We start from the raw sequence: 66,707 nt of genomic DNA, 5'->3' as shown, positions 1-66,707 counted from the left end.
TTGTACTGACAATGGGCACTTTCTGACCAGCTGACTGTGACCATATGCAAGATCAGCAAACTGAACAGATAAGAATGAAGTGTACCATCTGGGCTCCAAAGTACAATTATGTTATGTGCTTTAATCCTGCGAATTACATCACCAATAGATGTTTATCTTAAGCGAGGCAGCATGCAGCTGATAAAATAAGCACATACTGTACTGGAGACCTACATTTGGATGCTGCACTACTAATTCTGTTATGATCAACCACATTTAGATATTCAAGAGAAAAACATCTCAATATGCATAAGAATCCAATTCACACTTCTGCTTGTATCAATAGTTTTGTGGATGCACATTGCAGTGTCAAGTGGTAGGTATAATAAATCACAGCAGCTCATTCTTACATGTCAGTCAGTTCTGCTGTTGCCTGAGTCTTCTTCTCTGTCTCCATTGTAGCCCTGCAAAAAGCAAAGATGTCAGAAATGTGCTTTTACAGGATATAAATGATCTATCTTTCAGCGATTCAAGAGGCATAAAAGTATGACAACGTCAGCAATGTAAATATTCAGTTTTACTCACCAGTTAGGATAAAGTCCTTTAAGTTTGGTAGCTTGGTCTATGTTCCCAGAGATCCTCTGTTTTCTCTTTGGATGTCCAGTACAGTGTGTGCTGTGTGCCTATAGTCCTCTCCCCCTTTTATACGTCCCCCTCTGTCTCCTCCCTCCCAGCAGCTGAAATAAAACAGGAACTCCGAAAAACCTCAGCTAAACATGATATGGCAAATTCAGCAAAAATAATAGGGAGGGACTTAGAGTTAACATGATGCAGCAACTTTGAGAAAAGTTTGGATGTGTTGAGGGAGGGACTACGGGTCCTTAGCATGAGTAAGGAAGTTTAGCAATGCCCTGGAAAAACAGGAGGAGGGCCGACTGAGAGCTTAATGTGACACTGCAGCTTTGGAATTCCACTGTTGAACCAGATCAGAGGAGGGGCAAACGCTAAACATGACAGAGTCAGTTTCTGAAGCCTGGAAGGGAGGAGGGAAGTGTTGAAACAGTGACTCATGGAGAGCAACAATCACATGAATCGGTCAGAACAATACACCCAGTCCTCAGTTCATGGGAAACATGAACATGTTTCATCAAGCTGCTAGATCACTGATAAATAAACAAGTACTAAAAAGGTTGAGCAGTTATGGGCAGTGGAGGCTTTTACATGCTTCTCTAAGTATTTGTTTTTCTTTAACCAGAGCTGAACAGTGCTATGCAGTAAATGAGTAAAATGACTCCTATATTCAGTTACATTCAAGTCAATAACAACATTTAAAAGATAGTATAGAAAATATTTTTGTCTACTTTATCGAAAAAATAACTAATCACACAGTTATATCTGCAGTGGCCATCATGAAATGTGAAATAAATCAATGTTGTAAGTTTTATATATATTTTTAAATACTAGCTTTTGATTCTCATATGATTTATGACAAGTCAAGTCACTTTTATTTATGGAATGTGGCCTTAAATCACAATTCGATTTGTAACATTCCCAAATAATGACTTGTTGAAACACCTGCTATCTAATACATTATGTAGAAGAGCATGTAGCTACAGTAAACTAACCCTAACCCCCTAACCCCACTGTTTTGGGAAACATTTCCACTAGGTTATTGAACCCTGGCTGGAAAGATTTGCTCCCATTCAGCCAACAGCATTAGAGATGTTAGGCACTAATGTTGGGCCATAACCTCTGGTTCACATTTGTTATTCCAGGTGATCTTCTTTCAGTCGACGGGGTGGTGGTCACTGTGCATGTCAGTCAAGTTCTTTCACAACAGTCTCTGAAAACCATTTCTTTATGGCCCTCCCTTTGTGCATGGGTACCTTTTCATGTTGAAACAGGAAACAATAATCCCTAGACTGTTGACTCAACATTTTTGGTAACATAATTGTCTAAAATAAACAATAGGGTAAAGGGTCTAACAGTGTCATGTTGAACAGACTGTAAGACCCCCCTGAAGCCAATGTGCCATATTCGGGTTATGCTACACAACAATTTACTTGAGTTGACCAAAAAAATATAATTACATGTTCCACTGATTGGAACAAGGGGCAGTGTCATAAAAAACATGAATAAAAGGCTCCGACCAAAAACAAAAGACCAATTATTTTTAATAATTCTGATGAATTTTGTGAAAACTGCTAAAGGTCCTCTCTAGAGCCAGTATTGCATCGGTCCATTCTGGGCTAATATAGAAACATGGTGCCATGGTGACCTACATAGTAGAGGACCAAGCATGGACGTATTATAAGAGCTCATTTTTAGGTAACAAAAACAATGATTCATATTTTTCAGGTGATAACACACTAATTAAAATATATCCTATATTCGATTTCTGCCAAGTCAGCCAGATTCCATTAAATTCTATAAACTACCTAAGGACAAACATTTTAAATGCCAGCTTTAATTGACTGAATAGAAATCAATTCAGTAGGCTCATAGCCAGAAAAATGTGACCGTAAAACAGACAGTAATCCAGATTTCATAAGCATTACATAACCCGTGCTCATATCTAAGCCTAAGATTATTTTATCTGATAGATGTTTTACCCTGCACACTTAACATTCCTCTGCTTAACCAGCAGACAGGATAATAGGTGATGTATTTAATGACGGTCTACCATGAGTCAGCAGAAAGGCAGGAACACAAGCAGAGGGAGGGAGAGAAACGGGGGAAGTGCTAAACGTGAATCAGCAGCTTTTTCCTCCACACGGTTTCCGACATGAAACTGAGGCAAGTTCACACGTAGGTGGAGAAATGTGGCCGTAAAAGTGATTTTTTTTTGTCGACGTTATCAGCAGTTAGCTCGAATCTCAGTTGACAAAAAACTGATATGCAACTTTCTTTTTCAGCGTTTACATGGTTACAAAGTTTATCGCTGTTGACGTATCATAGACTTTGAACTTGAAATAACGCGACAAGCAGTTTGTCCATATCTATTTATAATCTGGTTTAGATACAAATGCTGACTGAATTAGAAAAAGCACATTTTTAGATTGCAGCACACACTTGCATGGTTACGGTGTGATGCATTTTAAGTAAGACAACTGACTGCCATGCTTGCAACCTTTTAACTGTTTGTTTGTTCCTCTTTGTTTAGCTTAAAGTTATAACCTGTGGGGTCAGTTGAAAATGAGTGTGCTTCATTCATCAAGGTGCTTTACTTTTACTAAATAGAGTGAGTGGACACTGCCAGGGAGAGAGGAAAGGGGTCCCACGAACACTTTCTTATGGGTGGAGGAACCAGAGTTGGATGTTGAGTGTGGCAACAAGAGGCCTAACAAGGTGGATTTTGGGCCTGCAGTTTTCAAATTGTATGTGCTCTGCAGCTAGGTTGAGTTAAGGGGTGGGACAAATGGATATTGTAATATACCCGAGTACAGTCTGTTATGTTAATTCGCTGGCATCAGCATTGCAATACGTAACATGAGATTAGTTTAGATTAGATTAGTAGCTTTATTGTCATTATATTGAGTGTCAGACAACAATATAATGAACTTTAGATAGCACTCCCTGAGACATAACAACATTTAAGACAATTAGAAACAACTTAAGACATACAACATTAACAATCAATAAGAGCAACAAAGTGCAATATGCAATATAAAAGGTGCAAACAGTAGCAGTTCTCATTGTAACAGTAGGTCACAATCAGTGAGTGTGAGTGGGATAAGGGTATCAGGCCATGTTCAGCTTGGGGGAAGAAGCTGTTTTTCAGTCTTGTAGTGTGTGACTGAACTGTCCTGTATCGCCTGCCAGAGGGAAGTAGTTGGAAGTGGTGGTGGCCAGGATGTGTTGGGTCACGAATTATATTTAAGGCCCTGCCCTGACAGCGGGCTTGGTAAATGTCCCCAATTGCAGGAAGCTGGGTCCCAATGATGTATTGTGCCATCTTGATGAGTCTTTGCAGAGCCCTTTCGTCCTTCTTGGTGCAGCTGGTAAACCACGCAGTGATGCAATATGTGATTATACTCTCCACAGTGCACTGGTAGAGGTTATCCAGTAGGTTCTGTGGCAGACCGGCTCTCCTCAGCTTCCATAGGAAGAAAAGACGCTGCTGTGCCTTCCCAATGACAGTGGATGTATGTGCAGCCCAGGAAAGGTCCTCAGAGATGGTTACCCCCAGAAATTTAAAACTGGAGACACTCCCCACTGCTTCACCATTAATGAACACTGGCTTGTGATTTGTTCTCCTCTCTTTCCTGATATCCACTACGATCTCCTTTGTCTTCTTATTGTTCAGGATTATATTATTAGTGGAACACCAGACTGTCAAGTTTTGCACCTCATCCCTGTATGCTGACTCATCGTTGTTGGAGATCATGCCCATGGCTGTCATGGCATCTGCAAACTTGATGATGGTGTTTGTTGCATGGACAGGGAGACAGTCATGGGTGAAGAGGGCATACAGGATAGGGCTCAGGACACACTTCTGAGGAACACCAGAGGCCTGTACTACGAAGCTGGATTAACCTATCCAGGATCTCTCTCCTTTACCTGGGTTGACTTAACCAGATCTTCGCAGTCCAGGATAAGCGGTACTACGAAGCTGGTTATCAACTCGGTAAATCAACCCAGGGTTTTCCAATCTGGATCTCTGCGCGTTCACATAAAGGGGAGGTGTTTGCAGCGTCTGACCAATCACAAACATGCAGAAACCCTGCAGAGCAGACTACTTTACCATGGAGGAGCAGACAATTATAATTCAACAATATGAAGAATTCAATCACATCATCCAGGCCAAAAGGAACACTATTGCTGCAGCAGCAAAAGCCAGGAAGGAATGCTGGCAGAAAATTGCCGACTCTGTTAATGTGTAAATTCACGAGATCATACAATATTAATTTATCAGACAATATAAACGGACAGCACTCTGATCACACAATGCCACTTTATTACGGCACAGACGTTTGGGGCAGATCGCTTCCTCAGTGCCCTTCCTTTCATAAGAGACATTAAGTTAGTTTAATATTCAACATTCAAAATACAAACCTATTATGCGCTTCAACCATTTGAGTGAATGATTTCAAACCAACTGTATAACATACAGAATAATATCCCCCACGTGCCTCAATGATTATTTTTTAAATATATATTTTGGCCAATTAAAAAATTGCATCTATCCCTAAAAGCTCATTCTCTCCTAAGCGCTCCTCTCGCGATCCGCGCACCAATGTTGACAGCCAGGATCTTTTAAGAATGGGCAGGTCATTTTCTAAGAGAGCTGATTGGTCAGGAGGTGGTGCTTTTGTACTCCTTGATCTCTTATCCAGAACATAACCTGCTCCGGAGCAGGTTAGCCGTTCAGCATAAGTTACCATGGTGATTTACCCCGGTAAGAAGTGAACCAGCTTCGTAGTACGGAAAACCCAGAGTTAACCCTGAAGTTACCTCGAGAAAATCCAGCTTCGTAGTACAGGCCTCAGTTCAGGATGAGAGTGGAGGATGTTTGTTTTCCCAGCCTGACAATCTGAGGACAGTTGGTCAGGAACTCCAGGACCCAGTTGCAGATGGTTGTATTCAGGCCCAATCCATGAAGTTTAGACACTAGGGTGTTAGGAATGACAGTGTTAAAGGCTGAACTAAAGTCCAAGAAGAGTATCCTGACATATGTGTCAGGACATTCCAGGTGCTCCAGTGTAGCGTGGAGGGCAACACAGATTGTGTCTTCTGTTGATCTGTTTGGCCGGTAGGCAAACTGGTGTTGGTCTAGTGTGTCAAGGATGGAACGTTTAATCTTGGCCAGAATTAATCCCTCAAAGCATTTGGCTATGACCGGGGTGAGTTCAATTGGGCGATAGTCATTTAAACAAATAATGTTTTTTTGCTTGGGAATAGGCACGATGGTTGTTACTTTGAGACAAGTTGGGACAACAGTGTGGTTCAGGGAAAGGTTGAAGATGTTAGTGAAGACCTCTGCCAACTGATCTGCACATGCCTGAAGTACCCGCCCTGGAACACCGTCTGGTCCAGCTGCCTTCCTCGTGTTGATGTTGCCCAGTGCCCTCCTGACCTCATTTGAGTCCAGAATGATTGTCTGATGATCTGGTGGCAGCCTGTCCATTACCGATGTTGTTATCTGCATCAAAGTGGGCAAAGAACCTGTTAAAGTCCTCTGCTATTGAACTTTTAACTGGTCTGCTTTGTGGCAGTGCAGCAAGTTTTTTTGCAAGTTTATGTCTTTGGTTGTAAATTAATTGGGCTCAGACTCTGCAGTTTGATATATTTTGCTCCATTAAAGCTTTCTATTTAGTGTAACAGACAGCTTTTTGTAATGCTTTTTAAAAATCCAATAGTTATATGATTGATTGGATATTGATCCTTGAAATTAGTTTTATGTTTTCATGTTCAGCTCCATGGTTATTGTGATGTGCATAAGTTTTTCAATATATTGTACATTACAAGATAGCTACTTATTCACCTTTTTCAGATGTCCCCCTCTTAAGGAAAGACGACACTCTGGTAAGTTACTTTTAAGTAATGGCATTTACGAAGTATCATGTGGATATTGTAGCATTCATAGGACAACACAGTGTAATATAAGGGTGCAGAAAATGAATAATCCTTAATTTTCAGATACATGACACTTGCAGGTAATAGTGGAGCTGAGCCTGAATTGTGTGCAGTAGAGTCCTACTTCCCTGCATATCCAGTCTTTGTGTCACAAGACAGACAAGAAGAGAAAGGAGGAGAGGTGAGAACAGATTTGTCTGTCTTGAGCTTGGAAAGCAATTCAGATGTGTTCACAAAACAAACTTATAGGTTTGTGGAAAGCAGATGTTGCCAGAAAAAGACACTTCACTCCAAATGATTAATAAATAGACATCCTGAGCTTCTAAGACATTCTTACTTTTCAGGATTGATTTAAATGTTCTATGATTTTATCCATTTCCTTCCTTTTTCACCTCACTGTGTGTGTTTGGTAACAAGGAAATCCAGGACTTGTTGCATTCTTGTTGTACTCCAAAAGGCAGCGTTGATCAGGTAATGAATTATCCAATAGGTTATTCAAAGTGTATTTTTCTATTTCACTTCTACTCATCACCATGGTCCACCTTTCTTCCCTCCCCAGGCGAGTCCGAGCTCCATGTTGGAGTCCTGGATACACCAAGACAGCCAGGACAGCATGGCAGACTGTCCACTTAGCACACAAGTAGCCCCCAGACGTTGTCCCTTCATACCTGTTCCTAGTTCAGTGACAGCCATTACCACAACGATGAGCTCAACACTTTGTCCCGTGGTATCTAGCCCCATGACTAATGGGACAATTAGTTCTATTTCCAGCCCTGTTGGTTCAGCCTGGGACACACTCAGGAGTCCTGACTGCTCTGACCAGGATCTTGTCAGTGCTGCAGCCCATCTGCACCTTTTGGGGGAATCCTTGTCTCTGATTGGGCAGCATCTTCAGGTGACAAATGTGAGTAAATTCACTGCAGTGAAAACAGAATAATCTCAGTGTCAAAATATGATAAAACACTGGGGTTAGATTTCTTCTAGATATTCAGTCTTTGATGTCGTGATAATATGTGATTGATATTTTTTTTGAATCTCTCAAGTCATAACCCACTAAATTGTTCCTTCATAAGCCCATGTTCTGTTGAATTGATAGACAGACATGAGCACATTGTATAGTGACTAATTAATTGACTGTATTTGTGTGTGTGTGTGTGTGTGTGTGTGTGTGTGTGTGTGTGTGTGTGTGTGTGTGTGTGTGTGTGTGGGGGTGGGGGGGGTGAAATCAGATCAGTGAATTTGGGTCTCATGTACGATGGGGATAAAACCTTGCTTTCAATTTACACTTTAAAGTTTCTACTCACTTGTAGCGCTAAGGAGCAGGTGAGTGGGTCACTGTTTTTGTCTTGTGTGTGTGCAGACACAGTCCTGCCAATGGTTTCACACTATTTCAGTGATCACTAGGGGGCAGTAACGCATCAAGAACAACATGCAGTGACTGGGAAGAAGAGAAACCTGCACAATGCAGGATGAGGAAGAAAACACATTTGTTCATTTTGTTAGACCTTAAAAGTGCACATGATGAGTTGTAACACCTAATATAAATATAAATTTTGTTTGTTTACAAGAAAACTGCAATGTGTCCCTTTAAATCTGAATACTTACAATTCCCAAAAGGTACCTGGTGCTTTTATTTATGGGCAGTACAAGGACAATATTCTGTTATATATATCAATAGTGTTTTATAAATTAATTAATTAGTTCTAACATGATTGAATTGGTTTGTTGGCTAAAGTTAAACTTGTTGCAGTCTGAAAATTAAAACACTTGACTGTTTAGCTCTAGTCTTGACACAAACGTGCCTAATTATATGCGTTCAGCCACATTTGCCCATGCCAAACAGTGATCAGTTTAGTCAAAACTGACAACACACAACTTCTGCTACATCCGTCAGACTGGAGAACATGCAGCAATCTTACAGGTCTCTCTGTGTGTCTCTGCAGAAATCGGTTTGTGTGTCCAGTAGCTTGTCTCTTCTCTTGGACTCTCTGCTGTGTGCGCTGCCTCCGCTCATCTGCCTCACCTCACAGATACCAGAGCTGAGGAGCTGCACACAACACACACTGGTGAGTGACTGTCTCCACATTGTGTGCACTATATGACCATGCATCCACTTATATATATATATATTATTGTACCACCAATGATTTTTTTAAATGATCATATTTCATGTTTTTTTAAGTCTACTACTCTGGAAAACATTTCCTATGTGATGCCGGGGTTATGAGTGATGAAGATTCCTCTGGCTGTATATTGCTCCTTCTGATATGCTGAGTCTTTAGGTTAGTTTATTCTAGGAAAATAATAATATCCAAACAATATTGGGTTGCAGTAAGAATATTATTTTTGTGTTAATAACAGATATGTACGTTTTCTTAATTATATTGGCCATTAAAAAGGTGTGTTCCAACATTGAATAATTTAACTTTATTTTTTCTTTTTCTGTAATGTTTCAACACTGTCTGAGTCACTGGACACACTGAAAGTGACACTGTGGGGAGACGGTACACTTTTTTCTGGATCACAGTGAAGTTGATCAAACAATCTCATGAGTAAACATGTTCTTAGATTTATAATTAAATGTAATGTTAATTTCATAACACTCTGGCTATAAATCTTTCATCACCATCGCCTTCTTCATAGTTCATACAGTAGTACAAAGTGTCAATGTGTACCAATACACACCTGACATGTGAATCTCTAGTGACCTAAGACTTGACTCCACATGAACAGAAGACATAAAAGCAACTAATTAATTTCCTGTCTAAATGCATAGTTATGTTGACACATCTTGGTTAATTTGGTTACTCTTACAATGTGGAAGCATAAAAAGTTCACCTTAAGCTCAGACTGGGGGGATATGTGCATCCAAACCTGCCATATTGAAATATAACCATGTAAGTGATGCTGAGATAAATATATGTCATATCCATGTGGTATTGTCATATCCATGTGGTTTTGTAATTAACTAATTAGCTATAGGTTCATCACTTCTAATTAAATGTACTATTATCTGATTGCTCTAATAATCAGTAAATCCAACATCCAGCTGTGATTTGATTAGATTATCTGAAAGTTACATCTCTGAAGAAGTCAAACTTGTGGCTTTGAGGGTTTCACAAAGTATGTCGAATAAAAATACAAAGTATCATTTTGTTAATGTTAATGAATGACATACAACAGAAGCCTTCTTCCTTTTTACTTTTTTGCTTTCTTTAACAGATCAAATATTGACAGTAAAAAGCAACTGTAAACCCTGAAGAGAAACTTATTTGACAGTTGCTGATGAGTTTTGACATTTAATGGGTGTGGTAGTTAAAACTATGGCAGAATGATTCACATGTGCCTCAGGATACAACCCATCCGCCCCATCTTGGAATGCTTAGCAGCTGGTAGACAAAGAAAACTGTTGTGCATGAAAAATATACTTACGAGTGTGTTCATGCGTGCATGTGTTCAAATGGGGAGTGGTGTGACAGGTAATGTCCTTCACCTGCGTAGGAAGTTTTTAGTTGCCAACAGGGAACCGACATGAACTGAAGTTGTCTGGATGAGTGAAATATAAAACAGCGCACTCAGAGAAGACATTTACATGACCAGCTTCAAAGACTTCAAACAGTTAAGTATGTTTCCTATTGCTTGAATGATGCACCTTTTTACTAGACTTAGTAGTACTATGTAGTAATCTCAATAATAAAGAGCAAGCTAACAGTAGCAGAAAAGTGTTGATTATTATTGACTATTTAAAGTTTCAGTTACTATTTGATTACAAGGATTTTACCCACCATAGTGTATTTATACCAGCTATCTGTGTGTAGATCAGAGCCAATGGTTGTTAATGTTATGCCAGCTTTAAATAGACACCTGACAACTAGTGTAGAGTATCATCTTGTAGTCTTTACTGTCCGTAGTAGTTTAATGCCACATTTGAGTTTCACTTCATAGCTAATTGTGTGCAGGCTTTATGAAATACTGAGCTGTTTCTGTGTGATTCTGAGTGCCTTATATTTGCATGCATTTGTAGGTGGCTGTGTTTTTGTGCATGTTTGCATATCAGTCCAAATATAATAGTCCAGGTAGAATGTAGTTGGACAGGACTGGCAAGGTGTGGTGTATCATGTACACAGAGAAAAAGGGGGATGCAGTGAGATAAGGAAGAAAAGTTCCAGCGAAATGAATACCTCTCTGAATGAGAGCACTGTCATTATCAATTATCGTAGTTCTTGCCAAATCATGCATAATAGGTTAAAGTAGATGAAGGGAATGTGCTGGAAACTAAATAAAAAGACATCATTCATTAACCACAAGATAAAAACAAACACTGTAGACGGAGAAGGAAAGTGACAAATCATATAATCACAGATGAAGCAGATCAGATGAAGTTGCATCAAGTTGATCACAACTTTCAGGTGTTTATCTTCCGATTTTATTTTTTTGATTAAATCTGAAACAGGCAAACTTTTTTTTATCAAAATACACCTTTGCTCTCAGTTGATTTAGCGTTGCACTGAATAGCAGCAGAGATCTGTGGTACTGAGTTACATCCTGCTGTCACGTGACCCCTGTTCTGTCTTTCTAGCTATGAGTGAACACTTGAGAGAGGGTCACCGTGGGTCTTCACTCCCTGAGCTGAGACTCATCCTTTTAGGGAACATTGGATGTGGAAAGACATCATCAAGTGACACCATCCTCAGCCAGCTGTCCCCTGTCTCTCCCAGTGCGGCCAGGAGCTGCCAGCTGCGACAGGGCGTCTCTGAGGGCAGGAAGGTGACCTTGGTAGAGGCACCAAGATGGTACTGGAGTGGTGGCAAGATGGAGGACAGTGTCAGGAAAGAGACAGAGCGAGCCATGACTCTGGTAGCACCAGGTCCACATGCAATTCTTCTGCTGGTGCCTGTTAACCAGTTCACAGAGGTTGGTTGTAGTCTCTGTTTGTCCCTTCACCTGTGGTGTAGCTTCTATTTCAACTCATGAAAACATCAACAGCATTTAGAAGATCAAAATGAGGCTTTGAACAGATTTTTAAGTCATATTTTCAATTTGCATTCTTGCATTCTTGGTACTATCATGTGCATAATTTTAATTGTGAGAGATGAGAGTAAATTCACCAAATAAAACCCTAATAATGGGTTCTTCTTCCATGGTGTTCCCAGATGGAGGCTCTTGTGCCTGCGGAACTGGAGAAGGTGTTTGGTGCACAAGTGCTGGATCACACTCTGGTCCTGCTGACCTGTGGGGATTACTTGATGGGAAAGACAGTGGAGGTAATACAGATGACATCTGACTTCTGTGGTGTACTGAGATATACTGTACATTTCAATATACATTCCTTTTTATTTTACCATTTAAAAGATTTGTATATATTTTGGTTACATGCACTCAGAGCAGAAATGTAACTTTTCAATCACATAAGCTTGTTCTGCGTCAGTGCACAAAGCAAGAACAGTACAGCATTCCTTCTTGACACTACTTCTTCCAGTGTCCTATTTTAAGTGATTTTAACTATTGGTTTTCATGGGGCTGATTTTTTTGTTCAATTTAAATGAAGTTAGCCACATAAGAACACACAGAACAATATTGCATCAGTTTGTGTATTTAAAATGTTGCTGGAAATAGGAAGAGGCATCCTCTACTTTAAAACAAGCTTTAACATGCAGGTCCATTTTTCTCAATAGTTTGAGAAACTGCAGTTTCATCTCACTGACACTGATTTCACACACACCAATCCTTTACCACAGGAATACCTGCAGAAAGAGCACCCAGGCCTCAGGCAGATAATTGAACGTTGCAGTGGGAGGTACGATGTCATCAATAATCGTCAGCGCCAGGACAGGGCGCAGGTCCGTGTGCTGTTAGATAAGGTAACAGGTTTGACTACAGATTACTGTAATAGCTTAAATGCCAAGGTAGTGACAGTTTTTTTGTTTTATTATCTTATTGTGTTGTAGTTATGTTTGTTTATGGTAGTCATCTTGCATATTTATTCAGTTTGGATGTTCTGTTTAATGGTGGTGATGCTATTTCAATTTTGTCAAGCACTTTTTTAACGTTTTCTGAATGTAAAATGTATTTTTATTGCATACTGCCTGTGTTTGAGCTCTCTCTCTCATGCTCAAACAATCACACCCAGCTGTAGTCACAACTTCCGTATTTCTGATCATTATAAAGTTGTAGCAGGAGTAAATTGTAACCTGTGCTTACATGGGAATTAATCACACAATGATTAACATTTTAATTGTAAATTGAAATATAAATTGTAAATGAAAATCGTTCATTTGTGTAACAGGTGGACAATATGGTGCAGAAACACGGAGTATTCTACATGAAAACAGCCCAGGACAGAGACCTGGAGAATCGAGTGAAAGAAAGAAAGCAAGAACTTATGGAGACTTTTAGAGCTCAAAAGGAAGAGAAAAGAGAGTCACTCGCATCAACCTGCGAACGAAATACAGAAACACAGAGGAAAGTTGAAAGAGAGGAGCAGCACAGTGTTGCCCTGGAGAGCAGAAGAAAGAAAGAGAGAGATGAGATAGAGGGAAGTGTGGGAGCGAACCAAGTGTCTGATGGGCTCCATTCAACTCCAGCACCAGAGGAACAGTCACATTCACAGCCATATGAGGACAGGCAGCTGAAAAGGACCCCCAGTTTCAGATTAAATGCAGGTAAAGGTCAACAGAACACAGTTCTTGTTTTTTTTCCTATTCACAATGGCATGTAGAGAAAGAAAGAAGAAAAGTCAAAGTGAGCAGAAAATGTAGGACTCATATTAACTGTTTTTCCTCTGTAGATGGAGCTATACTCTCACAAATGTCTGAGAGTAAAGCATCGCCGAAAATGGTTACTACTTGTAAGTCACTGTCACATAACAGTCCACTCTTATGACGTTTGATGTTTATGAGCAACATTTCCACATTAAACTCTTGATTTCTCCTATCAGTTCACCACAGAATTAACAGCTTTGAACAGAAATCTCCAGAGGCTTCTCCCACTTCCTCTCCTCATTCGCCTGTCTTCTCCTCCTCCCCCTCCATGCCAGTCTTTGCTTCCTCTCCCTCCACACCATCCTCATCTTCCTCACCATCCTCTTCGGAGCTTCGTCTGGTTTTGCTCGGACGATCTGGTGCAGGAAAAAGCACAGCTGGCAACACAATACTGGGTCATCAGGAATTTGAGTCACGCCCAGACAGCCTCACAGCTGTCACTCAGGAGTGTGGGAAAAAGAAAGCACTTGTTGCAGGAAGAAAGGTTAGTGCCATTGCCAGAAATCCCCAAACTTTGATAGCTCTCATACTCTTCGACATTTTCTTCTTGTTTTGTGTCAAAAAATATGACCTGGCAGATTTCCCATAACTCTGTAGTGTTTTCTACTGCATATGGCTTCATCTGTCTTCTGTGTTTCTTCCTGCAGGTGGCAGTGGTGGATACCCCAGACTGGTTCAACTCTGAACGTAGTCCGGATGAGGTACGAGCTCAGATCTCCTCCTGCATTGCGTTGTCCAGTCCCGGTCCCCATGCTTTCCTTCTGTGTGTCCCCATAGACCAGCCTGCCAAGACTGAGCTGCAGGCTCTCAGGTCCCTTGAGCTTGTTTTTGGCCCAGAGGCAGTCCAGAGACACACTCTGATCCTCTTTACTCATCCAGATCGACTGAGGGAAAGCGGGAAGGCAGGGAACAATAGCATGGAGGCGTATATTGCTGGTCAGCGTAAGGATTTGTTGAAGCTTGTGGAGAAATGCGGGGACAGGTTTCATGTGCTAGAGATGGAAGGAGGTGAGAAGGAGAGGAAGAATGTGGCAGAGCTGCTAGAAAAGGTGGAGCAGACGATGAGGGAGGCTGACGGACAGTGTTATTCTTGTCCTGCTTTTCAGGAAGCTGAGAACAGAGTGAGGCAGAGACAGGTAGAGATAACAAGGGAAAGGAGGAAAAAGCTAGAAGAAGAAATACAAGGAGAAGTTAGACAGCTGAACACTGAGCAGCATACACTCTATCCCTACATGCAGCCTGTGGCTGAGGCAGAAGAGAAAGTGAGTGAAGATGAGATTGAGAAAACAAGGGATGAGGCAGAAATGAGTGTTAGTACCATGAATATTGAGAGCCTTCCTCCATTCACACTTTACAGCATGTCCCCTTCACTTCTTCATTCCATGAGGGAGAAAATGGAGTCTACTGCAAAGATGTTACCAAAACTATTGGGAGATAGTTCTGTGTGGGTTGGTGAGGGAGCAAAGAAAGTGAAAAGTAGCCCAATGTGGGGAGCGGTTGGAAGTGGAGCAAAAAATGTCCAGAAGATGTTGGTTGATAGTTCTGTGTGGGAGAAGGTGGGAACTAGAGCTGGACATGTCTCCAAACTAGTAGGTGATAGAGTTCCTAAGGTAGTGGTGGACAGTTCAGCATGGATTGGATCTGGAGCAAAGGCAGCGGCAGCAAGTCCTATGTGGAAAAAAGTTGGTTCAGGGGCTAAATCTGGGGCCATACTGGTAGCAGACAGTTCAGTGCGTCTCGGAGCTGGAATCGGTGCTGGTGCAAAGACAGTGGCACAGAGTCCGGTGTGGGGGAAGGTGGGCTCTGGGGCCAAAGCCGGGGCCAAAATGGTTGCTGAGAGCTCAGTGTGGGAGAAACTTGGGACAACTGCTAAAAAAGTGCCTAAAGTAGTGATAGGGTGTGCATTACTGGGTTTGGTGCTTGGTGTGTGTTTGTGGGGTGTGATTGGCGGTGCTGTCGGGGCAGCAGCTGGATCTGCAGTAAGTGAAGTGGGCAGACGCAAATTCAGTAATAAACACACATTAGACAACACAGACAAAGCTGCAAAACACATGGAAAGAACAGTGAACGACAGCATGGACTCCCTGGCAAAACAAGGAGAAAAAGTATTGAAAACAGAATGAAAGACTGAATAGAGTGTGTAAATGAAATGTGTAACACATGTAAAAACATTTGTTTTAAACCATCGTAATATATCATTCAAAAACAGTGACTAAGGATTTTTATGATTTTGATTTGGCATCTTGGTGATTTTTGAAACACACAAACTGTGTCCACTTGTGCTTGTATGACAATACCACTGTCAAATTAGATTTACTATTTTATAAACAAATGTCTTTATGATTCCTAACTTCAAACATCCATCCTTAGACAAAATAAATAGTTATTTTAATAGTGTAGCAATGATGATGATAATAATAATAATGCATTTTATTTAAAGGCGCCTTTCAAAGCACTCAAGGACACCTTACAAGGCACATCAACAGTACATCAAACAATACAAATCAGGTAATATTTAGTGCAAAGATAAAGAATAAATATGAATGTGACTACAAAGTGCATTAGTACAATAAATAAATGTGATTACATAGTCAGTGTGAGACAGAGTATGCCACTCTGAATAGGTGCGTTTTCAGGCGGGATTTAAAGGTGGAGACAGAGTCTGAAGTGCGAATGTCTGGTGGGAGAGTTCCATAAGCGGGGGGCAGATCGGCTGAAGGCTCTTGACCCCATGGTGGTTAATTTGGCAGATGGGGCAAAGAGCTGGTTGGCAGAGGAGAGTTGGAGCAGGAGTGATGTGTTCAATAGAGGGAGTTCTGGTTATGACATGAGCAGCTGCGTTCTGGACCAGTTGGAGTTTATAATGAGATTTCCGCGGAAGACCAAAGAGGAGAGGGTTACAGTAGTCCAGACGGGATGTGATCAGAGTGTTTACCAGGATAGCAGTGCAGGTTGGTGAAAGTGAGGGACGGAGACGATTGATGTTACGTAGATGGAAGTATGCAGACCGAGTAACGTTATTGATGTGGGCTTCAAAAGATAATGTGCTGTCCAGGATGACACCCAGGCTCTTTACCTGAGGGGATGGAGGAACAGTGGAAGTGTTGAGTGTTGCTAAGGTTGATCTGGTACCGATGAGGAGGACCTCACTTTTTTCGCCGTTGAGTTTTAAAACAGTTGAGTATTTGTTCATACCGTATATATTTCCATGAATAATAATATATTTTAAATCTTTGTCAGTAATTCAAGACAACATACACTTATAATACTGTCATTTTCTTCAGTGATGAATTAAAGAGCATTTATAATAAAATGATTGCTTCTTTGTCTGTTTTTGAGTGTTGTCTTGAAAGTTTGATACAGGGCATACGGCACATGTCATTTAAAGCAAAAAAAAAACAAAAAAAACCCTGTTTAATCATGACCTTGTTCTGTAAGTTTCCATTCTAAAGCTGCCTTAAGACCAAAAACCTTCTAGTATCATCACTACATATTTAGTTTCCACGTAGCTGATGAAGTGGTATTTCTGTGTTAGTGTGGATGTAAATGTGGTGGCAAGAGGGGCACAACAGGGGGTTGGAGGAGGAGGAGGAGGTGGGTGGTGATGAGGACATTTTTATCTCTGAGTCCCAGACCGGCCAGCATCTCCCTGCTTGGCCTCCTGTATCAGAGGAGGGAGAGTAAGTTAACACCCCAGCAGTCTCAGCTCCCATTATAAGGTTTCTTTTTTTTTTGACCTATATTGTACGTTACTATATGTTAATAAAAATGTACAGCCGATCTAAAAACACTAGAACAACTTTGTGTGAGCAGTTGATGTTGAGCTGATTTAATTAAAAACCATTCTCATTAATGAGTGGATTGGTAAAGAGGTAGGAGTATGTGGTTAAAAAAGGAATGTGCAAAATGGGATTCAATTAGGATATTTGGAAGAAAGATTTTCCTACTATTTTCACATTGATTAACACAATCATAGATACATTAATAAAACAAGAAGTGTGGCTCAAGGCTCAACTCTTGATCCATTTCTCTTTTCTATTTTTTATTAATTAATGATGCACCTCGACTTGCTCTGAATGTTGTGATCAGCTTTATGTGGATAACATTGTAATATACACTTCTAAAACTCATTTATAATAGAGTGAATAACCCGAATACAACTGGCTCACAGCTAATAAACTACTACTCAATAAAACTTTCTCACTTTACGATTTTCTGTATGCACCAAAGCATTAAAATCAAATCTAGAACTTTTTCATGTGTTATTGCTTGTCTTGATGGTACACAATTGCAAATACCAAATACCTGGACCTATAGATCAACTCTGATGTTTAATTTCAATGCCATATCAATCATATTGTGAAGAATGAAATTCAGTAGTTGTGTTCCACAAATTGTTTTTCTACTGTAAAAGAGAAGCTTGTGTCACAATCATTTTACTGATATTGGATTATGCTGACGTTGTAGATCAGGCTGTATCCAAAACTTCTCTTCTTCCTCTCAATATAGTTTATAATAGACTATGCAGATTTGATCTTGGTTGTCCTTAAATAAATTATTGTACAATGTATGAAACTCTTAATTGGCCCTCTCCCATCAAAATATTGGCTACAGATTTTTTTAATGTACACATTTCAATTAACCTCACAGTTTAAAACAGTCCATGGTACCTTTGTCATCCAGTTATCAACTGAGACGCTACAGCTCTTTTTTCTGTTTGTGTAGTCTCTATGTCTATAGATAAGAAAGCCTATATGTTTAAAGCTCCATCTGAGTAATCTAACTGTAAATCTTTGACCCATATTGTTTTATCATCCTTCCACTTGTTCAGTTTTCTTATTATGGGCTCAGTTGTACACACTCATGATAACACCTCTGTTATTATTTTTTATAAATGTATTACTTAATGTTCTCACTGACATTATTTGTCAATGAATGATCCGTTTATGATCCTGATTTTGTATGTCTTAGTTGATACTAAGTTGTACTGTTTTTTTGTTTGTTTCTTAGTCATTAATTATTAGGTACTTTTGTTTTCTCTAAAATATTTTTTCTACCTTTGCTCATATTGTATAACTTCTATTTAGGTCCCCCTTGAAAATGAGATGGTACATCTCAAGGGATTATCCAAAGATACATCTGGATACAATACATTTGAACTAGTGTTAAAGTATGACAGAATGCAAAACAAATCTTACAGGTAGCCTGACTGCATAAATGATCAAAACATGTGAGTGGATGCAAATAGGAATTTTCTGTAGGACGCACAAACCGCGGTGTATATTTATCCAAAGGAGTTTATAGAATGACTCTCCATGAATGTATAAAAGACAAATAGGAAAAAAATTGGAGGAAAGTAACTTTAAACACTTCGGTCAGAATCCGAGCTGTCATATAACCACATATTTTATGTTGTAAGCTACCTATAGCTAATGTCTGCAACGGTCCAGCAGTCTTATTTGAATGAATACAGATGCAAACATTTGAAACAATTACAATTTGAAAGGCTTGTACTCCAATACATCTACCACTGAATGAATGAAGTGAGCTTCTATAATGTCAAATAATGTCATAAAATGTGAAATAACTCCCACCAGGACAACAAATTAATTGTTTTGCTGTAAAAACCTGGCGAAGACTTTACTGTGACCCCAGCCTCAATCTCTAATCCTCTCTGTGGTTTCAGAGCAGAGCGGAGAGGGGGGCAGGGCAGCCTTGCACAGCAGAGCGGGCAGAGGCAGCCGTGGCACTGTTGTGAAAGCAGTTCTTCCTGTTGTGCGGTCCTGAAACTGGCTGTATAGGGGTTCCCAGAGCATCCTGGTGGCTGTTTTCTCTCTCTGTTTTTCCCTTCTCCCTTCTTCCATGTAGCAGTTGCCACTCCACCCCTCAAACACACACACACACACACACACACACACACACACACACAACCACACACACGCATACACATATACAGCCACCACCCCTCCTCCAGGAAACTCGTTGGCCGTCAATGAGACAGCACTAACTGAAGGCGTTTCCTGGCCACTTGATAGAGCAAAGCACGCAGGCTTAGAGACACCAGCACAACCACACAGCTGCAACTTACCCCCAACTTCTATCTTATACAACCCCTCTCCAGCACCTCCACCATGCTGAACCCCATCTCTAGCCACATCCCACATCCACCCTGACCTTCCTCACACACAACCGCACACCTACAATTGTTGCTGTTACATAAATCCTTACTAGTTCTTAACCACATAGCACACACACAAGCAAAACACCAGTACATGAAGAAATATGTATAACACGTGCAAAACTCCCACTTCTGTTGCCCTGGGAAAACTTAATGGGATGACGATGAATGCTGTTTTTTTTCCATGGATGGGGTTGTCATAATGTAATGTCAGCAAACAGTTATATCTAGCTTCATGGTGTCAAATCACTCACTATTTTTATTTCTTTAACCGGCGTTGTTTCTAGCTTCCTTGTTAAAACTAACTATCAATCTGTCATTCTGGTGAACAGCACAAACAAACATCATGGAGTTTGGCTTTGACTATTCAGCCCAGATAGAGTGTGTTGAGTTATGAACATATTATGGATGAGAGTAAAAGTAAACTATGTAAGATGTGTATTTCTACCAAAAACATGCTTTGTTCTTTTGTAGATCTAATCTATTACATTTTTACCTTTAACATCTGATGACCAGTGTGAAATGCTCCTATTAGGATTTATATCGAACACACTGAGGTTACAAATGTTCACTGAACAGAGTGCGGCAAAATATTTTGATGTGTTGAGAAATCATGCTGACAAAGAGCAGTCTTTGGAGCGCAATAAGAGGATGTCAAATAAGGAACAGCAAACTAAAACACACTTTATTTCTGTCTGGTACAAGTGTGTCACAATGTCAGGGTGGGACCATCAGCACTGTTTCTCTGAACACAGGAACAATGAGAAGAACAGCAGGAACATTGAGAACTCCAACTTCGATTAATGAATGCATTTCAATGGGTCACAATATAGTATGTGGTAATCTCAGTTACCTTAACTGTACTGGGACAATACTGATTATTTACATGTAAACTTCTAAGGCTGTATTTTGAACAAAACATTAGCTTCTTAACCCTGCTGTGAAAGATTTAACATTTTCATGGATGCAGAGGGATCACTCAACATTGTGATTGTCCTGAATTATTAACACATAGTAATCCACATTTTGTTACCAGGTAAATCCAGCCTGGAAATAATCAGATTGGACTGTTTTGCATCATTCATCCACACTGGACTCCTATTATTTGACATAGAGTTGTAATATTTGACACTGGAACATTGTGATCTTTTTGGATATAAAACACATACGAGTTCTGTTGAGGTTCAACCTGACCCAGAGCACATTTTCACTATTTTCTTAAAACACAGAGACTCACACTGAATTTTTTGCACATCACTGGAAAAAGAAAGTTTAAAATAATTAAAACTACAAAATATCACCAAAAATCCACCCTTTCCTTATTCACACTGCTTGGGTGTTGAGTGAGTGGAAGACAACCACACTGGCTCTTTGGACTCAAACACTTTGGTATCAATTGTATATCCAGTCCTTTCCGTCAAGGTAACATTTAAACTCCCAGAGGCTGTGCACCTTTTGTATGCTGTCTTTTGGTGTCATCGCTCATCATTTGTGGCTGCCACCATCCTTATCTGACCCTTAACCTTTCCCAGAATGCCATGAGTCACTACAGAGGTCTTAGCCCCAAAGCTTTCCTCACTGTCCGTGTCGCCATAGCAGCTAGATGTCGCTGGGGAAGTCGCCAGGGCAATGACTGAATCAGTTGAATCTCTGTCTCTGTGGGCTGTGGCCAAGGCGGAATGGGCTGAAGATGGTGGGGCAGTGTGGGATGGAGAAGGAGTGTCGCACTGAAAGAGAGGATTCAGTTTGTTGCTGTCCAACCCAGCTGTGGTGCTGTCCTCCTTAGCTTCATCCTCAACTGAGTCCATGCTCTTGTCCTGGGCCTGGTCATTGAGCAGAGTGACCAGGAAGTTGATGTACTTCACAGCCAGACGGAGGATTTCGTTCTTGCTGAGTTTCTTGTCAGGCGGGTGTGTGGGAATGAGTTTTCTTAGCTCGGAGAAAGCTCCGTTCACATTCTGCTGTCGCCAACGCTCACGGCTGTTGGTGAAGACACGGCGAGCGAGTTTCTGAGGAGGGCCTGTCAGAAAAACATGAACACTGTGTGAGCAGGTTTTAAAAGAAGAGTCCGGTCATATTCTCTATTTTTCTTTTCAACTAATCCCTTGACAAGATCAATTTCAACAATAAATTAATTCTCCTAATAAGTAAGCACAAGCCTGATATAGTGTATTTCTCTGTGCCTTACAGCTCCATTGTGGTTTAAAAACATATCAGTGAACCACATTGTTGCCCTGACTAACATATTCTTTCATTCCGATGAACATGGACAGTGTAGTTAATTTTCATTCAATCACACATACATCATCCTGCTGTCGTAAATGCTCACTAGAACACCAAATTTAAACTGAAAATGGTCCAAATGCATGGTTTACTCTAATTTGAGCATCATTTGCTAAATACTCCAGTGCCCCGCTGTTTTTTGGGGGAGAAAATTGGATAAAAGTATATACAGTATACCTCACACATTTATATAGATTGCATCTTTAATAGGACCTTATGGTCTTGAGGATGAAAACAATAGAAACAGAAGTAAGACAGGCTACTGCATTTCTGATGTATGTTATTCAGTGTATTTGTTAACAAACAGAAAATATAGATTAACACTTATCCTTATCACACATAATTATCCAGTAAATACCTTAAATATTAACCTTCAACAGTCACTGGAGCTGCACAAATAGCAAAGTCTTATTTTCTAATTAGACACACAAAAACTCACATTCATTGATCTCCATCTCAAAGTGTGATGACGGTCTTCTCTTAATCCGGTTGTTGGCAATGACACCATAGTTTACTCCTGAGGGACCCAGGTAAGAACTAAAAAACATATATATGGCAAAAATAATGGAAAACGTAAGATGTTTGTAACTGCATACACAATAACATGGACAGTAAAATGTTGCAAAATACAAAACTCAGCTTGGCATCTCTTAAATAATTCTAGATGGAGAGAAATCTTGGAGGGTGGATGTGCAAAGCAAGCAAGAAGATGGTGGAAGCCATTAACTGAGGCGTGATTATGTTGGTGGCGTTGATTGAGTGTGCATGCAGAGTTTTAGCCTGGTCTCATTAAGCCTGGTTACTAGCTGCTTCGACTTAGGGGTGATGAAATAGATCAATGCCTCTTTCTACAAACAGACCAGAGAGAAGTGGGTAGGGAAGCTTATTCCCAGACCTCAAAAACAGATTGAAGAAGCCATAGGTGTAGCCACTGTGGAAAATCCTACTTTTTTACTTTCTATAGTTGATACTCCTCAGTTATACTATGAGAAACTGTTGGGAAAATATGCTTTTGAGTATAAAATAGATGAACACAAGGAGGGCTTTTTATAATATTTATTTCTTGTCTTAAAAGTAAGGTAAAAGTTGCCGATTTCAGGAGCTCAGAAAAAGCTTTAAGAGTTCCATTTTGTAGCCTTTTGCCACTTGAAATTGTACCATACCTTATATACCTCCAAAATCTAGCTGCAATTCAAAATAAATATGTAATTTAATTTCACTTGTGATATTTACCGGGTTTTTATATTGAATGTACACAAAAAACATTCAACGATGCAGCTCATGTTGAGTAACCAGTAACAGTCTGACGAGCAAATTAAGTGTGAGAAATGTGTGGTGCCTTTACAACAGCACACATCCTGCTGTCAACTTCGCATAACCGTGTAGCAGGCTACTATTAATCACAATGGGAAGTCATGAAATCCCAGCAGTTGAGGTTTCATATGAAACAGAAACTTGGCAGTTTTACCAACGAATAAGCATCATCATCACTAGTAACATCTCAGGAAACCGTAGTAGTAGTAGTATGTTATAGTTTCAAATCTTTTTTCTTGTTGCACGAGATAGTCTCACTTTTTTTGGCCTTCAAAAATGATTCCAATTAACCATACGGAAGGCAAATGACACCCATGCTCACCTATCACTGCAATATGTGATGAGGGGTCAAAAATAAGTACATGTGGGAAAAAGTTGGAAAGCCCCTGTGCTAATGGACAAATTAACCAAATCTAACCTGGTGAAGAAGGCGTGTGGAGGCAGGTACTGCTGAGGCAACAGGGGACCTGGGGAATGAGCTGAGGGGCCACCTGGACCTCCAGAACTTCCAGGGCCTCCAGGACTGGCCACAGGCAAACAGTTCAGCTGGCTGCGGCGAAGGTCCACATGGGGCCCATGCAGAAGGTTGGGAATTGGGTGTAAAGCAGTCAAAGGGGTGTTGGGGAGTGGAAGAGGAGGTTTGCTGTGGCCGAGACTGATGACTGGAATGTGGGGAGGAAGAGGAGAGGATGATGAGGACAGAGGGAAAGACGCAGTGGAGGCTGGAGGAGGGAGTGGGCATGGGGACGTCTTGGCTGGTGCTGGGAGGAGTGGAGGTGGAGAGGAAAGTGTTGGGGACCTGGTGGCAGAAGCAGCAGGTGTGGCATTGGTGGTGGTTGGTCCTCCATGCTTCTCCTCCTCCTGCTTCATCTCCATGACGATGGGCTCAGGTGCAGCAGCTGTCTCTGCATGGTGATTGGTTAACACTGTTGTCGTGGCAATGGGGGACTGAATCAAGCTGGCAGCAGGGACGTCCGTGTGTCCCTTGTGCCCTGTTTTGTTAGAAGGATGTGGGCTGTTGATTGCATCCGAAGATGCTGCAGTCTGGTTCTGGAGAGGACTGTGCTGCACCACAGAGGCACAGGATGGGGAGGAGGCGGAGGAAGAGGAAGTAGAGGAGGGGCGAGGTAGGTTGGGTGGTGAGGCAGGTAGGCTGGTGGGGTTAAGCTTTTCCATCATTGTGGTGAAGCCTCTGGGGGAAAATCTGTCAGTTCCAAACTTCTTTAACTCTCAGCCGTCCAGTATGTGTGTCAGTGTGTCTTGTCCCTGTTGTGTCTGAGTGTGAGAGTACATTCATGGGTACCACCCTTTGCTCGTCCTTCAAATCTCTCCTCTTCAAGTGTCTTTTCCATAAATGCGACTCATAACCCTTCCTTTCCGGAATGCAGAACACTTTTCTGCAGATTATGCAATATTTTGCCGCTCTACTTCACAATAAATGAACAACAACAACTGAAATCCATCAGCACCAGGGTCAGTATGTCAGTCTTTTATCCATCAGTCCATATTATATGTGCCTTCAATTAAGCTACACCTTCTCACTGATCCAACCTTATTACCCATCATTCTCACTTTTACTTGTGTGATTGTAGCTATATGTGGAGTGTGGGTAGATGTGAGTCTGTGTTCACTCCTTTACTACAACATTACAGACGGTGCAACTGAAACGAATGTGCAGTCCTTTAATAGTCACTACGGTGTCATCTCTGGGTGCAGCGTGGAGCTGGGGTGGTTGTCGAGGTTGGATTTGAACTGGATGTCTGTATTTGTCTTACAGTACATCCTGAGCAGCAGATTGGAGGTTGTCAGGGAGTCTCCAGTGGCAGCTCTTAATGAGTCTGTCTGTCTATGTGTCTGTCTGTGTGTATTTTGAGGATGTGAGTCAAAATCCTTTTAAGCATTCGACATGTCCCAGGCCGCTGAAGATTGGATTGATATCAAAGACTCTGTTAAACAAAAGAAAAAGAAAAGAAGCACACGGGATATACATTTGGTGTATATTTAGAATAGGCAATAAGATATGAAAATGTAACCAAAGGTCAAATTTTGCACATGAGCACAATTTCAATTTCAACATTTCATGGAAATTTACAGATTGATCGCTTAATGCAGCTGCGATGTTAAATTCTGTTTTCGGGTAAATTTGCTGTTGAGCTACTTCTGCAAGGAGGGAGACATTTGTTTGTAGTCTGCTTTGCAAGACATAACACTCAGGATTTCTAAGGTTTTGCAATCGCAATTGTTCCTGTTTTGGCTTTTCTGGTGGTCATGACTTTATTTCAAACAGTTCTCTCTTTCACAATAATGTAGAGACTCTTACAGGTAGTTTTTTAGCAGTGTTATATTTAACATTATATAAATATCTTAAATAAAAAGAAAAGGGAAGCTTCACAGAAATAGAGTTACAGAAGTAAATTCAAAGGTTTGGTGTCAAATACTCAGTATTACATGGACGTGTTTGCTGAAAGCATTATGAGCTGTACCCGTTTTAAGATATATTTTACTCTGGTTGCTAAGAAACAACAATAGCATCTCATATATTTTGTTGAGAAATAGATGATATAGCATATTAAATTAATTAATTAAATTAAATATTAAATTAATCTTAAATTAAGCATATACCCTATATGCTCCTGTATAGAGTAGCTCAATAGTTTACATTAAGTCCTTAAATATAATGAATATTTTTGAGAAAGAGAACTTTTACCACCAAAATGTTGTTGACAGTATTCATCTGTAGCAGAATTATTAGATTTTGTGTTTGTCAATTTTTCAGAAATCATATAAATAAACATATACATACATATACAATATGAATAAAAATGTTTAAATAAATGTACAAATAATTGTATTTGAACTAGTACACTGTCAGCAAAAAAATATAATTCAGGTTTTAATGGTAATAAATGCCCATCCACCAAGTGAATTCTGGTAGATTTGATATTTAAATTCTATCTTCCTCTTCTTGTCACTGAATCATTAAATGTTTTTATTACCAATTTCCAACAACCAACAACCTTATTACCAGTATCACAAGACATATGGTACATATGACAGTAATTTATATCAAACGTGTTTTTATTATTATCGTCTAAATTAAATGTCACAGGCTGCGAACCATTTTCATTTACTATAGAGCAAAACACATACAGAATTATTGATTTAATACTCACAGGTTAATTATGGCACCCAGTGTAGCCTCTCTCTGTCTGTCATGCAAAATCCTTCAGAGTTCAAGTGATCTGTGAACGCATGTGTCTCCTCAGTGTTTAACATCCTCCTCCTGCTCCTCCTCCTCCTCCTCAGGTCGGTCACACTGTGCCACAGCCTGTCATTGCCTGTCTGTCAATCTCTGAGGTCTGACGTTGCTCAAACACCCCAGATACTCACATTAGTCCCTGTAAAAAAAAATAGTTTAAAAAATGAAACAGTCCAAAATATTCACAAAGAAGTTAAGTCACGCCGAGACCGAAAGTCAGTCCAAACATACTTCTTTTTTTTTTTTGTTGCTGTGAAGTTGCTCCTTTGAACGAAGATAGACTCAAAGCATGGAGATGGATGGTGGAGGTCTCTGTCACCCCCTCCCCCCCATCCACATGTCATTCTTCACTCTCTCTCTCTTTCACTTCCCTGTCTATCCCTTCCTTCACTTACTGTCTTCGCCAAGAAGACACAATGCTCTAGTTGGTTGCCAGTCGGAACGCTCTGATACTGGCAGAATGTGAGGTGGGAGAGAGAGAGAGAGAGAGAGAGAGGGAGAGAGAGAGAGAGAGAGAGAGAAGAGGGAGAGAGAGGGAACCATGTTGCAAGGAGAGTTTTCCGCTCCCTGCTGGACAAGAGGATGTGCTTGTACAATATGGTGGCTGCTGATAAGAGCCTCAAAAGCTGCCTGTGGCCTGTAGATAAGGAACCTACCCCCCCCCCCCCCCCCCCCCCCCCCCCCCCACACACACACACACACACACACACACACACACACTCACACATAACACTATACTGGTCAGTCAGTCCCAGACTTTGAAAGGATCTGGACTGTTTCCAAGAAAATATCCGCAACTGTACTTATATCACAATATAATACACAGACAACGATGTACTGTACACACAAAGTACATCATTGCCAAGTCGTACATGCATGAATATACACTCACATACAGTATATGCACACACACACACACACACACACACACACACACACACACACACACACACACACACTGTCACACATAACACAATCATTTGGGGAATTACCTGAAGTCCTTGCTTGAAAATGACTGCTGTTAGAGGTTGTTCTTTAATGAGCAGATTACAAAAGCAATGAATCGCCAGTAATATGTGTTTGTAGCAGCTCTATACAACAAATATTCACCTGATTTGAGACTAATAGATGAAAAGTGATTAAACCAGCCAACCAAGTAGTCCTACCCAAGTTATAATGTAAGTCCATGGGCACTAGAGCTGCAATGATCAGTTGATTAATTGACAGAAAATTTTGTCAGCAGCTGTTTTTCATCATTTGAGCAAAGATGCCAAACATTCATTGGTTTCAACCTCTCCAATATGACATATAGTAAATATACAATTGATTGACAGTTGGTAGTACCAAACAAGCACTGTTCACTATTTTCCAACATGTTATTGGTTAGACAAAATGATCAATCAAGAAAATAATCTGCACATGAATCAATTATGAAAATAATGATAAGTGCACCACTAATGTTCACTAACACAAAAAGGTCTTCATCGGACTTGAGACAGAGTGTGGGTCCTTTAAAGGAGATTTTCTGTAATGAGGTTTATTTTTAAATGTTTTGTAAAATATTAAAATAGTCTTGTAGATTTAAAGTTTGAAAACAAACTCATCAATCTATTCAAATAAATCAATAAAATGTTGATTAGATTATTTGTGAATTAAGGGAAAATATGAATTCATTAATTGGACTGGAGACTGAGCCATAAACTCTGTTATGACATCAGAGCACACCTGTGTCACTGATGACCAACATGCAAGTCGTCATTTTGGTAACTTTTTCTCTCCAAGAGCTCCCAAACTTCCTTCCTGAATCAGCCTCACACATATTCTCTCTCTCTCCACTGTCCTTTGTGCTCACACATTACAGTTCAGTTCATCCAAACCTCAGGGTCAACGCCTCTTTTACATTCCCTCAGTCATTTCCTTCTTAGACAGACTGAAACACAAACATTATAAAGGCTTACAGTTACGTGACCTTCTAGGTCCTGGGAAAGAAAGCAGTTTGCTGAGCAACTTTACAACAAATCTGTCATCACCTTCATCATCATCATCATTATTGTTTGATTTTTTTCATTCTGTATTACTATCGCTACCGTCCTGAATCGTCATTATAAACAAGAACTGCCAGGGGTGTGAATATGCTGAAATAACAATAGTCTTTGTATAATCAGAGTGCAGACAGTGTCATCTATTGGTCTGTCACACTACTTTGCGTCCGGCAGCTGTGGTTCCAGTTGATCACACTCCCTGTGCTATAATAACGTTGCAGTGGCACCTCTGTGCCTGCAGATGCTGCATGAATTTGCCTGTAATATATAAAAAGCTACACAAGGGACAGAGACAAATCTGTTGGGATTAGATTTTCCTGTGCTTTAAATGCTCAAAGTAATTTGATCTAATAGTGTCACAGTGTTGTGTTGCCCATACAGTTTTGGTATTTTCAAGGTGTTCATTTTGTGCTTTTTTGGGGGAAACATGCCTCTAAATATATGCCTCTTATAGGCCTATTTTATTGCACCTGGACTTGAGTGATGTTATTTAATTTGTTTACATGTACATTGTATTGGATAAAATCTTGAAATGTTGTATAACATACATTTCACATACTGTACATACATATATATATATACACACATACATTTTCTACTGTACTTGTGTGTATAAATAATAATTTTTTTTCTGACTTTGAACTGTTCTTCCTGACAGTATGTAAAATTGACAATACATGTGGGGTAAAAACAAAAAATGCATAGAAAAATGACAAAAGAAACAAACTAAAATGAACTTGGCCTATAACTGATACTAGGTTTGAGAATGCAATTTAAGCAGCAAAAGCCTCTAAAGTTATTGATCATGGTATGGTGCCATTTTCCCAAGTTCCTACAACGCAAGGTAAAACCAGATAAAATGTTTTGAGCCAGCAGGCAACAAATCAGCATAGCCTAGATTTTGGGTTTCCCCCCTCCAGCTGTAAAAGCCTGACTTGTCAGAGGGTCACAGTTATCTGGGCAGCTCCCGGAAAGAAGAAAAAACACAAGACAAATCGTTGACGTTCTCATTTAAGGCCCTGTGTGAACACCCAAACTGTAAATGGGGAATAATAATAGAAACAAACGATAACAGACAGCTTCCGCCTCTCCCTTGAGTGAGGAAGAAATCAAGAGAGGATTGTTTTAATCTCAGAGCCGCCCTCCTCCTGGCTACCTCAAAAAACCCTGCTCAATAAATGAAGTGTCGATGGGGGAACGTTTGTGTGTGTGTGTGTGTGTGTGTGTGTGTGTGTGTGTGTGTGTGTGTGTGCGTGCGCTTGCAGAAACAGCATTGATCTCAATGCTTGGCCAGGCAGCATGTGTGAGTGAGATGTGAAAATAGAAACCCTTATAACCACTGAACAGTTGTTAAATTATAGTTGTGGAACCAAATTAACGATAACATAGACAACTATAAATGTGTGTTTCATTGTTACAGACACACTTAACAAACATTTCTTACATGGGTAACAGAATTAAGGTGTGTTTACCAATATTTAGAACAGTTTGGCTGCAAATTCAATTCAGTTCAATTGGATCTCTTTAATCATTGGATTTGCTTGCAAGGTGAAGAAAACCATCATGCTGTTTAAATTCAACTCTGACACGGAAATTCATATGGTTGAGCAATCGCAAACAGCCCTGACAACGCAAACATTTGCAGAAACAGAACGAAAATCCCAAACGGAGGAAGTGGTAGTAAAAGTAGATTTTACAATGTTGCATCATTAGTTTATCTATTTAATGTACTAACTGCTAACACGATAGCTAGTAGCCGCTCACCATGTACAGTAATTTACCAACAACCCTTGAGGGTAGTCACTCTGTCACGAAGTATCTACAATTAAAAAACATAATACAGTACATTTAATATTTTGTAAAGGTCCATGGCTGAACTTCAAAGTGCCACTTTGTGTTGTGACCAGCCATTTAATATGTTAAAAAATTAGCATTTCCCCAAATTCTCAAGTCAGTTGCTTTAAAGACATCATCAATAGGTGACCTAACTGAATAGAGAGGAGCCACAAGGCAGCAAAGGGGAAAAACACAACAATATCCATCTATATTTAGGTCTATTTTCTAATATTTTTCACATTCACAGGGCGCAGTATGAATCTAGAGTCATAAAATCCATATGAGCATACAGGTAGTACATACACACACATGCACTTGCCCATGAAAACACAAACACACTCCCTAAAGTGGGCTCCATGGCCACGTTTCCTCCAACTCATGTAAACACTATTGTGTACGGGGTGATAGGGATCACTGGAACCTAATTGTTTGAGGCAATATTCGCAGTGAATTTCATGGAGAAAGTGACAAACAATGCTGCAAGCGCTGGCCGGGACAGACGCTCGCTCTCCTCCTCTGCTGCAACAGATGGTTTTTTTTCCCCTAATTGTCCTGGAGACCAGCCATCCAACTACAGGCACGGGAAGAGTTTCAGTTTATAGTGAAGATTTAGGATAAACCATGAAAATGTGTATAGACTGCCATCTTAGAATCTGATCTTGCCCCCTTAGATTAACAAGACATAGACCTGATCCACCTCATCAACACTCAGCAGGTGTTTGATTAAACATGTCAGAAGCTTAAAGGGCAGGTTGACAATTTTTCAAGTCTGTCTTAAAACAACAGCCAGGTGTCCAAATGATTGGTGTCAAAATCCATAGTCTTCCATCTGTGCAAAAATGTATTTAAAAGTTTATCTAATATGAAGCTTCAGTCATCCACATGAGTCAAATCAAGTAGATATCGTTCAATGTTTCGGTCTTTTCAGAAAAAAAGCACCTACCAGGAACACCTGCATGTATGCATCTATTCAAATTAATCAAGAAAAATTGGGTTTAGGGGGGTTATTTATGAGTCAAATTGAAAAAAAGAAACAGAGGAACATGATTGCAGCAAGATTATCACACCATAAACATGAACAAACTGATTCTGTTCAACACATGTTTAGAAACAATCATTGGTGAGTCATCTGCATCACATGCTTAACCTCAAAACAGATCAAGCATAAATTATTCAGTTAATTCCCATCACTGTCTCGGCAAGTCAAAGCACAAAGATGGTAGATTTTTTTTCTCCACAAAAATTAGCTTCAGAATTCAGACTGGCTCCAGCCAAATATACAACAAGGAGATTATTTTTTATCTCCTTGCTGTATAAGGTTCATGGCAATCCTGATTACTGTAACGACACCTCATACAGTGTCAGCCACATGACGACGGTCACACATCGCTCCGTTCCCAGGATGCACCTGGCCAGGGGCAAGCGGCGGACGTAGGAGACAGCTGTTTCCTGTGCACACTTCCTGGTTTGGTAGAGGAGGGGGGCGGGGGGTCTAGTGAAGGGGATAAGGGTGGGATAGCGGGTAGACGAAGGGGTGGATTATAGGGTGTTTGGTGAAGCCTTTTCCAAACAGGATATATCTGCCACGACCACAGGTGTGAGAGTAACAATGTTTCTCACTCTCATCTGCATTTAAAGACAAAGATTAAATCAAAGACCCTATAATCCGGAGGGAGGGTTTGGTTGAGGGAAGATAGCAGGAAGTGGAACAAAAAAGCGAGGAAAGTGGGAAAGACACAGGGAGGTGAGTTTATAGAGAGAGGGAGGAGAAGGGGTTCCTTTATTGTCTCCTGTCTCAGATTAGACTCACTCAGCTGGGAGGGAGAGAGCATCCAGTGGGCTAATCAGAGCATAATAGGCTCAATCAATAGTTTCCTTGATTGCACACATACTGTACATTCCACATCAACAGCTGAACAACAGCCAGAAAAGTGGCACAGCAGCAGCATGCTCTCATGAGGTACTTTAACCACTGTCAACCATAAGAACCGGAGATAATGTTTTACCACACCATCATTTTTAAGAATGAGCGGTATGATGTTTTTATAGCTAAAACATTTTTTATTTTATTATATTGAGTGCATGTCATACAGAAGATATATTATTAATGTATATACAGTACCAGTCAAACATTTGGACACACTTTCCCATTCATATCAATGAGAAAGTGTGTTTAAACCTTTGACTGGTACTGTATATTAGAAGTTTTACAAGTTGTCTGTAGAAGCTTGGTAGACATTTAAATTTTTGCTGGAGGTATAAATAGATGGTCTTTTTAAATGCACAGTATGTAATGTCTGCCAGTTAAGGTCTCTCAATCAAAACAATAACAAAAGACAGAGTTTGATACCAAAATAAGAGTGATAAAAATATAATAAAAAGATTTAAGATCTGTAATAACTATCTAAAATAAAATAAATAAGAACAAATACAAATAAGAAAGAATAAGAGGAAAGTTTATTAAAAGTTAGGTAAATATCAGGTTAAAACAGATTATGAAGACAAACAAATTAAATAAAAGAGATATAGTTTAATAAAAGCTAGACAAGAAACTGGGTAAAAAAGATTAAAAAGACCAAAGAAACAGATGAATAAATCTGATAAGAAGATAAAAAGTAATGGTAAAATAACATAAAGTTAAGTAGAATAAAAATGTAAAACATCAGAACAAATAAAATAAAAATAGAATAAAAAGACTATAAACCTGTAAAATCAAAAGCCAGGCTGAACAGGCTCAAAATTGCCATTACAAAATTGATCTGACATGACTCAGACAGAAGAAAGAAAAGAGGTGAAATCATGTTCATGGTCCATTAAAGAAAGAAGGGATGAGGAAAAAAGGAAGTTACAAGCAGATGACAAACAAAAATAAAGATCAGTAATATTAAGATAGAAACATACAACCAAACTGAATAAAATAAAACATTTTACAACCTGTATCTTCAATCAGGTCAAGTGTAATTGTAAAAAAAATAATAATAATAATCAAATCAAAATACAGTTGAGATCAATTCCAGCTGCATTTGATTCTTTATTTGAGCTTCATCAGTGGAGAACATGAGCTAGAAAAAAAAGATGACATAGTTTAGAAGGCGGTATCTCTCACTGTGTGTGAGTCAAGTGTTATGAATCATTTGACCCCCAAGGCCTCAATCTGACCTTTGACTCATCACCTGGGCTGGATTACGTGCAGAGTTTTACGAGTGTGCTGCAGCTTTTCAAATAGCAAACTCGCATCCACTTCCACTTTTGGCAGCACTAACTACAAATATTTCCATATGAGATGAGCACTGACAATAGCCTTTCTGAGTCTGTGTGCGTGTGTGTGTGTGTGTGTGTGTGTGTGTGTGTGTTTGCTTGTTTCACTTTAAATAAGTGCCAAAAGTGTGTTTCTAATTGTGTGTATGTGGACGGATGGGTCTGTATTATTTGTAAGTCTCCAAGCATATTTACATACTGTGTGTGTGTGTGTGTGTGTGTGTGTGTGTGTGTGTGTGTGTGTGTGTGTATGTTTTTGTGTGAGTGCGTGCGTGTAACTGTGCACCCTTGGGTCACAATGACACTGTGTGGAACAAAAGCATATTGTGTCTTCCTCTCTCATATTTCTCATCATCAGCACTGCCGCCATCCAAATTCCACTGGTGTGTTCACAGCGTGGCAGAGGGACTCGGCCCCGTTGTCAACTGCCATCCTGCAATAATAGGAAACACAGCATCACTTTTCCATTTTCTCCCTCACTTTTCACTGCTAATTCAAAATATATGAGTTCCTGTTTGGAGCCCCCTCTCCGCTGCGGACGTCCCACAACTCTGTCTGCTCATACAGAGAATACCAAACTGTCTGATTGACTCATGTATTAATGTACTGGCTAACTCCTACTGTTATAATTGTCCCAGGATAGTTCTATTTAAAAAAAGCTGTCACACAGTTATTTTCACATGTGTGTGGTTTTGATGGCTTGAGAAAAGTAATGATTAATCAGCAAACTTGTAATTACTTTTTAATTTGATCGCAGTCAGACATGTGCATGGAAGTAAGAAAAGAAAAGGCCCCAAACAGGTTTGATGTTGAAATATATTATGTAATTGTGATGGAACTTAATTTAATCTTAGGTGACCATTTTAATTTCTACTACTTTCTTTTATTCTCCAGGTCTAAATTTAAAAATCTAATTGACTGTTGACTACTGTAGGAGACCATTTCACAGTGCTGCAGCTTGATGTTCCCCACCAAGCCTGTCTTGGCCTTTCATCACAAGCATGCATTGCCAATGCTCTTCCTAATGTTTCCTCATAAGTACATTGCCCTCCACATGGTTACATATCACTTGCAGATTTAATGTTGATTTTTAAGTTATTAATTTAACAACACCTGGTGTAGATTTTGTGAGAGAAGCATCTCGGTGGGGTGTCTGGTGTTCTTGTTTAGATCCAGACCCTGTGAAAGCTCATTAGTTCACTCACTACAGATTTATTGTGCTTCAGCCATTTCACCACTAGATGGAGACAAAAGGCTGGTTATAAACTTCAGTAGAAATCTGAGACACTGTCTCTTGTGCATTTGTTATTGTATGACATTTCTACTATCAACAATGTACATTATGAGAATAAGTACATTAGTATAGAATTATATTATTTAAGTACCAAACGTTAAAGTATGAATTAGGCCAAATGGCTCATATCAGAATAATTATTGTAGAATTAATGTTAGCATTACATATATCACATCATTTTTAATCTATTAAAATGCATCAGAATGTAGTGATTCATTATATTTTAGGTGAACGAAATTGATCAAAGCTCTCAGTTCACTCGCTGCAATTTTACTTTCATTTGAATCCCTCAAAAGCTGTGTCATTATTAGACTGCCTTTCAATGTGTAAGGGAAGTGTCAGGAAGGAAAGGAGTGACTTTACTCTCCTTGAACATATTTAGTTCAAAAGATGTGGACTACCAAATATGTCCTGTGCACTTCAGTCACCATCATGGGGCTGTTAGTCACACACTTTAATGTTAGTTGTCTGATGTTATTTAATGGGGGAAATAAGAAAGGGGGCAATCATATAGATGAATTTAAAAAGTTTAATTTCATGTTGAATGTTCATGAATGTGGCAACAAAGATTTAAGTATCAAGTAGAAATGTGCTCTAGCTCTTTTGGGGTGCCAGGTGGAAAACGCCTCAACTCAACAGCTTCAAATTAGCCTCAACAGGTGCTTCCACTCTTTGTAAGGAAACATTGTTATTTATATCAACTTGTGCTGTTTGTAATTTTGGGACTGTTGGCATACAGCTGATGACGCAAGATGTAATAAACAAATTTACAGCATTGAGCATTGTGATTTTTATTGCTTCTCTAAACTGGCAAGAATTTAATCTATGGTATGTGTTTAAATATATAATTAAAATGAATCATATTGTGTTCACAAATAATGTAGATTTGTTTGTCATTTGACTTTATCTGCATTTTATTCATGCATCTGTGTTAAAGTTCATGTTGTCAGAATGACGTCGTGGATTACACACTTGCACACACATGCAAGCTTGTTCTCAGCTGGTGGGCCGCTGCTGCAACGTTCAACGTGTGGGTGGCCTGGACCAGGTGGAGGAGAGAGGGATTAACACCATGCCTGCCTGAAGGGAAAAGAAGGAGAGGGAGAGAGAAAACAAAAGATGGAGGAGAGATAGACATCTGTCTGCCAGATGTGCTATGAGGCATACAGAGGTGGTTTATGAAACAGAGAGAAGACTTTTGGTCACAGGGCTCAGTGACAACTGGATGCATTGTGACTGAAATAACTTCCAGACTCCTCTGTGTCTTGCTTACTCACGATCCCTCCTCTTTCTGTGTGTTTGCACTGGTTGTCTGTCATTTGGTTATATACATAACACGAACACATCCACACACACACACACACACATTTTCTTTCTGCTTTCTCTGCTTCCGCTCCCGCAGGAACTTCTGCATGGTGCAATTATACAGTATAAACCAGTGATGACCACCTGTCAAAACATTTCCATTTGCCGTTTGTGTGGTTTAGGAGGGCGGTGATGTGACGGAATGAAACAGGTTGAACTTACAGAAGAACAAATGACTAACTTTGATCCAATGTAAAATTATTATGATGTTTTTTAGTGTTAAACATGATTTTTAAAAATTTTACAGCTGCAAATATAGCTGGCAAAACATCATGACTTGGTGACAAGGTCCACTTACTAGCCCTTTACAAAGCTTTCTGTTCATTGATGGAAACAGAAAGGAGCATCCATTGTGAGCTTAATCAGAGAGAACGATCAGTTAAGATTTTTTTGTCAAACTACAGTATCTAAGGTCAGTTATTAACTAACACTCTTAATTGAAGAATTGAAGAAAATTGTCATATTTAGACATTTTATGGGATCAATTCTGTGCTTAATTGTAGCCCTGTGTGAATAGAATACTTTACAGGCATGAACAACTGGCAGCAGGACAAACACTTATCAAGACCACACACACTTGAACGATCTATTTACTGTAAAACACCTGTTTAATCTGTGGCTCACGGTCCTCCCGAGACGCTGGTTCTTCCTGACCACACACAGATATGATGACTTGGTGATGTGTACAGTGGGCACAAAGTTGACACTGTGAATCAAATCAAAGTAAATAAAAAAGACAAAGTACAAATATGACAAAAGTAACAAACAAACCTCTTACCCAACTTTTCTTTACAAGATACAATCAGAAAACTCATTAAGAAAGATGTGGTTTTGCTTGAAAAAGAAAAAGAATATTATATTTTGTGTTGTAACTAATAAACTTGAGGTGTTTCTTTCGTCCAGCGCGTGTGTGTGTGTGTGTGTGTGTGTGTGTGTGTGTGTGTGTGTGTGTGTGTGTGTGTGTGTGTGTGTGTGTGTGTGTGTGTGTGTGTGTTTGTGTGTGTGTGTGTGTGTGTGTGTGTGTGTGTGTGTCTGTGTGTGGTTTACAGCTGTTTACATAGCTAACAGTAGGTGAGCCCTGTTCAACAAACCCTACCTCTATGATTTAGGTATTTTGAAGGCCAATAAAGTCTGGATAAAAGCTACAGCCAAATTAATAAAATTTAACAGGATAAAGATGTGGCTTGTTTCACAGCTTGACATTAAAATTGCCCTCATAAATGACTGAAAAAAATCTGTATTTATGAGTTCCTGGCCATAGAACATCACATAAAATAAACCAGTTTGTATTTGTATACGTCCTGTTTGCTTTAAACCTTTTGCCTTGCCTTACAGGGCCTTTACCTGATCCTTGTATTTCTCCCTGCAGGCTCAGCTGATCTCACTGCCCGCTCTCATAATGAGATATTTAGTTTAACCAGTGAGCGTGGAAAGGCAAACACACACATTTATAACGGTAACTGAGGCCTCAATCCACATTCACCCCAGCTAAGCTTAGGTGGTGAGGTGTGTTACCTGGAACTATTAAAAGTTTTTTTTGTGGCTGCTCTGGTTATTGGGAGCTATTAGGTTTAATCCCACTTGGCGCGACGATAGCTGTTGTTCTTTCAGAGCCGATTGGCTAAACGTACCTTTGCACAGCAATAAATGGTGGAAAATAAAGTACCTGAATCCCTTTAAAAACATGTTATCTCATGTAGGCTGTATGGGTGTTTAAGTTGGTTTGTGTACATGTCTGGCTATATATACAGTATGTATCATATTACCCAGTGTGTGTTTTGCACATGTGCCCTCCATCTAGTGTGCTAATGGCTGGGAAAAGTAGGTGGGAGCCTCAGACCTGAACAAAGGTTCCTCATATTGTATTTTAGCTGAGCAGTGTTAGTTAGTTATAGTATCTATGTTCCAGCCTGCTTAAAAGAGAGGTACTTTTTTCACAGCACTTGATACAAATGTCATAACCTTATTCCAGACTGAATTGAATTGCTGCCCATTTCTTTTCTCTTTTTTTGCCTGATTGGAGAAACCACGTAGCCAATCAAAGGAAACTGCATAAAACAAATGTTCACAAAAATGGTGACAAGTGTGGATAAGATCTACACCTCTGTGCAGGTTGTTGTAAAATGACTGGCATATATACAAATTTCTTTGATCAACATGACAAACATTAAATTAGCTGAGACTAGCAATCACTATTGCTGCTTCTGTGTCAGAAAATCCTTACATGAATGATGAAGTAAGGCACAAAAACATTGCAGTCTGATTATCATGCTAAAAACTACTTGGCCAGTTTCACCAAGTTTTCCAGCCAGAGGCCAGTTTATCTCACTCATTTTTTGCTGGTATGACTAATCAAAACAAACACCAAAGGTAAGATCCATGAGCACACAAAAAGCATATTTTGAAACATGGCACTGCCACCTTGTGCAACAAGCTCCTAACATCAAATGTAACACAAGTCTGAGCTTTTCACAACTTTCCACAAAAGGAAAACCATATGCTTTTTCCCTGTGTAAGCTCCTATCAACTGTCTCTCAAAATCTGAATGTCAGTTATTTAATGCATTGTAAACGCATTTGAAAGCAATACCTATGGTTTTATTTTATTAGCTTTGACAGACAAATAGACTCAAGTCCTGTCTGAAGCTATGATCACTTTCCTAAATGCTTTTCTTTCTATTAAACCTCATGAATCATTACTACAGCTAACATTAATACATTAATGTAACCAATATTAAACATGTCATAGAAGCAAAAAGCCTGACAGACAGGATCTTTCCTCTCTGTGGCAGTGACAAATGAGCATCATAAGATTCACTGATGAATGATTCACTGTGAATGGTGCTGTCCATCAGCTTCCTCACACACACACACACACACACACACACACACACACACACACACACACACACACACACACACACACACACATACACACAAGGGTTCTGAAATGAAACAGACTCACACACATCATTATCCTTTCCCATTCATCCTTCCTCCTTCACAAACCAGGAAAGGTTGTATTTGTTTGACTGGAAATCTGCTTCAAATTTGGCAACCATATGCTGGAACGTATTCAGCTTTTATCTCTTTCAACTGGGCCATTTTTTTTAGGTTTCATAAAAGACTCTGCTCCACCGAACATGTTTCGTATTCTCATTGTTTTTTGAAGTGAATCCTAGCATTGTGTGGTCACTGACAGTGTTCCACTTAGAGAGGCCGTCTGCTGTGTGAGTTATGGTTGAGTGAGGCTGCGCTGAGATTGTACAGACGACTCTGGTCCACATGTTCACTTATTTATGTTACAGTTGTCAATAATTGGAGAATGTATTGCAGAATGGTCTAATGTCTTTGTTCACTGGGTCTGACATTAATCTTGTGTTGACCTTAAGTTGGATCAACAATGACTTTGAAGACCACAGAAAACAGATACAACACAGTCAGTTTATAAGGCATCGGCTTAAGGGGAGAAAGAGTGCAACTATCAGCACGAGAGCAACATTCAAAGATGGTGGTGGGTAGGGGTGGGTAATATGATGATACTGTGAAAAAACATAAATGTAAACCATCTGAAATGTTGCTATGTTTATACCATTGCAACCAAATCTGGATTGTCAGTCAGCCCCAGACCTTTAGCTGCCCAGAAGGCTCCAGGTTCACAATTTAAATTCTGGAAATGTACAAATGTGATTGTGTTATGTACTGAGGTGAAATGTACTGTATTCCCTCTGCAACCTAAAAGGTGACATGCACACACTCAAACAAACAAACAAACCAGATATAGTAGTAATTTCACTTATTTTTCACTTGAAATGGAAATTCTCAAATACATCTGTACATGTTACTACCATGTGAGTGGATAATATGAACAACCCTTGGAACAACATTAGCAACAAAGGCTATCAACAGACAGCTGTTTGTAGGCAAGTGTGAACAATCTGACATCATCACAATGGAGAAGTAGGAGAGAGTCTTCAGAGCAGGCTGAAGCCCTGGCTTTTGTCTTAAAGGGACATACATTCAACTCCAGTTTTGGAAATTATTTTATTATTAAACATTATAACAGTATATAAATTGTAACATAAAATGTATATACGTAAATAACAGAAAATAACAAAAATAATTAAATGTCCCCTTCAAAGGCAGCATTGTTACCTAATCTTGTTTTAATTATTTCAGTTAATATTCTGCTTACAGGGTTTTCTCTCTCACCCCCCTTCGTCATACATTTGTGCTTAATCAAGTAACAGCAAACCACTTACTACATACATACACAATGCATAGAGAGTGGGAGAAATGGGATGTATAGATCAATTTTTAGGATCTATTCACAGAAATGGAATATAATATTCATAAAATGTTTTTGGTAGTGTATAATCACCTGAAACTAAGAATCATTGTGTTTTCTTTACATTAGAATGACCCCTTTATACTTACATAGGGACCTGTTCACATCAAGCCCACTATGTTGCACTGCCGTGCTTCTACAGTAGCCCAGTCGTCTTTTGCCTTTATCACAGCCACCATAGGTTTCCCTGCAGGTTAGAAGGTGAGGGTATATCCAGTTGGTTGCAATCTGCATCTTCACCACTAGGTGCCATTAAATCCTACACAGTGGTCATCAATGACAACAAAAACAGCCATCCTTTGTTACAAATCTATTTGTTTTTTATTGGATATATTGGAATATTATCGGAAGTTTTGCATGAATGATTTGTAAGGTATTAAAATTTCAGTAAACTTGTAATGATAAGGGTTGATTTTTAGGGTGGAATTGATGTAAACAGGACTTAACTAAATGAGGAGGAGGAGGAGACTTAATAAGATGAGACATAACATGATCCAACCCAGCATTTACTTGTTTGTTCTGAGTCTGTCTTCACTGCCCACTCCCTGCTGTGCTTCCTTCCCTAAATGCCAAATGCTGTATATCTTCTACATTCACAAAATAATCCATTCCATGTCATATGGCTGACTAAACAATGATGAACAACCTGCATGAGCAGCATGATTCATACCAACAAAATGAACAAACAGAACAAGGCAGCCAACTACGAAAACAGAAGTTCACATGTGAGCAGAGGAAAGAGCTAGTAACGGTGGAGGAGAGTGTGCTTTTATGAGAGCTGACAGTCAACCAGGGTGGTCTTTAGCTGTTTGCATTCATTTCAGATGGGAAGCACTGATAGAAGACTACATAGATCTATGCTGTATTTCACTTTATGGAATAGGAAGCTTGTCAACACAAACACAACAACATAAAACATCTCAGCCACCCCACTCCTCCTCACCTCTCCTAACTGCTACTGACGTACCTGGATCTGGCTGATCCAGTGGAAGGTCATGCTCATGACTCTGACCTTATATCCATCTCCATGTTACTTCTACAGTGGCACAGGCACAGCAGTGCACTAGCTCTGATCAAAATCAAAATACTTTCCAGCTGTTTGTTTTTGCTGATTCAGATCTCCTACATTGTTCTCTATAAGCCAGCAGTTCAAACCAGTCAGTTAAGTTCATTGGCAGCTGTTGATGTGTTTATATTTGAGTCTAAAGGTTGTTTGATCCCAAAATATTGGAAGAATGATCAGGCCAGAACTCATTAATGATCCCTCTACCCCCACTCCCCCACTCATATCCCTGGCTTGGGTCTCCAGCACCTGTCAGCTCCACATTTTATGAGCACTGCAGTCACAAGGAGGGAGGAGAAGCAGGGAAGTGGGAGGAGGAGAGGAGAAAAAAGGGGGTATTTGTGATATTTATGGGCTTCAGGGTGGCACTCTGTTCAGCTTAAAGCACTACGCTGCGTGGCATTCCTGAAGCATTCAGGAAACAGTTCCAGTTCAGGACTGCCACAATTACATTCATTGCATCAAACAAACAAAAAACTGTGTGAAGCAGCAAACAATCCAGAGCAGAAAACTCCTGCACACACAACAGAACTGTGGATGTATTTCTGCCATTTTCTATTCAGAAATTAAATTTTACAGTTGTCTAAATTTACAGATCTACAACATTAACATGTATGTGGAAAAGGGAACACTCACCAGGATGTAAAGATCACTTTTCTATTGTCCTGCATGAATCTGAATGCAGAGAAAACAAAGTTAAGGCCATTCTCATGAAACAGGAACATGGTATTGGATCACATGCAGACTGTAACGTCATAAGGTAAATCAGTGGAGCTGAAATCCTCTGCTTATAATAGATTGCGTTTGAAGGGGTTTTTCCACAAAAAAGTTAAATAATTGTGTTAAAAATCTGTAAAATGGCACCTCCCCCTTCTCCCTCATTGAAACGTCCAGAATCAATGAATATGCAAATATCATTTCAAAAGATTAAGTCTTTGGATGCAAAAGTTTTTCCAGTATCTCAGTTTCTTGATAGACGACTATAATTTCAACATACAACTGCTTTTACGGTACCACTTGGACATAGTTTTCCAGCAGGATGGAAAGGGTTGAAAAATGATCATGACTGCACCCTGGCTTGGGCAACACAACACTGGCTCCAAAAGTAGTATCTTTTTTTTATCTAATATATGGTCTCGCCTAAACCTGTTGTGGAGGATAACATCTGATACTCTCCAAAAAAGAATCCTAAAAAGATGACGGATTAGCTAATGGATTGGACGAAGACTGAAAAGACTTGTGGAATTTAATTAAATTGATCAAGTTAATTGGATAGGTCTGCATGCACCAATTGTGTTAAATTAAACAGTACAGTTGTACAAGAAGTACAGTAAAGGATTATAGTTACCCTTTAACAGTACCTTATGTAGTGGAGAATACACAGCAAAAAGAGTTAAGCTTAAAGATAAGATACTTCAGTGTCCCCCTGTCCTGGGGGTGAACTTGATCGGCCTGATGAGGTTGATGAAGAGATGCTAAAAGCACTCAAGCAGAGAGGGAGAAAACATATTTAAGTTGCAATATGACAATGGTGTATCACCACGATATTGGTTAGATGTGAAAAGGTGATATGAACAGCTGATGTCTCAATTGATACCCCGGGAAATGATAGCTAGGAATTATGAGCTGTGTGAGGGATCACAATGACAGAGGGTTAAGAAATAAAACTACAGACAAGAGCATGCAAAAAGATAGTCTTCCTGGCTGAACTTTCACTACACTTTGCAAAAGTATTTCCTCTGTTATTTCTCCCCATAAATTAATGTTAAACCATGGATTTCTGCTCCAGCCATAAAGTAGATTCATCTTGTCTTTTGTTTTTTCACTAACTGAAGAAAAGGAGTTTAACCACCAGAAAATTATATTTCATATACATGTCTCCATTAGTCACAGTCTCATAAGCATCATGCCTGAAGTTATTAATAATTAGTAAATCATTAATAGGGGTTCATAAAGGGCCACAGGTGTCTCCTTTGTTCCTTTGTAGTGAGTCAACAGATAGTTAATCAATAAGTCATTAGTAAATATTTTCATAAGCCTGCATGTTGTCATTGAATGACTCCAGGGAATCACTGACTCACTGGTTTGCCAAGAAACACTCAGGCTAATGGTCTCCTGGCTCTAGCTCCATACCCTGTGAGAAACTAGAGTGATATCAATCCTCTTATCTCTTAACTCTTTACAAAAAAGGGAACAGGTACACTTCCGCATATGTTGTGCTAAATTAATTTACTGTAAACCAAACCTGGGGCCGTGTATTATTTCAGCGAGAGGAACACAGAGTTAATAGGATCTTAGAATCAGAACCATTTATAGCAAGTGGTTGAGAAGTGAGATTTGGTAGGGGAAAAAAATCCTTTTTTCTCTTTGAGGGAGCTCTAAAAAAAAATCACAGCTGCACCCAACCACAGAACTAATCTTCCCTCATAAATACATAAATGAACACTCAATTTTAAGTTAACAAAACAAAAATATAGACCATAACGAAGATGTTTGGCTGGTGTACGTGCTGGCGCATTATGTTTTTGACATTGCTACAGAGCAACAATTACTCTGAGCATCACAATAGGCTGTCAGGCTGTGTCTGCTTGTCACATGTCAAATATTAAATCAATCAGGACATGAAAGCGCTGCCATCAGCAACTCAGTGAGCAAAGAGTTCAAATTCACCAATGAGCAGGCACAGCCTGGTCTGCATGTGTTTTTTTTATTATTATACTGGGTGTGCCAGACTGAGAGATTTAGGTGGCACAGACAAACGATCATTGCTATATGGGTGATGGTGACGTGTTTCATTGCGTGTTGGCTGACCCTTTAGATAGATAGATTTGTTTAGCATTCCCATCCCAGCAGCATACATGAACCCCCCCCCCCCCCAAAAAAAAAAAAAAAAAAATTATACACTTTTCCTCTTTTTCATCTGTGTCAAAGGCACAGTCTCAGAGCACAGGCAGATAAAGTCAAGCTGCAACAAGACCCGTCTCTGCTACATCAAGAGACGGTAACCAAAACTGGAATCCGGTGACTGATTTGACTGACAGACTGGATGAAATCAAGCAGTGGGCCCAGTTTGGTGTTGAGCCAGGCCATGGTATTGAAATGGAGTGTGGTAGATTGATTGTCCCCCTTTATGCTTATTATCATCATATAATTTATTGCATGTCTTCTTCCTATGTATGCCTGTACAGTGATGATCAGGGTCATACTTGGAACTTGGGTGATGCCCTTCAGATATAATCATGAATGAATTGAATGTGAAATGACAGAGATTTTCAATGATACAGAAAACAGCATCATCTACTGCAATGACCATGGTAATTATACAGACAACTCCCTGTTGTAAAAAATCAGGTAGAAGCTGTCAGCGATATTAAGGGAGAAGTTTTTCATTCCCTTGGGGTTTTTTGTGAACAACTTTTTTATTGTTGTTCCCTTGGTTTTGTTGTTTGTTGTAATTGTATGGAAACAGGTACAGGCTGTCAGGGAAGTGTGGTCTCCTCTCCAGCTCAAAATGAAGGTGCACATGCAGGCCATAACAAGTGGCCCCTCTTCAGCCACCCAACTGACAAGTCCAACAGGGTTAATTTAGGAGTGTATCTAAAACAGATCCAAAAGAATGGAGCAAACCCTGGAAAATTGACTCCGGACCCAGTGGTTATTCAGACCTGGCCTACATTGGTGATGGTTGGTTTGTATGTTCAATGGAGTGTGGGGAGAAGAAAGAATCCAAGCAGATAGCTTGTTAGATTTTTAGCTATGATGATGTCAAGCAGGGCATTAAAGAGTAGTCTCATGTGAAGCCCTCTCTCTGTGGGTATTTTTAAAAAAAAATTTTTGTATGAGACTGTTCACCTAAAATACAATTTTAAATGATTAAAATCTAACATGAATGACACCCTCAAAATATCATACAAGGTCAGAAGCTCCAACAGAAACACATGTTATTATTTAGTGTGTAAGTGGTGGTCTGCGCACTGAATCGACGTTATTCATTTCTCTGTTATGTGGTAGTCAGCATACAGTGATGTCAAAAACAAAATCCAAGTCAGTTGACTTTGAAGACCAGAGCCAGTCGTGTCTTCTACCACAAGTGTTATGTTAGTGACAAGAGCTGATGTTACAGCATAGACATGCTATCACCCGGGATGACAACGTAGGACAAGCCGGCAGAAGAAGCTGGAGATGGGGGTAACAGCTCAACAGCTCGATCTCTGTGTCTTATTTGTGCTGATAAACTAAAATACAGTAGGCTACCCCTGGCAAGTTTTGACTTAAAGTTACTTTTATGCAACCACCAAGTTGAACTAAAGATCAGAGTGATGGCAAGGAGATCCTCCAACCTGAAAGAGTTGGAGCCTATCGCTAAAGATGAATGGGCAAAAATACCAGTGGAGACATGCAAAAAGCTGGTCAGCAATTATAGGAAGCATTTGATTGCTGTAATAGCCAATAAAGGCTTTTGAGAAGGGTATGAATAATTTTGGACATGCCACTTTTTGTTCAAATGTAAATAAAAGTTGAGAAATATTTTTTTCCACAATAATGCCTCTTGTACGTTGTCTTATTATCTTCTGGGAGACGCCTGTGTCATTTCCAATCAAGAAAAGAGGCAGCTGTTTTGGTAAAAGTGCAACAAAAAAGGAGAACAGATGTATGTAGTTGGAGTCATCTGAACAGTTAGAATAGCTCGTACATGTATATTAGCTTTTGAAACATTTTTATTAGTTCTTTATTAGTTCTCACTAAATACAAATCTGGCGCTTGTCTGATGTGATAACTGTGCATGGGGCCCTTTGACCTTGTAGCAGAAGTTAAGTAGGCAGCAACAAAATCTGGACACAAATGGTCAGCTCAAGAGGCATATGAACGGCAGTGTGTCTTGGCTGTCCACTTGTAATTAGATCACCCGAGAAGCATTTTAATGCCAGGCATAAAAAGGGCCAAAGTAGTTAGCACTCTCTGTCCCAAGCCTGGCCCTGAAGCAGTAAGGCTGGGCACCTGACTTGTTGTAGCTGGTCAGCTGCTTCACACAGCCAGACCATTATTATCTGTTTATTGTATATTCTTGTGTGTATGTGTATATGGGAGGGGAGGGAGGTGATGGGAGGAGAGCATGTTTCATGTTCTGCCTTGTCAGTGTTTATGTATGTTGTTTTTGTCATGTCATCAAACAGGAAATTTTCAAAAAAGGAAATTAAAAAGAATCTATCTGTTTCCTACTTCATTGTTAAGTCTCAGTGTTTGCTGGTTGTCATTGTGACCCATCAACGTACTGCATAATATATTACTTTATGAGTACCACATATGAGTACCCAAAACCATAGACAACAAAAATAACAATAAAAGTAGATGAAAGCAGAGAAAACAAAACTCCAGGGCTCCACTATTATCCTGATTTATTTAGGCTGTTTTTTATTCAAAACTGACGTAAATTAAACTCTGTGTGGCTACTGCTCACATCACGAAGAACCAATACTGATTGTCTTAAAAATGATTCCTTCAAATTGATAAGTATTGTCCATTTCATTGAAATAAAGGTTAATCCAAACAAGTGCTGTAATTCTTTTGAGGTTATGCCATCTATCTTACTTCTCAGAAGACTCACTTTTGGACATAATGGGAAGTTTTCATTCAATATTTTGCACAAAATCTTCTTAATGCATGAGAGTGCCAGTCATCCCACAGCTATGCCAGCATATATCTGATACATTACAGTTCATTTTTTTCTGTTTGTGTGGGGTAATATACTGTGTTCTGCTCTCAGAATCATTTGTATGATTTAAGGTACTTGAAATTATTTAATGAATGTATTAGATTAAATTCATGGTAAGAAATTCTGCATAAGAAACACACACACACACACACACACACTCGCACACACACACACACACACACACACACACACACACACACACACACACACACACACACACACACACACACACACACACACACACACGCTCAGTTATAGTTGTACAGCGATCTGGAATTTTATTCTGAAGGCTACATAACGGTTTATACTTGCAGTAACGTAGCAACCAGCAGTAAGAAAGACAGCTGGTCACTCTGAATCTTCTTTTCTCATACTCACGAAAGCAATGGCTGTAAGTTTGTTAATTTGATATTTGATGTAATATATAATATGATATGTAATGTTAAGTTTAGTATTGTAATGTGTGATGTTTATTGACCGGGAAGTCATACAAGAAGTGTTAAAAGTAATTTGAGAGCTGATGTAAAGTGAGCGTTGCTTAGCAACAATGTGTATCAGCCTACTGTTAAGGTGAACGGCTCATTTGTGCCATGTAGTTTTTTAACTGTTCTTTAAATATCATTACTGTTTATTAGTTTTCTTTACAGCGTGTTGCTAAGGTTTTGTATTGTTCTTTATTTGCAGTTTCACTCATGGTATTTCTACTAAAAATAAGGAAATAAAGGGAGCAAGACGCTCTGGTCCTGGCTCAAGTGTTATACCTGAGTTTGGCTGACTGTTAAACTGTGAAAACGTACACGAAGCACATAACACACAGGGAGAACAGTATATACTGTATGACCCAAATAAACTCTTCATATCTATAACTTTATACCTCACACAGTTTGAAAGATAATTTCACTCAGTATGGACTCCCACTGGTCTGTTGAGAGAGAGACGCCCAGATCTTTCTCCCATTGTTCTTCAACAGTTGCACTGCAGTTAGACCTTTAAAACAAACAAAATACTATTACTACTTATTCATAGACTGTAATTTTTAATGAGGGAGAAGGAGTATATGACATGTAAGTATTTTAAAGTGGTAATTATACTTTTTGGGGGAGAAAACATATCAGACACACATTACTGTTCCAAATAGGATATTTTATGTGTCTTAATACGTGTCTGGAGGGGATCTTTCAGAACATAGTCACTATAAACCACTCCACATGTTTCTCTAACCTCAGCAAAGTGATCATTTCAACCCAAACCATGATATTTCCCTAACCTTAACCAAGTGTTTCTAGTGCCTAACCAGACCTTAATGGCAGTGTTGTGGTCAGTCATTTGCAACGGTTTTGGAAAGTAAAGATAAATGATGTCCTGCCAAATACTGCTGATAGAGTTGTGCCTACATTTGTGCCTTTCAGTGACATGTCTCAAGAACTATTTGATAATTTGCCAAGAACTTTGGTGAACATACTCATGTCCCCATCAGGATCATTTTGATAGCTTGAGTGATCCTATTATTTCTCGTCTATCGTTGCCATCAAGTCAAACTTTCAATTTTACAATAGTTTGGTTTATGACTAAATATTTGCAGAAATAATCACAGTCCCATCAGCCACATGTGTTCTTTGTGGTTAGCACAAATTAGCTCATATTTGAATCTAAGCTTATCAAATGTGGTAGACATTATATCTCAGCACTGCCGAACATGTTAGCATGCTGACTTTAGTGTGTAGCTCAAAACACTGCTGTGCCTGTAGATGCAAACTCACAAAGCTGCATGGCTGAAACTATCGGTATGACCAGATAATAGAATGTTGAGTGATCAAATATATATTGTTTTATATTGTAGTTTTAATTTACCCTTTAAAAACTAAAAAAGATTTATTTTGGGCTTTTTGCCCTTAATTAGACAGTAAATGGCAGAGATGCTGATAGGAATCAGGGAGAAAGGGGAAGGACCTGCAACATAGGTCCCTGGCTGGATTGGTACCAGGGACAATGCAATTATGTGGCATGTACTCTAATCACTCGACCACCAGGGTGCTCCTAATTGACCCTTTAAGTTGTGTTAAGATTTCATGCGGTACAGGGTGGTACAAATGCCAAAGAAGATAACTGCAACAATGACAGTTGCAAGAAGCTTGAGAATAAAAAGAAAAAAAAGATTAACTGACCCAAATGTGTCTTTATTAAAGAATGTCACTAAGCCTTTGTTATATATCTAGACCTGTATTACTCTGTTCAGGTTTAACTCTTCCTCTGCATGCTGTGTGTCAACAAAAAAAACTGCAGTCTAAGATGGGAATACACATGCAGACACCTTCACTGCACAAAATAAAGACATATGCACAAAAAGAAGAAAATTCTCAAATATGTTAGATCAGTTACGGGGTGACTGAGGGTGAGCTATTTACATCATGTCTCTGGTTTTCTGCTTTGGCCGATGTTAGCGTCCGCTTGTTTGGAGGATAAACACAGCTGGGGAAAATAGGACTATTTCTGCAATCTTCCAATTTTATGCTTTTTTTTTTGGTCATAAAAATGAGACACAGTTGTTTTTCACACCTCTGATTGAGAGCCAAGAATCGTTCAAGCATTGCTGGTCGTGACTGTTGGGATGAAATAACCCGGATTGTGACCTTGACCATGTGTTTATCTGTCATTCTACCAAATGTTAATCTCTTTTTCTTTTTCTTTAGTCCAGAAGCCTATTTCCACCAGTAAGGGAAAAAAGTAGATAAGAAGTTAGTCATGATAAAACAAAAGCACGTGGTAAATTAAAATTAGGGGATAAAACGTTTAAATTTTGATTTAAATTGAAATTATGAGACAGAAACCCCCCCCTGTTTAATCATGACTAACATTTTTAGCTTCCATCGTTTTTCTTTGCCTTCTCTTTTTGTTCGGACATGTGTATAAATTACTGTATGAGCTCATGGGTGGCTCGGCTGTTATATGTCTCTGACATCTGTTGATTCTATGTTTTAGGGATTTAAGAGGGGTCTGACTTCCTTCAAATACATACACATCATATTTCCTGTCACAGGGCTCACGCTACAGTACATCCAAACTCTCATACTCAGGGGATTTGGCACACACTTCACTGACAGACTTTAATGGGCCACACTCCATAGAGATACATGTATATGGAGGACTGTGGGTGTGTGGTAATTGAATAAAACTCAAATGTGATTCAGGGTGCCAGGAAAAGCAAACTGCTCCCTGAGGGGTTATTTGGGTGGAGGGAGGCCGTTTACAGATGTCAGAAGACCTGCTTTGAACCACATCACACTTACAATAGCAGCTAAAGTCTTGGTGGAGATTTCCTGCATACATTTACCCAATATTCCTCTGAAGTGGATTAAAGTATTTCTCAAACAGTGCAAAACCTTCACAAGCCATAAAGTCCAACAGTCTTAAAGTTGACTGTACTTTGTAAAAACTATACAACTGTTTAAAAAAACAAAACAAGTAAAACTACACATAACAGAAATAAACATGTTAAATATTGTGTATTGTGAAAAATGTAATTCTAGATGTTTCAAATAAAAGATATTTTTTGAAGACTGAAAAAAGAGAAAAGATTTCAAGGGTATTATAAATATGCAGTGTAGAGTTTTGGTTTCTTCATCCCTTATGAGGAATGTTATTATGCATTAATTAGAAAGAAAGCATACATTAATCATAATTACAGCAGATTCATTCTAACATCTCATTTATCAATTAATATTACTTCTTTTAATGCCAATGGTATTACCACAGTCTTGAATTAGTTTGGCAACCACTTCTTCTCTCATAATCTGTTACACACCGAGCACACACACACACACACACACACACACACACACACGCACACAGATACACACTTTCCTATAAATAAATTACAAATGTTGACCTTTTCACTCAATTTCAGTCATCCAAAAGCCATGGTTACGTCATAAATAGCACTAACAGCTTGCATTAAAAACAAATATGATGTGTTTATGAACTAACATTTAGCCTAGATAAACTGAAGCTACAACATTAAATGGTGATAATAAACATTAATTCATCAGACTGAAAGATCCAATGCTGCATCATAACAACTTTACCTTTAACGTATCAGTATGTGTCACAATACTTCAGTAAAATTATGAGTTTATATTTTTCAATTATGTTATTTCTACTTTTAGAAAAGTATTTGAATCCACAAATCTCCAAATGCAGTCGCCCTGCAGCACTCATGTTTCCACATAACAAAACAAACAGCACCGAGTACATCTGATTAAAGCCAGCAGTACAGTTTTAACTTGTAACAATGCCTGACAGCCAGATGACCAGATGTATGTGATATTCATGCTGACAGTATACAGAGCAAACATTGCTACAGTCATGTGCTACTTATTTAGGCTGCAGAAGGTGACAAGGCCATTGTGCTGTAATATGAAGGTCAGTTTGGACTAAAGGACGCCCTGTTTTAAACATGATGTGGAAGAAATGACACACACAATCAAAGGAATAATCAATAAACCAGGGAGGGAAAGAGAAAATATGCACACATGCTCACATCTTTTGTTTCACATCTCTTGTGTTTACCTACTCTAAATTAACTGAGTTGAGCAAAAGAAAGTACATGCAGAGATGTCACATTTTAACAATTTTCTTTATTTTTTTCAAACCAGTCAAGTGCAGGCTTGTGCAAATCATTAGGCCTATCAGATAAGTTCAGCTATTTAGTCTATACCTGTGAGCTGTACATGTGCTTTGTTAGTTGTTCAGTCATTCCACCATCAGCCAGCTACTTTTTATAATAACATTAATTTAGTTCATTCTCATCTTCAAAAATAAAATGACCCCAAATGTCGTATTATTATTATTATTGTTGTTGTTTTTATTATTATCATTATTAATATTATTAATAATAATAACAATAATACAATTATGTGTAGTAGTAGTATATGTGACATTTAAATGGTCCCTTTTTATTATAGTGGCTGGACTCGCACAAATTAAGACTTCTTCAATTCCGTTTTACAAATATAAATGTAACCAAAACAATCAATCAAAATGTTTTTTTTATAAAATCGCACCCAAGCATAACTGTAGGCTACATTATTTTATAGGCCTAGTGTCTAAATTCTGATTAATCCTATGATTTTGAATTGCAGACAAACGCTGTGTAAATTCAAACACAGTTTATTGCAAACATTTAAAAAATCTGTTTTTCAAAAATATTTGCTTCACGCAAACACTAACTATGGAGGCCTGGCTGCAAGCTTAGGCCATCATTAAAGAGCATATTTACATATACCATGGGTTTATTATTCTGAGACTGAGCGGACAGATTCAGTTCAGCTCTCCGTGAGATAGTTAGATTAAATTAAAGTAGACGAAACTTTAATAATCCCAGTAGGAAAATTGGGAAACTGAGAAACCGGATAGTTAGGTATCATTCCGTGATGCGAGACAGGAGATATGAACGCAGAGTTTGGAGGCAAAGATGGGCCAGCGGCGCAGCGTCCCGGGTCAAAATGTTCAAAACATGAGGGGAAATTCTTGGACAGGAGGGAAGACAGCACTGGTAGGCCTATAATGCTGCTTACATGTGGGACGCTGGGACAAGTATGGGAGCTTAATCGACTTCCTATGCCCAGATCTCGGTATAAATCAGGACCCTGAAGACAAGAGCCCATCCTGTGCGCTCCAGGCAGAGGAAAAATAGGCATGAGACTGCGCTCCTGCGCTCTAGAGTCCCCCAAATAAAAATGTTGCCTCTTGAAGCGTTTCCTCCGGCGCAGAAAACTCCCGTTTTCAAACATATCGGCCGACATGGGATCCAGAGTCCAATAGTTTCCCTTCCCGGGATTCCCAGGCTCCCGGGGCATTTTGACAAAACAGTCGTTAAGAGACAAGTTGTGACGGATTGAGTTTTGCCACGCAGGAAACTTCTCCCGATAATACGCAAATCGCTGGCTGATAAAATCACATATCTCACTGAGGGTGAGTCTCTTTTTCGGGCTCTGGAGGATGGCCATGGTGATGAGAGCGATGTAGGAGTATGGGGGCTTCACCGATGCGGTTCTCCTGCCTGGACCATCTCGGAACCGTACTGCAAAGTCTCCCTCCTCCCGAACTTCAGCAGCTATGGATGAAGCGCTCTGCTCCAAATCCGCATATCTCCGATGAAACCCTGAAAGAACTGTGTTCTTCACAGCCTCGCCGCCGTCTGACTGTCCCTCCACGTCAATGTCCGTTTCCTCCATGAGTTTGCTGTCCAAGGTCATGGTCCTCACAGGGTCTGGTGGCGCGGCGGCCCCAGCAGGCTACATTAGCGCCTGTCTGACTAAACAGGCGCCGCAGACCTCTTCTCCCATTTCATTCACAAAAAAGTTGCGCATCTGACTGCATCTTTGACTTTTTAGCTTCCCAATTTACACAGCCTCCTCCTCCTCCTCCTCCTGCAGTCTTCATCAAAACAACAGCAGATACAGATCTGAAACAGGGAACCTATAAAAGGTTCACATTAGATACTGTACAATGAATATTAGGTGTGATCATACTGAGAATGCAGAAGTATTACTGACATGTTAGCTTGTAAGCAGCTTTTTGGTGCATTTTTGTCAAAGTGGAGACATTTTTCTACTGGATTGTTACATCTTTAGCAGTGAATCATATTTTACAAGCAAAATATGCTTTGTATCAATGACCCTTAATCTGTAAAATACAGTAACTAACTATAGCAGCCAAATAAATATGGTGAATTAAACAGTACAATGTATTTTTAAAAAGTAAGTACTAAAAAATATACTCAAGTACAGTATTGAGGAAATATACTTCAACGTTCCTTATAGTTGACAGTTGATGTTGAAATGACCACAGCAGGAGAGACTATTTTGCATAACAATATTAATAATAATAATACTGATAATAATAATAATAATAATAATATGCTTAAAGTGAAATATGAAACAAGCACATTATTTTTAGTGGGCTTGTTTCTATCTTTTATGTTCTTGGCCTACAAGACACTCATTTCCTTCAGTGATCCTTATTGCCGGATGGTTTGGCACTTTCCTTCTCTCTCTCTCTCTCTCTCTCTCTGTCTCTCTCTCTCTCTCTCTCTCCCTGGCTGTTTCAAATAAGAGGAAGACGTAATCCTTTTTGAAATAATAGCTGCACTGTATCAGTCCGTGTGAGGCCACCCACTTGGGAAACAGGCCTGAACTGCATGGTGGGCTGAGGAAACTGTGGGAAGTCTCATTAATGAACAACTCTGCTTTGTACCTCTCACTGTAGTTTAATATGATATGTGTACCCTTCTCAAACTATTATACTATTTTATAATCCTTGACTTTTTTTTCCTAGTGGGAAGATTTATGCCTAGCATTTGTCCTACAGGTAAGTGCACACATGTTTTCCTTTAAAGATTTAATTGTGTTGTTTAAAAACCAGGAAACACACTGGATGTTTCATACTGAATTTAATACAGACCGAAACTCAGAAACAGTCATACTGAGGAAATCAGTGCACCTCTTTAACCAGCAACAACACAATACTACCCCAAAACAACAACAACAACAACAACAACAACAACAACAACCCAAATAAACTCCAAGAAAAGCAACAAACGATGACAAAAACAACAAAAATTAATTTAACTTGTGCAACTATACATGCTTCTGCTGAACATAGCAGGCAGTCTTGCTGTTAAGGTCAAGAGAAGTAAATTGTTTTGCAGTTAATAACGGTGGTCACACTGAGCTCAGGTTGCAGTTTCTGCTGCGGTACAGAAATAACTTCTATTGCAGCTGTCTGGCACTGCTGACCATTATACACAAGCAACACTGACGCTATTTAGATGAGAAAAAAAAACATCAATTATAACTCAACTTTCCACTGCATGTGTCCCCACACTATCCCATTCATTTGTTGCAAAGTGTTCTCAGCTCTGCTACAAACTACCTGTGCTTCATCAACATGTCCCATTTTTGTCTGTAGATATATAAGAACAAACCCATCCACTGTATACACTCTGTGAACTATGTTATAAACAGGCTAGCAGGTAGCACAAATATGAGCATTGCAGTTAAGACTGAGGTACAGATTGTTTTTCCAGTTGTTTTACAAGCTGTCTAAAGCCAGAGGTACAACATTGTAGCAGTGGAACTAATGTAAATACCCTGAGTCAAGTAAGATGTAAGAGACTGGTGCTGATAATCACGTTATCCTCCATTTTTACATTCACATCTGTAATAAATTGTTGGACTGTTGTGTGCAAGTGTGTATGCAGACATTTTCTCTGTATGTATGGTCCTTAGGTGGTGTGTTTCCGCTGAGCTGAGGTCAGCCTCACCAAGTTTCCACACTTGAGGCAGCATGAGTTGGAGTTGCCCTCTTTCCTGGGGATATGCCAGCAGTTGACACAGCGCACTCTGTACTTCTTATACCTTAAAAAGTCAAGACAAAAACATGGCAATGTTTAAAACTTCTCAGTGTTTAAGCTTCTCTGTTTTTGATATTTACATGTAATGAATGCTGCTTTCAATCATTAAAAAAAACCTCATACAGTTTATCACTGATAGTTATTCATGATAGCTGAAACATCACAGAGTAGGTTTGTCAATCTGTATTTCATGTAAGCTGTAAGGCTTGTGTATTGAGACCGAGACTGTGAGCACACACTGTAAATTAATTTATTGCACCACAGCAAGTTGTTTTTGACACTTTTACAAATACAGATCAGAAGAAACCGTGGAGACATTAAACAGATTTGCCATTGTCCTTTCCACTAATGCAAAACAGTGCTGACAATGAGCCAGCAGCAGAGCTATTTCAGTGTTTTAAAATCTAAGCCCATATCAGCATCTGTGTAGCTGTCCATGAGCCTGTTGTTAACCATTTCATAGAACCGATGTTATATGAAAGTATGCCAGGAAAACTCCATTTTATCTAGATAAAACCACATACAATCTAATTCTTTATATGTTATAGGTGTGATGTTTAGGAACTAGTTATAATTTGCTCTTATAATCAACTTTATGGACACACTGTCCAAATTGTCCAAGTGGACAATCAGCCCTTGTGGTCTGATCATTATGGACATCAATGTTGCATCAAATACATAACTGCTTAAATGTACTTTTAAGCAGATGTTTTATGTCAAAAATGTGCTTAAAAGTTCAAACTGAACTTGTTTAAGTTGAAAAGTGGCTTAAGGTACACATATTAAGAGTGTCAGCTCTTGCACACAGGTTCCAGCACACGTTTCCCAAAGCTACCTTATTCCACAGGCATTACAGAGAGGGGTCCCATCCTCTGCATCTCTCCACATAGGGGTCTTCCTGGTGCAGCATGATGCACACATTTTTTCCTCTAGGGAAAAAAAAATTAAACAAATATTTGTTAAGTGTCATTTTGAATTGACTGTACTTAAAAGTTTCACATCAGTTTCATGTATTTCTCTCTCTATTCACAGATGTAATCATACAAGAACATGTATCACAGAACTTGTTTCTCTTAGTGTATGACAATACTGAACCTGATTTGCAGCTACTGCTGCACATAGACTGCTCTCCCCACATAAATAGGGCAGTTCCTGAATGTCAGGATGGATAAATTCAGGATATACATTATCCATCATGTCAAAGAATAGAGCATCTGTTTCCATCTCTCTTTTATGACAAACCTGTCATAACTGATGCTGTGAAGTCACATTTAATTTGTGTGTGATGTAGTTGTACCCTCTAGTGGACAAACTGGGAATTTCACACAAATACATGATCCACATGACTGTTACTTCAGTTAAAGAATGATGCTCTAAATGATTTCATTTTAAATACATTAATTTAATACTATATTTTTACCACCATATATTATATATTTAATTTGCTCTCGCTGAGGTTTTCACTTAAATTTTTAAAATAAAAATAATAAAATGACATTTTAATAGAAGGCCATCTTGAGAGTCTGTAAAAATGTCAACATGGCATTGACATGTTGCATCATTGAATACTACCCCGTGCTTAATTGTTACTCACTTGAAACAGTGTTTGTCAGGTCACCCTCCTCATCCGAGCTGCTTGTTTTAAAGGATCTCTGAGATGTTCGCGTCCTCAGCCTTGGTTTTCTTACACTCTTGTAGAGCTCCTTGCTGCATGGAAACATGTATGGCATACAACAATTGTTTTTTTGAAAAACCATGCAAAAAACACAATGAGACAGTGGAATACAGTTGTGATAGGACCATTCCATATTTCAGACTATTCATTTACAGAAAATGTCATCTGGCCCACACCCAAACTGAATTTGTTGTCACCTGTACTTTGCGGTTATGAGGAGCTGACACTGTTCCTTATTGTCGTCCAACTCTGTGTCCATCCTGAATGTCACTCCTTGGAAGTCTGGGTCTAGGATATCAGCACTACGGCTTGGATTAGGTTGTTTTCTGCGAGTCTTGGTTCTCCATGTGGATTTAGAGGAACAATGCTGAGTAGATGGAGGGGATTTTTCTTTTGTGGGAGCATGTGCACATTCTGGTTTAGATGATGTGATCTGATCATCTTGTTTTGAGAGTGTGTGATGACTCTCTGTGGTGCTGAAAGAGAGTGATGCCAATTGTGATGAAGGCAGGATGGAGCTTGGAGGTGCCAGCTGGGTGTCACATGAGGGCTCTGTAGTCAAAGTAAGGTTTGCATTGCAGTCTAGCGTTAGTGTTGGCTTTGATAGCGATACACTTGCATCTTCATGTGAATTAACAGTCAGCTGGGTTTTAAGGGATGCATTGAGAATATGTGTCTGTGACAAAGCATTTTCAGAGGTGGGTAGGTTAAAAATATCCTGTTCAGTAAAGAAACAACCCTTCTTACATTCCTGGTTCCACTCCGATTGTCTGTTAACACTGATTATGACCTTCATTTTGTCTCTGTGTGAAGGCTGAGAAGATGCCGTTGCATTTACCTCCACCAGCTCTGCTCTAACAGTGTTTGTTTTTTCAGGAATTGGCATTTGAACACCACAGCACACTTCAGAGTCTTTCACACAGGGATGTGGCTTAAAACTACTGTCTCCTCTGCTGCAGTCCCCTCTCACATCATTCACAGCACCTAATGTGATTTCTTGCCTCTCACAGAGAGATTGAGATGGTCTCAAAGTGTGTTCAACACTTACACAGTCATCTCCAACTCCTTGACCTGCTGCAGTCAATGATTTGGCTACTGAATAGCCTAATTTTGTGGTAGATGATACTGATTTTGTGTCAAGTTCTTCTACATCTCTTTGATGCATGAGCCTCTCACACTGAAGATTGATCAGACTCAGCATTTTCCAGGGGCTGTTGCATTCAGGATGTTGCTCAACCAAAGCTGTGACTGTCCTGCTTTGACTTCCCTGTTTTACTTTTTTCACCTCATTATAAGGGGACATAAAAGACAAACTGTGCTGGCAGGAACTACTAGAGGTTTGAAATGAATTTCCAAGCTCTTCATTTTTAATCCTGAAATGATCCTGCCTAGATGTGTCATTAAGCCATGTGGACAGGGAATTCGTGTCCATGAAATTTTTGTGGATGGGAGGCGCTAGTTTTGAAACTTCCTGGAACAGGTAGAAGAGTGCAGATTGGGAAGCATCTTGTTCCACTGTGCTTTGGTTTCCCTGGAAGAAGGCAGCTTGTGTCTCTTGTCCTGTGCTCATGTTGAGGCGATGTCTGCATCATAAATAGAAACAAACAGCTTTTAGATCGGTTTTCCCCCAAATAGTGCTCCACACCCCCAAAATATGTTGTGAGATGATGCCAACATTGGAAATAAGAAAATAAAAACCTTGCTTCAGAAATGGCTGATTTTTGTACAGTTTTACCTCTCGAGGCCACTCAAGGTTTTACAGATGAAAGAGTCTGATTAGATGGAGGAAAAAACACTTCAATTGAACTCACAGACAGACTGTATAGGCCTACGGTGGAAAGTACGTAGTTAATTATTTCATATTAAAGAGGTGACAATAAAACTGTTGGGAAATAATTATATAAGTTGAATTGCAAATTAACGTTGACAAAACGCAGAATAATTCAGCTTGTTCGCTATATCTATATTAAGATCTGTCGCTCCTTTGAGGGATACATTTCTGAATGCTGAAATAAGCTAGTGACAATACAGTGTCTAAACAGTTTTGTTTCTAAACTGTGGACGACACGACAGTCATGACTTTAATGAAAACACGAATTTAAGAGTTTGGGATATTTTTATATTGAGGAGTCGATATTGTGTTATTTCATAAACACACAAAAGTTATAATTTCCGTAAAAGTAAGTGTGACATTAGACCACTATTCTTAAAAATGGGGAAATATAAATAAATGTAGCGTATGAAACTCACCGGAAGGAATGTAACAACACTTGGAACCCCTGGTGAAGTTTAAATGTGTTTTAAAATGTAGCCATTTTGTTCTAGAATGTGGACAGTTTCGCGGTTTGTAACGGTTGACCTGTCGCGAGCGCAGACAAATTACTGTGCCACTGACACACAGAAAATCTAAACTATTATTAAATGATTCATCACCATTGTACATGTACAATCACTTTTTCGACCTTTGTTCTTAGACATTTGTGACATTTATGTTATAACATCTAACATTACTTATTGTTATGGTCTATTCGATATGGCTACAATACATACTCAACTCAGTCGGACTATGTATTGGCTGAGTGGGTGTACAACTTCAGCAATTGACTTGATTGTGTTCTTGTGAATCACAGAAGGTAGCCCACTGCATGGCGCCTGATCAATGATCGCACATCAAGTAAACCAATAAATAGGCCTTGAATTGTAACTTTTGCATCTAGTTCACCCATCTGTGCTCTAGCCTACTACTTTCTACGTGCCATGGCCTCGGCTAACCAACTCTTCAACATTTAAGTCTTACAGAGCAGAGTTCAAAACGTGGTCGTCTAAAAAGTATAAATGTATAACTGACCCAGTTAGCAAGCCATCACCCACCTTAGATCTTCACATCAATGTCAACTTACTCGGAGCTGGTTGCTATGATCAGATCCATGTTTTGGACCAGCAGTAGTTGCGCGGGTGTTTTTGGTTTGCTTGATTACAGCTGCTGAGGTATAAAAGTGTCGCCAACACAGAGCTCCTCTTTCACTTTGTGGCTGCTGCAGCACATTTTGTTGGCAAGACAAAACTCTGTTGAAGTCTTTGCTCGTTGAAGGGAGAGACTTTACCAACAGTAGCCAACAGCTAATCGCGGAGTCATCGATTTATGATGACTTCGATTGAAAACATAATGGAAACATCATTTTTGTCCCATTTCAGTCCCTGTAGTTAATGTTAAATGTTGCTAGGCAAAGAGTGCAGAGCACAAAAATTACTTTTAAAAGCATTTTATTGCACAACTTTAAACATTTGTAATTCCTAAAGGCATTATATACACTTACATCTGTGCATAAGTTGGACAAGTACAGTAGACTTATGTAAATGGTAGATGTGGTAAACTCATTCCATAGTAACATGAAGCCCACCAGCTTCAAAAACAGACACCTCTCCTTTCCATGTGAGCACAAATGAGCCACATTAACAAATCAAGCTTTAATCAGTCACCATAGAGAAACAGCTGGGTCTCAACAGCACTGTTGTTCTTCCCCTTGTGATAATTATCAAAGTCAGTTTTGATCTAACACTTGAAGAAAATGATTATCAGCTGATGCCCTAGGATTTGTTTTTTGTTTATAGTAAGTAAAAGTTAAGATTTAAATTTTATATTTTGCTTTGTTAATCACTCCCCCCTCCCTCTGAGCTTCAGTACATGTCTGAGTTGCCTGAAACTACAGTCGGTATGCTCTATGTTGATGAGCCATCATAAAACCTACAAATGAACTTGGTACATGACAATTAAAGCTAATGCTATGTATACAATACCTTTCAAGTGAATTAAGGTGATGATTATGGATTGGCTGAAATGATAAGAACATGTGATACTTGTGCGTATATGAGCTGTAACAAGGAATGTTCCATTCAATGACACAAAGGACTTTGTTAAAAGAAAACTGCTCTGCAACAAAAACATGAATGTCCCTGACCTCCCCTGGTGTTTTAACAAAGAACAGTCTGTGAGATTGAATGGTGTAAATGCTGGCCTGAGAAAACTCCACATAAATAAATACACTGTCAGTTAAAACATCACAGTTTTTTTTGGAAGTAACCATTAATTTCACCTTCAGTGAGACTTGTGTCTGACTGCCTGATATTGTCTGCAGCCCTGTCCTGTCATTGGTTAACTGCGGAAATTGTCAGTCGGCAAGACATCTTGGGAGTTGCTACGGACTTTACTATCCTAGCTCTGCGTCTCTTCGTGGTCGCCCCCTCACTCAACCAGCACACATGGTGTCTAGCTCGCAGCGACACCCTCTCATTTTGCTCCAATCCCCTTCGTCCATCATATGTGCTTCTTCTCAGTGAGGTGTGGGAACATGGCCATCCACATAGAAGTTCCTGGTGACTTTGGGCAAGGTCAGCTCGATGCCGTCAAGTTCTGGAGTGAGAATGATCTGGCATCCCAGCCGGGAGTTCTCCTGAAGCATGGGCGCCATGTCCAACATATCATCCTCCCTAAAGAAAGCAAGATATATAAGAATCAGCTATCTCCCTTTCATCCCATCAGGCACAGACGTTTCTGTAAAATAAAATGCATGTCAATTAATGTGGATATCAGAAGGAGACATACCTCTCCTCAGGATCTGGCAGTTTGTCAAAATGAGCATCACTCACATAGACCTGACAAGTTGAGCAGGCAAGCGATGCCTCACAGGCTCCTGAATGAAACAAATACACATATAATTAGCAATAATTGTCCTAAAATCATACTTCAGTTAAATCACTTTAAATGTGTAAACACTCACCTTCAAGTTCAATTCCATGCTTGTGTGCCAGGTAAAGAACATTGTCTCCCACTTTGGCCTTAACAGGGATCCTCTTGCCGGACCGATCTATATACACCACATTGACCCTGAACAGCAGACATTGAACAATTAAAAAAAAACGCTCTTCTAAGAATATTAGATTTATATTCTTGAAGATATTTCCCTCTTATATCTATAATGCTTCTTCAGCTCTTCTAGACATACCACAACCTGGATGACAGAGAATTTTCACAGATGTAATGACATTTTTTGTAAGTTGCTTCAAAAATACCTTTCTGCGCTGTTCTTTTTAGTTACTTATATGAGAAGGTAATATTGGCTGATAAAATCAACCCGCCAATTCATCTGTCAGGCTCTAATTTACAATGTTCAGGACAGTGCTTGTAAAGACGTTATATTTTTGTCTGAGTATCATTACTTATTCCTCAACTGCTACTTTGTATTAAAAGTAAAATATGTACTTAAGGAGTACTTTTAACTGACAGGGAAAATTGGGCAGATTCTTGATTTAATTAGTGGCAGTCAACTTCAGCTTGGATTTCTGCAAGCACCTCTGTGGATAATTGGTTTGTATAGAGCCCCACAGTTATTGTATCAGGAGTTGAACATTGTGCTAGCCAGAGCACATGTTTGAGCTGTAACCATTGATCAATTAGTTGCCAACTGATCAATTAATTGTTTTGAAAAATATTGTTCAAATTCTCTGATTCCAGCTTGTTACATGTGAGTTCTTGAGTCTTCCGTGACAATAAACACAGTATCTTTGGGTTGTGGGATGTTGTGGACTAACAAGACATTTGAGGATGTTGCCTCAGGTTTTGGAAAATCCCGATCACAATTTCAGTTTTGTGAGATTTCACGACCGGACAATTAATTGATTAATCAACAAAATAATCATAAGTTTAATCAATAATTAAAATAACTTAGTTGCAGCCCTGCATGAATTACTGTTAATATTCAGAACTACAAAAATGTGTACCCTCACATTTATAAATTATGCAGACGATTCTTGCCCTCAAACATTTTATGTACATGCTATGACATCTGCTGATTTAAAGTATTGGCACCATTTTAAAAAGGACATGTTCAAAGTTCAAGTCTGTATTCAACCTTAAGTCAGGTGCCCAAATAAATTTTGGTACTTTTTTTCTTGCTGTATTCGTTCCTCCTGTTCATACTGACCATTAGAAGATCCCAATGTAAGTGACGGGGGCAAAATTCACAGACCTTCTTCTGTGCAAAAATGTGTTTAGAAAGTTTGCCGGAAGCCAAAATGAAGCTTCAGCCAATCAAGATATCTTTCAACATTATAGTCTTTTTAGTGCCAGAGTCACTCTTTTTGTTACTTTACTTTCACTACAGCCCAACAGGGAAACACTGTGCAAAGGAAAACACAAAGAGGGATGCTTTTATGCTTAAAAGACTATAAAAGTGGCCGATATCCACTTGATATGACTATTACATTGAAAGTGAATTTGAGGCCAGTATGAACAGGGGAAATGATTGCAGCAAGGAAAACATCTTTCAGTGTTCACTTATATGACTGTTGTTTTAAGATAGATTTTAAAAAATGTGAACATATCCTTTAATCCAAATGAACAACAACAGAATGAGGTCAGTGAATCACAAAATGCAAGTTTAGCATGACTAGGCAAAAATTATAAATATCGACCTCCCCCCTCCCAACACGCACGCGCACACACACAAACACAAAGACATGTTTCAATGTTGGATAACAGAAGCTCTGCTCTAATTAAAAGTAAAAACGTGTACTACTTGATACTAAAAAGCCCATGTAAACTTACACGTCGTCTGGGTCCTCTGAGTTGGAGCTCCCCTCCTCACTGTGATAAAGACCTTCGAGAGAAGATATGAGGACAGTGAGTATTTCTGCTGTCAGTGGTGATAACAGACTCCACACAGCATCGAAGGGATATCCGACCCGCTGCACAATGTTTCATCACTACATCTGGGTGACGTCAAGTTACACAAGTGTTATTGAATGAACTTTCGACCCCAGTGAAAGCCGAAATCCCCTGACCACCTGTACGCCAAACTTTCCTGGCATCAGCAGTAACATTAACTCTGGTAGTACGACGAATTATCAACATTTATTCGACTTATCGTGAAAAAATCGTCCTGAGAGAGAAGAGGCAGGCTCTGACTGAGGCTAAATGTGTTAGCAGGCTGTATCACTCACCTATACTGGTCTGCAAATGTCGATTAATCGTTCGGAAACTATCGATGGAGCCTCCCCTTTGTTGATTAGTTGCGCCGTTCCCACAGCTCTTCAGCCTGTACAGCGGACATGTGCTACAGTCCGGTATTACTCGAGAAAGTCTCAAAGTCAGCCCCATGCTCGACCGGACAGCAGCTGAGGCCGCCATGATTGTGTTTTGGTCACATGGTCGAAAACGGCCTATAGGAAAAGAGCTAACGGCGGAGTGATACACATCTGTGACAACAGGGGGCGCTGCTGCCTCATAATCAGACCATAAATGGCCCAAACGCAACAAAATTACTATGATATTGGATTATGTAAATTAACATAGATAAAGGCTCAAAGAAAACCAAGCACTTTTTGAGATTAATTTGCGTTCATTCAAGGCAAAGCTTTTAACTCCCTACAAGTAGCAATAACAGATGTGAAAGGACTTTTATTCAACCAGGCAAGCTAATAACCTTTCTGCTTTGAATAATAATGTGTGCCCACCCCCTCCATCATGTTTTTACATCACAGTTGTGTAAGCTGCATGCGGGATCATGATCAGCTTTTAAACTGGTTGTTATATCACAAATACTCATTTGCCCGCCACTTTAACTTAGATTTTTAGTGAACACAGAGAAACTTTTCACTTTCAGCAGATAATGGTGAAAACAGTTTTCTTGTATCAAACTCTGCACGTACATCATTCTGTACAGTACAAGAAAAACACATTTTTTAAACAGTTCTTAAACAGTTTGATGACTATCTCTAAACCAAAAGTATTTCTCTTGGTTTTATCTTTATTCATCTATTGACTCCGTCTCAACTTGCATTACTAATTATAATCCGATATTATAATTTAACTTGTTATGGAATATTTTTATCATATTGCAGCATTGCTATTTTCTCTTGCTTTAAACAAAGACATACCACATTCTGTGCTACTGTATTTTGTTTCTAGATGCAGCTCTGACTAGTCTAAGCCTGTTAAAGTTATGCCTCTGGTGAAAGAAGCAGGTCTGCTGGGAACTATCAGTGTAGTGTGCAGATCCTGTGTCTGATTTTGGCCTTCAGGTTGTTTTTTTTATCCAGTACTTTGTCCACCATACTCCTCTTGCCTAAGGAAGCAGGCCTGCCTGTAGTTCAAAATATTTTATATTTTCACAAAGTGAAGTCCCATTTAGTGTAAAACGCTATAATCGCCAGTATCACACAGAATTAAACATCTGCCCTGGCCTGGCGCTGTGTACTGTGGAGGAAATATTGATAAGAAATGTGATGCAGGTTGGCAGCAGAAGACTGTCATGTATGACTGAGACCACCAGAGTGTGACGACAGAGAAGTGATGTTATGGCTGGAGGAGAGTGAAGCGCTCAGGCACTCTGTTGTCTCTTACTTTCCCATTCTTCTCTGTCCTTGACATTCACTTGAAAGACAGGAAGTTATCCTAGAAAAACTGCTATTGAACACATAATCCCTTTACACAGCAGTAAAACTGCCAAAGAGGAAAGTTGTGTTGATATTGAGTTATGATTTATAGGCTTGAGTGAGTCTATAATAAATGATGAGCTCACCCACTGGGATAGCACTATATTTTATGCTCTTTTCTTATCTTTCAGTGTCTCATAATGATTTATACTTTGGGGAGAACCCTCTCTTTTAGGTGGGTTTAAGCTGTATACTAACCCCCCATCTGGATGTAGAGGTTCCTCCCATGTGTATGGTCATAAAAAGTAAATGAGGCAATCTCACGTCACGTTTTTTTTTTTTTTTTTTACAGCCAGTTCAACTCACTGGCATATAGATTATTACACTTTATGTAGTCTTGATCCACATAATGAAACGCTATTACACTTTCTTGTATGTACTATATGTACTCTCTCTCTCACACACACACCTGCACACGATTAGTGTCCAGGGACAGTTTATCTGTTCGTCTGTGAAGTCTGTGAATCTAGAGCACTATATCCTTGGGCCCTCTTGTCCTCAGGTCTTGCAGGTGTGTGTGTGTGTGTGTGTGTGTGTGTGTGTGTGTGTGTGTGTGTGTGTGTGTGTGTGTGTGTGTGTGTGTGTGTGTGTGTGTGTGTGTGCGTGCGTGTGTGTGTGTGTGCGTGCGTGTGTGCGTGCGTGTATATGTAGAGGTGTGGTTGGTGGAGGTTGTTACACGCATCACTAGAATATTAAATGGTTTCTTCAAATTACACTCCCCATCCTCCCTGATGACTATGCAGTACAATAATTTATACTCCCCCACATACAGTAGACATATCTCCTCAAGCCATTTACACTGAAATATTTAAACAAGACATGTTTCAAGACACTCTCTTCTAACACAAGTCACCCAGA

General features: G+C 39.4%; 7 protein-coding genes and 1 pseudogene across 7 annotated transcripts in view; 3 read left to right on the top strand and 5 right to left on the bottom strand.

Moving 5' to 3' along the window:
- LOC128368210 (heme oxygenase-like) overlaps positions 1-653 on the bottom strand; it is a 2,106-nt gene extending 1,453 nt beyond the window's left edge. Inside the window, exons 1-2 of the mRNA XM_053328991.1 lie at positions 565-653; positions 390-443 (exon numbers count right to left, since the gene is read on the bottom strand). Of these exons, the coding sequence (XP_053184966.1) occupies positions 390-436 (47 nt within the window). The 5' untranslated portion in view covers positions 437-443; positions 565-653. The remainder of the gene's footprint in view (positions 1-389; positions 444-564) is intronic.
- Positions 654-6,362: 5,709 nt separating this feature from the next.
- Positions 6,363-9,190, top strand: LOC128368255 (HMG box-containing protein 4-like). Its single transcript, XM_053329045.1, has 3 exons — positions 6,363-7,459; positions 8,499-8,621; positions 8,738-9,190. The coding sequence occupies exons 1-3, from the start codon at positions 7,130-7,132 to the stop codon at positions 8,780-8,782; spliced, it is 498 nt and encodes a 165-aa protein (XP_053185020.1). The 5' UTR covers positions 6,363-7,129; the 3' UTR covers positions 8,783-9,190.
- Positions 9,191-9,800: 610 nt separating this feature from the next.
- Positions 9,801-15,715, top strand: LOC128368086 (uncharacterized). The gene is made up of 8 exons (XM_053328826.1): positions 9,801-10,173; positions 11,135-11,469; positions 11,709-11,819; positions 12,294-12,416; positions 12,842-13,217; positions 13,343-13,402; positions 13,493-13,800; positions 13,964-15,715. The coding sequence occupies exons 2-8, from the start codon at positions 11,137-11,139 to the stop codon at positions 15,437-15,439; spliced, it is 2,787 nt and encodes a 928-aa protein (XP_053184801.1). The 5' UTR covers positions 9,801-10,173; positions 11,135-11,136; the 3' UTR covers positions 15,440-15,715.
- A 4,479-nt stretch (positions 15,716-20,194) lies between these two features.
- lyl1 (LYL1 basic helix-loop-helix family member) lies at positions 20,195-26,379 on the bottom strand. Its single transcript, XM_053328942.1, has 4 exons — positions 26,265-26,379; positions 23,510-25,037; positions 22,217-22,314; positions 20,195-21,514 (listed from the first exon to the last, which is right to left on the bottom strand). Exons 2-4 carry the CDS (start codon positions 24,268-24,270, stop codon positions 20,970-20,972), a joined length of 1,404 nt encoding a protein of 467 aa, XP_053184917.1. The 5' UTR covers positions 24,271-25,037; positions 26,265-26,379; the 3' UTR covers positions 20,195-20,969.
- An 18,082-nt stretch (positions 26,380-44,461) lies between these two features.
- LOC128368312 (sialidase-3-like) lies at positions 44,462-45,343 on the top strand (annotated as a pseudogene).
- Positions 45,344-52,613: 7,270 nt separating this feature from the next.
- On the bottom strand, positions 52,614-53,522 carry LOC128366019 (forkhead box protein D1-like). The gene has a single exon (XM_053326668.1). It carries the CDS (start codon positions 53,520-53,522, stop codon positions 52,614-52,616), a length of 909 nt encoding a protein of 302 aa, XP_053182643.1.
- A 2,030-nt stretch (positions 53,523-55,552) lies between these two features.
- Positions 55,553-58,926, bottom strand: zglp1 (zinc finger GATA like protein 1). The gene is made up of 5 exons (XM_053326657.1): positions 58,825-58,926; positions 57,554-57,723; positions 57,276-57,388; positions 56,517-56,610; positions 55,553-55,685 (listed from the first exon to the last, which is right to left on the bottom strand). The coding sequence occupies exons 1-5, from the start codon at positions 58,924-58,926 to the stop codon at positions 55,553-55,555; spliced, it is 612 nt and encodes a 203-aa protein (XP_053182632.1).
- Positions 58,927-60,609: 1,683 nt separating this feature from the next.
- fdx2 (ferredoxin 2) lies at positions 60,610-64,542 on the bottom strand. The gene is made up of 5 exons (XM_053329032.1): positions 64,356-64,542; positions 63,961-64,012; positions 62,135-62,241; positions 61,960-62,047; positions 60,610-61,844 (listed from the first exon to the last, which is right to left on the bottom strand). Exons 1-5 carry the CDS (start codon positions 64,540-64,542, stop codon positions 61,688-61,690), a joined length of 591 nt encoding a protein of 196 aa, XP_053185007.1. The 3' UTR covers positions 60,610-61,687.
- Between the last annotated feature and the right edge of the window lie 2,165 nt (positions 64,543-66,707).

This window comes from Scomber japonicus, chromosome 2 (genome assembly GCF_027409825.1).
Source record: "Scomber japonicus isolate fScoJap1 chromosome 2, fScoJap1.pri, whole genome shotgun sequence".
Lineage (NCBI taxonomy): Eukaryota > Metazoa > Chordata > Actinopteri > Scombriformes > Scombridae > Scomber > Scomber japonicus.
The sequence above is the reverse complement of the archived record's forward strand: the minus strand, read 5'-3'. Positions and strand labels throughout refer to the sequence as shown.

Bases quoted from the DNA above. Each gene is read 5' to 3' on its own strand.
- LOC128368086 (XM_053328826.1), top strand. From the start codon at position 11,137: ATGAGTGAACACTTGAGAGAGGGTCACCGTGGGTCTTCACTCCCTGAG. The intron at 11,470-11,708 runs GTTGGTTGTAGT...TGGTGTTCCCAG, and splicing joins CTGTTAACCAGTTCACAGAG to ATGGAGGCTCTTGTGCCTGC. The intron at 13,218-13,342 runs GTAAAGGTCAAC...TTTCCTCTGTAG, and splicing joins CAGTTTCAGATTAAATGCAG to ATGGAGCTATACTCTCACAA.
- LOC128368255 (XM_053329045.1), top strand. From the start codon at position 7,130: ATGTTGGAGTCCTGGATACACCAAGACAGCCAGGACAGCATGGCAGAC. The intron at 7,460-8,498 runs GTGAGTAAATTC...GTGTCTCTGCAG, and splicing joins AGCATCTTCAGGTGACAAAT to AAATCGGTTTGTGTGTCCAG. The intron at 8,622-8,737 runs GTGAGTGACTGT...TGTTTTTTTAAG, and splicing joins GCTGCACACAACACACACTG to TCTACTACTCTGGAAAACAT.
- zglp1 (XM_053326657.1), bottom strand. From the start codon at position 58,926: ATGAGCACAGGACAAGAGACACAAGCTGCCTTCTTCCAGGGAAACCAA. The intron at 57,724-58,824 runs GTTTCAAAACTA...CCATCTACTCAG, and splicing joins TCTTCTACCTGTTCCAGGAA to CATTGTTCCTCTAAATCCAC. The intron at 56,611-57,275 runs GTGAGTAACAAT...TTTTTTCCCTAG, and splicing joins CCTGACAAACACTGTTTCAA to AGGAAAAAATGTGTGCATCA.
- lyl1 (XM_053328942.1), bottom strand. From the start codon at position 24,270: ATGATGGAAAAGCTTAACCCCACCAGCCTACCTGCCTCACCACCCAAC. The intron at 22,315-23,509 runs GTTAGATTTGGT...TATGTTTTTTAG, and splicing joins CCACACGCCTTCTTCACCAG to TTCTTACCTGGGTCCCTCAG. The intron at 21,515-22,216 runs GTGAGTTTTTGT...TTTTTCTGACAG, and splicing joins TGAGATGGAGATCAATGAAT to GCCCTCCTCAGAAACTCGCT.
- LOC128366019 (XM_053326668.1), bottom strand. From the start codon at position 53,522: ATGACCTTGGACAGCAAACTCATGGAGGAAACGGACATTGACGTGGAG.
- fdx2 (XM_053329032.1), bottom strand. From the start codon at position 64,542: ATGGCGGCCTCAGCTGCTGTCCGGTCGAGCATGGGGCTGACTTTGAGA. The intron at 62,048-62,134 runs GTGAGTGTTTAC...TGTTTCATTCAG, and splicing joins GCATGGAATTGAACTTGAAG to GAGCCTGTGAGGCATCGCTT. The intron at 61,845-61,959 runs GTATGTCTCCTT...TGCTTTCTTTAG, and splicing joins CTGCCAGATCCTGAGGAGAG to GGAGGATGATATGTTGGACA.